General features: G+C 47.6%; 2 protein-coding genes across 2 annotated transcripts; both read right to left on the bottom strand.

The window, feature by feature from the left end:
• Nucleotides 1-28,138: 28,138 nt before the first annotated feature.
• Nucleotides 28,139-35,428, bottom strand: AREG (amphiregulin). Its single transcript, XM_026042530.1, has 6 exons — nt 35,386-35,428; nt 35,015-35,194; nt 32,280-32,463; nt 31,670-31,828; nt 29,803-29,905; nt 28,139-28,955 (listed from the first exon to the last, which is right to left on the bottom strand). The coding sequence occupies exons 1-5, from the start codon at nt 35,426-35,428 to the stop codon at nt 29,818-29,820; spliced, it is 654 nt and encodes a 217-aa protein (XP_025898315.1). The 3' UTR covers nt 28,139-28,955; nt 29,803-29,817.
• A 16,770-nt stretch (nt 35,429-52,198) lies between these two features.
• EREG (epiregulin) lies at nt 52,199-62,949 on the bottom strand. Its single transcript, XM_026042550.1, has 5 exons — nt 62,901-62,949; nt 54,843-54,926; nt 54,269-54,392; nt 53,550-53,696; nt 52,199-52,559 (listed from the first exon to the last, which is right to left on the bottom strand). Exons 2-5 carry the CDS (start codon nt 54,865-54,867, stop codon nt 52,499-52,501), a joined length of 357 nt encoding a protein of 118 aa, XP_025898335.1. The 5' UTR covers nt 54,868-54,926; nt 62,901-62,949; the 3' UTR covers nt 52,199-52,498.
• Between the last annotated feature and the right edge of the window lie 8,042 nt (nt 62,950-70,991).

Below are 70,991 nucleotides of genomic sequence, written 5' to 3'. Positions count from 1 at the left end.
TCATGTATTTTAAGTTCTTGGAAAGTGCTTTTAGTGCTTTTTCCCACCTCGCTCCCCATCACTGTCCCATGGATTTGCAGAGAGAGGGCTGGCTTTAGCAAGTGACACAAAAGTGAGGAAAGGGCATTCGGAGGTAAGTTCCACCAGGGCCAAACTCCAAATCCTCCAGAGAGAAGGAAGCAGTTTGGCAGCAAGGATGACAACTTTGCCAGACTCTTGACTGTTTTGTGTGAGGCAGTGCTGGATGATTACACTGTTCTTTTGCACAGCAGGGAGGGGAGAGGAAGGGTGGGGAGAAAGGAAAGAGATTCCAGATACAAGTCAGACCCAAGTAAAGGTGAAATAGCATCTGCAGTGCATAAATGCACCTGCCCGTTTGGTCTGAATAGCTTCACGCAGTGGACAAGCCTTACCAGTGAGACAAACAGCCTCCATGCAGTTTTACTCACATGTAGAAAGGTGAGTCTGCATACAGAGCACTTGCAAGAAGTTTCTGCTGTGATTTTAATGGCAGTGGAAGGCAAATTCAGCCCTCCCTTCAGCTTTAAGCACTGTTTTCCCACTGTGGCGAGGAGAATCTGCTTTCTCAAGAGCAGACACGGAGCCTCTTGAAAGACCCAGCCCGCAGAGCTGCAGTACTGCACAGCCTGTGCTGGGGCGCTGCTTCCTAGCACAACTTCCAGGGATCCCTGCAAGAGGCACCTGCTCCTCYGGGGAGGCTGGAGAAGGAGGCCGGCCGAGGGGCGCCTCGCACCCGCCTGGCACTCAGGGGGAGCTGGTTTAGCCAGAACAACACAGGGGGATTAAAGAGCACTTTTACTTTGCAGTAAATGAACAATGAAACAAATAAACAAATGCTAAAATACAGCAGTTCTTCACCAAATAGGAGCACTCGCCTCTGCAGACACACACCAGCTGCTTTATTTTCACACAGCGGGCCGGAGAGAATTTCCCATTGAAACAGGCAGACTAAATAATGCCAGAATATGAATTGACATGACTTGTTGTTTTCATTTCTAAATCCTGAGATTATGGTGGATCTCTAGCAAGTTTCATGAATAATCTGGCTACTGTGTGCCCTACACCAGTGGCTTGGTGTCTGGTTTCACCAGTCATCATTAACTCTGCACCCTGAACGCAAAACCTGCATGCTGAGTTGATGGGTAGCTTTGTTTGGGGTTGTTACTTACGTCAATATATTTTGTTTATGCTCTGCCAGGCCTCCCAAATGGTTACAGAGCTGAGTACATTAGCAGGAGAGTAACACAGGGAATGTGGAGACTGCTCAACAGGTTAAAGGTTCCTGGCACTGAGTGTGGGCAGCTCTGAAGCAGATTCTTTGATTTGGGAGACCTGCGACCAAGCTTGGAATTGAACTTGGCTTGTGTAACTGCGGGGCTGTGCTTTGTGTGGAGACATTCCAGCTGTGTGGCACAGGAGGAGCTGCCTCCTTGGCCTCTGGGACTTCTGATGATCTTAGGGCACATGAAAGGTCTTAAACATGAAGGGACTTTTTGATTTAAAGCCTTAAGACCAACTCGCTGAGGCTGTGTAAGGACAGGGTGCTCTATAAGGGATCGCAGGGAGGTGACTCCCTGAGACAAGCGTTAGCTAAGAGAGGTGTCCCAGGCAATGGCCTCCAGCCAGGCCGCACACCTCTCTGCTACTTTAGCAGAGCCACGTGGATTTTTACCCTGTTTGGTCTCGATGACCAGGCCGGGAGGTCCCAGCGTTCCCGGTGGCCGGGCCTCCAGCGCCTTCCACCAGCCCCTGCGTAGGAGCTGCAGAACAGGCGCTCCAATTGCCTCCCAGTGACAAAGAGCTGATCATTCCCTGTAATGCAGCCAGGATGTCCTTCTGGGGACCATGATGCTGACGTGCGCTTTGGAAGCATGGAAGCTGCAGCATGTCAGAGTTGCACTACGGCTACAGCTGGACCAGCAGTGACAAATTCAGTGATGACTCGGAGCTTGGGAATATCTCCTTGCATCTAGTCAAGGTCTGGTCTTCAGCAGCAAAGGTTTCTGGGCGCCAATTATGCTGCCACAGATGGACATCTAGCAAAAAAAAATTGTCTTTTGCTGAAATCTTGGCTGGAAGAATATTTTTCATGAATCATGTTCAAGTGATTTTAAATAATGACATCCCTGAAACATGTGCACTGGAAAAGCACTTCCAGAAGCCATAGCAAGAAACCAGCCTTAGAGCTATGCCTGCAGGACAGAGGGCACGGGCAGCTTAGTCTTGTCCCATTTTTTCCAGCTTGCAAAGCCGACTCAGAAAGCTGGGCCTGCGTCACCAGCAGCAGCAACCAAGAAATCCTTCTCGCTCCCTCGTGCACAAGCAGCAGCTTGAGGCCTGGAGGGCTTGAGCAGCATGGGGGAGGTAGCAAGACTGATGTCACTGCAGAGAGTTAGCCAGCTTTTCTGCCTTCCTCTTGACCCCACAGCCTGACACGTGTACCAGACACTCTAACTCTTTCACCCTGGCCAACTGCTATGAAGGAAAAGAGAGATGTCACTAGCAGAAGTCCAGCAAATTTTACTGGTCTAGAGGAATATGGGAGGCTGAAGTCCAAAGTTCTGTTTCCCCCTAGCATAGATACACATTTTTCTTCAATCATTTCCCAGGTGAAAACATGCTGTATCACCAATCCCTCTTGCTGTTAAGGTGCCTCTCCCTCCCTGCCAGACCAAAGCAAAACCGGGGCTCTTCGTGCCTCAGTACCCAACAAGTGCTGAGAGGTATGCTGAAGGTGAGAGGTGCTGAAGCCCTCGCTCCCCTCATGGTGTCGGATCAAACCGAAGGAGGTGGCCAAGGGGAACCAGGACCCATGTCAGCATCTCCATCCCATTTTAGCCTTATGTAGCTCTGACTACGGCTGATGTCTGCTCAGGGCCTGAAGCCTCTTACTCTCCTGAAAGACTCTCTGGTCACCAAACTACTTCCCACTGCCACTGGTGCTGCTGCTATGGTCTGAGAGCACAAATTAGATTTAGGCACCGTTGATTTGGAAGCCCTTTGTAGGCACCAAGCTGAGCTAACAGACCTTTGCATGAGTACTTAGTGTTTTTTTGGCTGTGACCCTCTCCTTGCCCTCAGGGCCACGTCACAGCACCGCTACACAGGTGCTCAGTGTGTGACTGCTGGCAGGGTGGCTCAGCAGCCTGACACAACAACCCCTTCCACTGAACTCACTGTGGAGCTGCACCGGTACCAGGCCGTAGGATTCACCTCCGAGAGGGTTAGGTCACCAATCCCTCCAAATAGGGCCATTACTAAGCAAGTAGGATGTTTAATTTCTTTGGTACTTTTGGAAATAGCATGTCTGCACAACCCTAATTTGGCTGTCCTGTGCGAGGGCATTATGAAACAGCCTCATTAGCCACCCAGGTAATATTTTACTTTGCTTCCTTTGCTGTGCAGGACAGGGCCTGCTCCAAGGATGAATCAGAGAAGGCTACAGCATCCCTGCTTCGGCAGCTGTTGAACTGGGACTATGATGTRTAAGGGAAGCGGGGAACTGTAGGAAGAGAAAGATTAGGGCAGCCAATAGCTGCCCTGAAGACCTGGCAATATCCTGTTCCTGCTGAGAAAAGTAAAGAACTAAGAGTTGTGAGACAGTTYGCAGCTGGATGCGCACAGCCCTTTTGCTGAGTGCTCATCCCACAGCCTTGGAATGCAGGAAATGCCAGTCACTGAAAGGAAAGGATAATCTTTACCTTCAGCATCTACTGAGACCCACTCCTGTGAAACCTGCACGTGCCATGAAGACGGAGGGCACAGGGAAGCTCACGGTGAATGGAATTGCTTTTGTTTGCAAGGTCCAGCTTGAGCAGTGGAGTGCAGCAAGGCCTAGGCATACGCACTCAGGCAGAAGGAGAGAACAGCCTGTGATGCCCAGGAAACGTAAGCCCCCAGACTCCTTGTGCCCCCTATACACCAGCCCCCAGCACTTATATTCTGCACGGTCCAGGCTTAGGAGGTTTAGCAGGCAGCTGGGAAGCCAACTTCTCTTTTTTAAGGCAGGTCTCCCAAGCTAAGCAGATACAAGGAAGCATCCCTGATGCACAGGACAGCCCCAACTATCTGTAATTCAGGTTGCTTCAGTAGCCGAGGGAGTGTTGTGTTTAGCAGGAGCTATGGTTACAGTATCCTATAACTGCACGCATTTCCGTTTCAGAGCTTTTGTGGGGTAATATAGATTTCCCTGATGCCACAGGCCTGTTAAAGTGCAATACAGTTATTTAGAGCATTAGTGACATACTGCTCTTTGGCATGCTGGCTGTATGTGGGCTAGTGTGCAAAGTGAAGTGTCACCAGAAGTTTATTGGAGGCAGGATTGCTGCTTCTCKCCTGCTTCGCAAGGGAGCCGGGTGGCAGCTTTTGGGCTGAGGCGCTGGATTCTCTTCAGCTGCCTAAGCACAGGGACACCTACAGCAAGACTGAAATGAAAGGTCTGCAGAGAGCAAGATGCTACATACCTATACCCAGTGAAATATGGAACAGAATTATTTGTGAGCTTTTCAGCTAAGCTTCTAAGTGTTCTAAGGTTTTTTTTTTTTGTTGTTTGTTTGTTTTTTAAATCTTTCAGTTTGCAGGCTTAAACTGGAATTATCTGAGGCCTCAAAAATACATCTGGCTGTGCTAGTGTGTGCCTTCTTTCTGCCTTTTCTCCAGCACTCCCCAGCAGGCCCATGTGTGCTGGGGAGCTGCGCTGAGGTAAACTGCAGGAGCACAGAGTAAAGGATGCAGTAAGCAGAACGTAACGACGCATTTCATTAATGATGCATGCAGGCAATGAAATTGAGGCAAGCGGTTAGCACTTCACAGTATCTTTAAGAGGTGCATGGGAGCGGGTGCAGGCTTTGCCCCCCTGATGTCAGTGGGGAACACCCGGTGTCTTCTGAGGTGGCTCCTGTGTGTGACCAGACGGCCCCTGCTCCGCTCCTGGGAGCGTGTGACGCTGCGAGACTCCCAGCAGCCCTTTGTGTGCAGAGGTGACTGATTTACACGGAACCGGATAGCAAGAACTTCCTAAGATGACCCTGTTTTGTGAGGAGATTCTAATCTCTTGACAAGTTTGTCTCGCCAGGTAATGACAGTAATTAGCCAGGAGGAAAGAAGGTGGATCTAGGCATTCGACTTCTTGAGTAAGAAGGATGTTTTATGGCAGTGGAATTAGGAGGAGGACGGAGATTGCTAATATCCTCCACGTTGTGATGGACCAAGCTGCTCCCAAGAAGGATGCACTTCATGGGACATTCCCCTATCGGCTCTGCCCCCAAATCGGAGATGCACTGCCAGACAGAAGGCCTTGCTCAGGACCACCCTGTACWAAAACAACATCAGCATTTCACAGCAGCAACATCATCCTTTTCATTCTATGCAACCCAGTTTGTCTGAAATGGGAGGTACAGGGGAAATAGAGGACCATGCAATAAGTAATTTCCTGAATTTCTGATATTCAAACCAAATTGAATGGGGATAAATGAGTAAATGGAAGGCTACAGCTGATCCCTTAATAAAGGCCATATCCTAGAGCTCTACTGTAGGATGTGATAAGCTGAAAAGCATCTTGCAATTACCAAGCAGCTTGGTAGAGGCATACCTGCTGCAGGACTAGCAGATTCTCTCCTGCTCTTATCTCTGCTTTTTCCAGTTAAATATTTGCAAAATGCTTACATGCTGGGTAGATAAAAACCCACAGGTGCGGAGAAAAAAGAATATTAATTCAAAAGTGCATAGATATTTTTCCAGAAAAAAAAAATRTCGTTCTCCATAATGTGAAGGTGAGACATGTTCCTAGCACACAGGTAGGTCTGGTGCTATAACAAGATGCAGTTTTGTCTTTCTGGGGTGCTGCCAGATCCCCTGAAATGATAGTGTGCAGAGGAATGTGAGATTTCCCCCTTTCATCATAATGGTTGCTTTGAAGACTAATTACAGCCATTTAAACCCCAGCCCATTAGCCATGCTGCTGCTGATGGCTGCACCGAAACGCACAGCTAGACCGGGAAGTTCTCTSCTCCTGCTCATGCATTAAACCGGAGCTTGGAAAGGGCAGGGAGCAGCAACAGGAGTCCTGGGCCTGGCAGCCTCCGGCCTTCAGGGCCAGGAGGAGAATGGGAAGGGCACGGGACAAGCTCCAGTGGGACCYACCTTGTGGCGATGCCTTCAGGTACCCAAGGGCTGGTGCTGTGTAGGTAGCCCAAGCAGAGAGCTGGGCCCTTTCCCCTCAGAAATGCTGCACACGGGACTGTGAGAAAGCAACAGCACCTCCTTACTTGTCTTGGACTACCCTACTCCCTGCTAATGCGCCCATGTATTTTGTATGAAGATGACTACAACAGCAAATCCAACTTATAGGCAGCAAATATCTACCCACAGGTTGCCTATGGCTCCTCTTGAAGGACAAACAGCAAGAACCACTGCTGACTGTTAGCTCCTGCCAGATTCTCTCTGTAGACTGATCTCCACCACTTCTAGGAGCTGTGGTGAACACAAGGCCTGGTCCTGCTTGGTGCCACTCTCCTGCTGCAACACACATCTCCCCCAAAATGTTTCATATTTTTGTGCCTGCATAGGCTGTATCTCCTAGTGCAAGTCACGCCCTTTGTGTAACTCAAACTTGCAGGTGGGCCGCAGAGCGCAAGCCAGATACCCACCTGGTGTAACTGTGCTACTTCATGTCTTAGGGGCATAATCATGGACTGAAGATGGAGCATTAAAGATGTTCTCATGTGTCTGGTCACACTGTAAGCGATGTGAAATCAGTGCTGGTTTCCTCTGCTTGTTTGCCTATAAACTGCAGCACTTCTGCTGCTTTGTGACCAACAGAGACACCCCTGCAGCGGGGGCGGTTTCCTCCGAGGGCTGCAGCAGAGCGCTCGGCAGGAATAACAACAGCTGTCCCAATATAAATTGTTCCCACTTATGAATCAAAGTCCTTACTAAGATCGTGTCGTGTCCAGACACGTTTGATATTTATTCTTGCAGACATAATAGGAAGGCAAGGATCCGTCCTCCTTTTCCAAGTGCATCTCCTCTTTTCTGCAGCGGGAGAGGAACGCAAACTGAAACGCGCCCTGGCTGGAAGCCTGCAAACTGGAAGGTCTCTTTGATTTGCATATTCCTCGCTTTTGATGAAACGTAGGAAATACAAATCACAGCCTTTTATTTCAAATTTGGCACAAAAAAAAAAAAAAAAAAAAAAAGGCCTTCAAGGTAATGTCAAATAACAGACTTCCTGTTGCTTGCATTCAGACTGGTGACATTCAGCGAGAAGCATGAGGCAAAGACTGAAACATGTTGTCCTGCTATGCTTCTCCACTCATACACAGTCTTTGGGAAACTGACAGGAACAGCAGTAGCTGCAAGTTAGTAACTGAAAGCTATAACATTTCCACATGATTTTTACCCATGAAAGTCATTCTCAGCACTATACCCTTCAAGTTTGGGGGAAAAATCCTTTTTTTTTTTTTTAATGAAACAAATCAACATGTTTCCCAATTATTGTTTTTCCTTATTTTCCTTTATTCACTCATGTATTTGACCTTGTTTTTCACCTTTTCATCTGCTAGCATTTTCATCTAGACACACTTAYGATTTTACTGGAATTTCAGACCTTGCTCCACATAGGAGAAGTTTACATTATAAATCCTAAAGATCAAAATCAATTTGGAACTCTTTGGTGGACTTAAAATGCATCTTCTGGCAAACTCAATGGCCCCTATGTCAGGTGTATGCTTAGAAATTTTACTTCTTTCTAAACTTGAAATAAGGCAGATAGGTGGCTGTGCTCAAGGAGCATTTAAGTATAAATGGGAATCTGTTCTTATGGCAGTTAACAACTTGTTAACCTGTTGTCCCTTTGCCAGCTGTGCTCTTTCCAGAAGTGATTGCTCCTGCTTCCTGAAGTTGAATTTATGGTTTATTTTTTGCAGGATAAAGACCTGATGTTTGTGCTGTGGCAATGAGTTGTTGGGCTTAAAATGCAAGCTACATCAAATTACTTCAAGTATGTGACACTAGCATGCAAAAGCAAGTGGTTTCTCTTCATTTTCATTTCATGCTTTTTACTATGTTGCAAATTAACCTGAGAATCTGTGCCTTTGCAGAAAGCAAAAACACTACGGATAAGACAGCCTGTGTACATGGTAATGGTCATAAATACTGAATCATTCGTGGTCTTAAGATGAGAAACTGGCCTGCAACAAGATCTGGACCTACCTGGAAGAAACGCAAACTTCAAGGAGCTGCAGCTCCTTACCCCATAAAAGTAGTGTCTTCTACACCAACTGCCAGATTCTGGCTATTTTACTCACATTCAAGGGCATCTCACTTCAGCATGTTTTCTTCATGCAGTGCTGACAGACGTGGTCTTTATTAAAGCCCTGGTCATACGCGTTCTTCTTAGCAGGGAAAGCAGGTTGCAGATGTCACCATCCCATGATTTGGCCAATCCTTCCCTCCTTTCTCAGCTGTGACAACCATTTTAGGAATCATGTCTGCAGCACAGTTTTGGGAATATCTGCATCTTTGAAACTGAAAAAGAAGAAGAGATGATTTGATCTCGGAGGAACATTTCTTCCTATATTTAATGATGATTTAATCTTGTATAGGAAGAAGCCTATACAAGTTCTGCCTATCTACTAAAAAAAATTAGGATCAGCAGTTTCTAAAGGTAAAATCGTGTTTATGTTTGGCTGAAGAATGGGCTAGTACTTCTTCCTGATCTTCCCCCCTCCCATTTCTCTAAGAATAACATTTGAAACAAAATGCTGCTTCTTTGAATCAGATCAGGAATTTTATTGTGATTTGACTTTTCAAAACTTAATAAACATGTAAGTGAAAACCTRTTTGGGAAGATAAATGCAAACCTCCCTGCCAGGTAGGCTGAAATAGAAWTATTCCAAAGATTTAAGTCAAACATTGTCAAAACCACTGTGTACTTGTGGGAAGCCCCAGGCCTCATGAAAGAGCAATTTCTGAGGTTAATCCCAAAGAAGCTGTTCTTTGAGCCGTGGAATTAATGAACCCTAGTTCACCAGGTACCTCTGTCCTTTGTCCCTTCATGTTTTCACCACAGAAACCTCTATCCCTGTGTCAAATTTGGATGAAATTAGTCAATGCATTCAAAAGCTATTAAGAGCAGACTGACAAAGGAGGCAGATAGTGCACATGGGCAGCCTCATTTCCTTCACAATCCAAGCTGAAAATGACCCATGCTGCTTTTGCTCAGCCCAGTAATTACTGCTGCTAAGAGTAAATAGCAACACAATATAAACAACCTACCTTCGTTTGTATGCAAATGCTACACTGGTATCCCATGCACAAACGCAATTCAGGTTGTTGGGGCCATAGTAATGCCATAATTGATTTTAATAGTTATCTTTCTTACTGATAAGGTGTCTATCAATGTCTGCTTTGTTAAACCTAGTAAAGGAGTTTATGGGTAAGGAGGAAGCAGTGGCACAAGTTTCAGAATTAAGGGTGCAGAGAAGAGTTCCCATGTCTGCTCATTTGCAAATAGTATCGTGCTCTTTTGCTCGCATGCAACAACTGGGTCTTCCCTTGTCTCATACCTAGGCACCATATGAACAGCTGAGTGAGAAGGGGTTCTAAGGAAGCTTCACCTAGAAACTGCTCCCTTAGTGAAACTTCAAAAATTGCAAAAAAAGCCACCCAAAAGAGGCTTTCTTGAAGAATTTGACCAACTCATGTGCAGGAAACAGGCAGATCAAGAGCAAGGCAATGCAAGTGGGTTATCAGACTCATAAAAGCCTGAATGGATCTGAACAAGCATGCTTGTAAGAGATGCTTCTACCTGTGAAATGGGAAAGCACCTTTTTCCATTTCTTTCCTACTGGTGTTTCTTCAGAGGGCTTGTTCCTAACAGTCTGCTTGTTTACACACTTTCATTTTAACAGAGACCCATTAACCCTCCTTTATGAATCATAACACACTGCTATGGAAATGCACTGTTACTTCAAGCAGGGAAGGCTGCGAGCAGATGGCCACCAGCCCATTAAGCCCCATAAACACTACACATGCACATTTCTTTTGCCAGGGCTGATGAGTGCTGAACCAGGTGTCCCTAGCTGACATTGCTGAAAGATCCACCTGTCAGCCAGTGCATTTAAAAGTGCCCTCCTAGCTCTTACCTCCGCAACGAGGAACTGTGACCTCTTCACACTAAGACCCTGGGCTTTGATCTGCTTGGCTCTAGCCACTAATGCCTGTAATGCAAATCACTCCCTGCTGCTCACGTACGCACACACTTCTGCCCAAGTGCAAGTCCTGGCAAATCCTGAGGCTGCGCATGGACTGTGGGCCCTGGCCTTCCCTATTCCAAGCCCCTGCCACACATCCTAATCAGGCAGAAATTGAGAAGCCAGAGCCCTCTGAGTGAAACTGGGCTTCCGAGGGCTTGCTTTAGGTTTCTGTGTGCTCTGCCTGCCAAGCGAGCGCAAACRAAATTCGATTCTGAGTACCTAGTAATGCTGCTCAAACACAGATCAGCCTGTGTGCATTCAGAACCAGAGCAAGCCCGGCCATTTGCCCTCCTCCAAGTCTCCTTTGTTGGTTTAGCTGCTGTATTTCTCTTTTTTTCTCACTCACCCAACTTTCCATTCTGATGGCTTAAGCAAAGGCATGACAAGGAACTCTTCATGAGAACAGTGCACACTGCCCAAATGGGAAGAGCACCAAATGCTTGAAAAAATGAAGGTAAATACATAATACGGCTTATCAAAAGAAAGAGCACAAAGTGAGGAATGCTGATGTGGGCCATTTCCCCCTTTGCAAACACTTAGGGGTGTTTACAGTGGAGAGGGAGTCTTTCCAGTGAAAGCGATCAAAAAAGACAGATCTAAAGGTAAGAAATTCTCCTGCAGACTGGCAAATCATCAGGAGGAAGCACGGGTAACCTGCTCCCATTTCTCAGTTCAGTTTCTATGAGTAACAGCCTCTTTGCCACACGTCCTTAGCCACACAGGTGTTGGGAGCATCAGATCCTACTACTTCATTGACAAGGTACAATACCCCAGCAACTCGGCCCTTTCTACTCTCAACCCTTTTCTTCTTTCAAAAGAGTCTCCCCAAAGGGATAACAATTATTAATCTCACTCACACACAGGGAAACTGAGGCAGAAAATAAGGACATTTCCAGGTCACCTGCTGCTCTGAGTGCCAATCCCACGTGGCAGCCATGGGGCCTGGCAGCCTGATCTCTCCTCCAGAACAACTGTGTGCAGGGAACATCAGGAGCGCCAGCGGGAAGCACTCTGGGCAAGGCTCAGGAAGGTGTGTGGCTGTTTTTTTCACTCCCAGACAAAGATAAGAGCCTAAAGACATGAAGCCAAAGAGAAGCAGCAGTCTCTGGATGAAGCTTAGTGATGATAGTGAAGGCAGCTCTACCTAGGATCTTCGTGCAAGTCCCCGTGGCCTCCCTGTCTGTGGGGCTGCTCTGTCCCTTGGCCGTCGCCTCGGTGGCAGCTGGAGGGCAGTGAGCAGGAAACTGAGCCCTGTCAGTAGAGCTGGTCCCCCTCCTGAAATGAGGGGAAGAATCCCAAGCAAATAACCAAACCACGCTGGACCTGTAGTTATTACAAATGAAAACATTAACATAACAAGCTCAGACTGTGTTGTGATAAGAGATAGGAGGTAACTGACATTGTGATAAAAGATCTGTAAAATTAGGCTTTTCTCTATTTCCTCTATTATCTTTTATTAAAATAATTTAGGAGTTATGCATTTAAAATCTTCCAAAAAGAGATAAAAAGTTTCTATTGCAAATGCACAAGTTCCCATCCTTCCCAGGAAAATATAGCTTAAGGGCTAAGGAAAATGAACAGAAATTTTTCTCTTTTGAACTTCTGTGAAACAACATAGCAAAATACAGCCCTGGATTTCCCTGAAGGGGAACACGTAATTTTGGGTACCTTATGACTGATGTAGTCCAGGGAGAGGCTTGGTCCAGGGATGATAGCACAGAGGCGTGCAAGTCTCCTAAGGCAATGTGCCACTGTGGGGAAATCCAGCTTCATATTGATCTGGCTTGCACTGAAGCACTTCAGGTGGAGGTAATCAAGATGGGGCAGTCAGTCCTGCATTCYTGCATCTTTCCCACACTGCAGTTTGTCAGAAATTCCTGCAAAATAAAAAAAAAAAGCAGTTGGAGAATTTTTTTTGAAGGAGGTGTTTCCTTATCAAGGTGTTTTCCCCAAATTGCATCTTGATGTATTTCCAAGTGGACCAGAACAGCCACACCAGTTCACTTCACCTCAGGAAGTGGTGTTAAGTCTCTGGAAACCTGAGCAAGGCTGGACTGATACAAAGAGTTGACATAAATGGCTACGTTTTTCTTTTTTTCCAGGAGCTGAACAATAGTGTTTATCCCAGCTTTCCATGTTAGGGCAGCTGGGCAGGGTATCCAGCAGCAGGACTGTGCATACAAGAGAGGCCCAGCAACCGTGAGGGAATAACCTGTCTCCAAAACTTGCCTTAGAAGGAGACAAACAGCACTGTAGAGCAGCTCTCTGATTCCAAACGGGGCTTCAAGATATGGTCATAATAAAAAGGTGAAACAACATGAAACAGCTAGAAATACCAACACTCCAAGCAGCACGTACATAYGGGTCCAAGAGTTGATGGGAAAACATCTAAAGGGAAAAAAATGTGGCTTCTTGAGGCAGAAGGTTCTTGCCTTTCCCGTGCCGAGCTGTGCCTTACAGCATGTCCCAGCTGCGACTGCACGGAGCAGCCCGGGCAGCACGTTGAACCAGATTTTCCACCACACCTTTGGGCACACTGTCATTATATCATGCATGCCTCGAATATCTCACTGAAGCCGGGATAAAGGAACTAAGCGACCTGCTTCTGTCTTTGCTCACTCTGACCAGCAGCAACTCTGCCCTGCTGTTTTGGGGGATCATTCTGGAGGGCTGAGCACAGCCCGTCCCAGGTTCCCAGAAGACTGGCATCCTGCTGCTGCAGTATGTGCCACGTAAGCGAGCCCCAGCATCACTGCAGGAGAACTGAGCTGCTGAAGGGCAAGAGAATATCCAGCTGCTTCTTGTGCATAAGGAGTTATTCATTAGTTGGACTCCATCTRTGTCTCAGACGAGTGGCATTAAGACACGCTGAGATACATGCACTACCACTTAATTGCTTCCAAAAACCTCCAAACTCTTCCAAAGCAAGGGGTGCTCTTTGTGCCTGGGAAAAGTTCCAGTGAGGCTAAGAYCACCTGCTGTCCCCATGTTGGTATCAAAACCAGAGCACGTGGTCTGCCTGGCGTGTGACCTGTGCTCTGAATGGCCTTCAGCTTTACAATATTTTTGATATGCTCTGAAAAAAATTAACAGGTTCTTCCCTGTCCTGGGGAACTCAGACCTCCTTGCACATCCAGCCCAAGCCATGACTATTAACAGGTCTTACTCTCCCAAGATSAACACAACAACCTAGATGGAAGAACATGAGTCTTTCTATATGATGGGGCCTGGTATTTGTATCAGGAGACAACGTCTTACACTTTCCTCATTCCTTTCTCCTGTCTTCCTGTCTCGCAAAGAGACAMAGGAAGGAGGGAAAAAGGGAAGCCAAGTACATCCCTTTCAAAACTTTAATATTCCCAGAGTTTTTTTCTAATTTCTTTTTTATCATTTCTGTTTTGCAGGGGTGGGAAGTAGTTTGAACCAAATCAAAGGTTTGGGTGGACCAAAGCCTTGATGGCCTGATGGCCTTCAGTAGAATCAAAGCCTTGACACAACCTGCAGCTGAGCTCCCACAGAGCCCCTTGATCTCTTTTTTGCAAGAGATCCAGATCAGTTGCCTTTGGTTGTACTACTATAAGAAATATAGCCTGAGTGCCTAGCTCAGTTCACAGAGCAGATAGAGGTCAGACAGCACCAAGCAGCTCTGCTGGGTTGAGTCCATCAGGAACTAAGTGCTTTGGTGTCTCCAAGCAGAACTGTGCTGCTGCGTGACGCACCGCTCTTCTATTTCTCCAACTTTAACCCTGCACAAAAACCTAACTTCGGGGACCAAAAACTTCTGCCCTGCTGCTGACAGGCAGAGGTATCAGTTCATAACTCTCTTTAAAAGCACCTCTTCAGTCTCCTCCTCTTCATTGGCCTATTTACGTTCTGTTGGTAGCCTAAGCCCACTCCAGCTGCCCTTGTCAGCCGCCCTTGTCAGGCAGCTTCAGCAAGACCCCAAATCTCTTCCTGCCTTCCCTGCTTTCCAGTGCCACCAGGCTCTGGCTCAGAGTCTTGACATATTTCCTCCACACCCAGACACAGGGCCCTTCTTCCTTGTCTCCTACTGAAACCCAAAGCCAGTTTGAATCCTGCTCCTGCCCTCCCAGCAGGGCTTGCTCCTCTCCCTCACCTCATTCCTGGAGTACACGCGAAGAGAGCCCAGGGATGTGCACAGAGACGCAACCGTGGGGGAAACAAAGAGCAAACAAACAGAGCCTCATGACTCAGTGCACTGCAAACTCCCCGTGCAAACCCAGACAAACTGCTCTATCTACCGCTACTATCTTGCTTCCCAGCATAAAAATCGGACAATACTTGTTATTAAGAGCTTTGGGCACTGTGGCAATCACACTGTATATTTAGTTACTAACCTGTACCTGTTAACCACTTATGCTGGAGATGAGAAAAGCTGCCAGACCCTGGAATAGGGGCCTGGCAATAGTGAAATATCAGCAAGGAGGYGCGAGGTGAACGAAGAGGCCACAAGCACAACTGGAGAGCAGCGCGTCTGCCTGCCCCGCGCCAGGTGGGATCAGTGGGAAAACAGCCYGGCCACTGACTTCAGGGAGCGCTCTGGGCTCCCGAAAATCAACCACAGATTTCAGCAGGATTTCTAGTTCTGTCATCAGTGAAACTTGGACCAAATGATGTGGTTACGCTGCACCTGTATTTCGCTTTAGAGGATCCCAAACTATTTATAGTGACTTAGATTTTACTCTGAGGTGTGTTTGGGTGGGTAAGCAGCAAGGACAAGGCTGTACCCTTAAGTCACCTTATTGCAAACAGAGATGTCTGCAGATCATGTACAGCACTGGGTGAGCGTGTGTGGATAAAAGTATACATATATATTTGCCTTTCTTTCCCCACTGGGCAACTTGGAAAATTCTCACCCCACAATGAACATTCCCCTGCATTTTCACTGGCACAACAACACACTCAAAGAGGGGACCCCAAGTCAAATGAATCGTTATGTTCTATTCAGAATGAAACATTTTGTTTCTTTGTTTTTTTTCCCATTTCACACTAAATTAAATAAAAAATAATTTTGCTTAAAAAAAATCATTTTTGAAATAAGTACAGATTTTAAATCTAAAAATATATGGCCTTTCTGCAACATTTTTTTCCCCGGACCAATTTCATTGATCTGCTATGAACACATTCTGATCAGAGGTAAAAACCAAAAGCTCCCTAAAATATCTCCCTATCTCCTAAAAGTTTGCTACTTAAAACATCTCCCACCATGCTGTCATGGCTAAAGAYTCATAGCCAAGCACCAACAAGCCTTTTGCTGATCCCAGGGCAGAATTTACCATACACAGTTTCCTCAGGGTAGCTCGCTAAGATATGTTAATCCAAGGACTGTGAGCTCTTGAAGTACTGAACCGTAAAAGAAAAGCTCTCAAGCTCTCCCTTCTCCAACACAGGCCTCCAGAACGGTCCACAGCCACCTCTTAGATCTCTCTAAGTATTTTTACTAAAAGGCTGTAAARAACCAGAACGGCCAAGGCACCTGCATGTCAGTTAACCGAGGGAGGCAGCATCAGCCAGAGCAGCAGGTAGACCAGATGTGTGTGCACAACCAGTAGGTTTGACAGACTGCCATGGTTTCCCCAGCTTGTTCCTCCTTTTCTGATGAAAAATGGTGTCCAGGTAAGATGTGCAGCCTCTGGATACTTGCCCAGGATTTCCAGGTGTCCTACAGATGAGTCAGATGACTAGATCTCCAGAAAGCACAGCCACATCTGCAGCAGATGTACAGGCTGTCAGGCAGACAGCCTGACATATGTATGTATGTATATATGTATATACGTATATATGTATATACCTGGTCCTGTTTTGTGCTTCATGCTCTTTTTAAAAAGGAGAGTGCTGAAAGTGGACCCCGGAGCTAGAGCACAGAGATAAGGAAAAGAGGTTTCACTTTTCCTTGGGGATATAATGGACTGTGCAGAGTTTGCTGAGACCCACAGAACCACTGAGCTCACAGAAACCAAATGCTTTCAAGGACAGAAGGTGTGCGAGGGAGTTGTCATTGCCAATAACATATATTATTTCTAGGCTGCCCTTTGTACTTTTGTTCTGTGTAAGAAGTTAATCTAGTTTATATTCAAATATAACCAACGTTGGAGTTTTAAAGCCTTGTTGACCTTCTTTGGAGAGGCAATAACACAGAGAGGGCCTAACCAGTCTCTGCTCTACTAAAGCTCTAGTTGACTTGGGATCCTGTCACATTCACTTGCACATGCAAAGGATTTGGTACCATCTCCCTTCCACTCTGCTCTGGACATGCAGGGTGTCCCAGACAGACACACGGAAGCTTTCACTCCCTCTTCCCATATGACATCCTATAAATCTGTTTGGTTCTCAAACTAGCAGGGATTTTGAGCATTTTGAAATTTGTATTCCTTTGCTGAAGACAAATGTTAGGCAGATAGAGGTTCCTGGGTCCATCTCGCTGCTCCAGCACATGATGGATGGAGGATGCAGAGAGGCTCCTGGTCCCAGGCAGGTAGAGGGGCAGTGGCAGGAAGCAGATTTTGTTCGGTCTGCTTCTAACAGCTGTGGGAGAATGTCAGAACTGTCCCACTCAACTGCCTTTTGCGCAGCCCTGACTAACGGCAGTAGCTCAGCAAAGCCTGTGGTCACAACCATTGCCTCACACCCAGGATCTGAATAGGAATCRCAGCCCAGCAGCCTCACCTCTAGTTGTTGCCGGATCAATAAACACAGCTGAGCCCTTCCAGCCATCACCGGCAGGGAACATGAGCAGTCCAAGCCTTTCCAAGRCAAACCTCTTCTCCAGAGAGACAGACCTTTGCATCACTCCCCTCTGTCCCTTTCCTGCCCTATGCTGGGTTTTACTGCAGCTTACTGGTAGACTGCAGCTGTTCTAACACTTATTGGCCAATGTCCCCCAAAATTAGCCAACCTGTGGAGCACACTGGGCACCCAGAAGAGATAATTTTYGCACAGTTATCCAGCATTTGGTGATTCTCCCGCAGCACTTGCCATAGATCCTGTACATCTTGGTTCTCTACGGCAGCCGGGACACAAAAGGACTGAGGCACTAACTGCCCTAAAGTGCCAGCATCTCAGCAGGTATTTGGTGACTGAAGCCTTTGGAGTCCCCAGYGTCAGGGGCTTTGGAAAATATTATTGCAGTGCTCCCTCTTCATGTCTGACTCACCCAAAGAAGCAAAAGATGGGATTTGTCTCCTTCCCTTGAAGCCAGCCTGGATACATATAACATGAGGACACTATGTTTTTGTTTGTAGGTCTTCATCTGACTCCATCTCCTCAGCTGTACAAAGAGTTCTGTCTGCCCTTGCAGAGCCCAAGCGCAGGGTCTTGCCTCTGAAAGGAAGGACAGGGGTCCAGAGCAGTTCTACAATGTTGGGCTGACAATGTGTGTTCGGCTCATCGTCCCAGGGAGGTTGTACCTGTGTCTCTGCACTCGGTGCTTCTCACTGAAACTCTCCTTTCACTGACTCCTTGCTTTTTGAAGGTGTTTTATTTGAAGCCAACCCGTACTAAAAATAGGATTCCTTACTAAGAATGGCCCTGGCATTACTCACTGCCTGCTACCTCCTCGTCTCACGCTACGTTGCCACACCTCCGGCTGGAGGAGCACGCTGCCATAATCATCCACAACTATGCACTTCTGCAAGCAGGTTTTGAAACTCTGCCATCCTTTGGAAGCTCCCACTGTTTTTTCTCTCATGTGCTAATACAGCTCAGCAGCTTATCTCCCTTCACATCCCTGGGGCACACCTCTTCACAGGCGCTATACTGACAGCCCAGCCAAGTGGGGAGAATCCACAGGAGTCACCACTGTCCCCCTGCCACCCTGTGCAGCTTGTCCCAGCTGAAAGCAATGCAGTCCTTGGCTGCATTCAGGAAGGGACAAACAAGGTGATGCCCCTTGAAGCTGCTGCATCCTTTGCAGCTGACTGTCAGATGCTGCACTCGAATTGCCCGTCGATTACTCACGCAGGGAACTGCAAGGGAGCCCTGCAGGCTTGCCCGGGGGGAGGCAGGACCGCTGCCGAGCTCAGTGTGATACCCCACTCACTGCTCCTCAGTGCCCTGGAGACCTGCAGGTGTGGGAGCAGGGGCTGCTCCTCCGGYCAGCTCTAGTGGGCAGTTCCATGTGTCCTACGTGGAGTTTTGTTTGCTTCCAGCGTTCTTTCTGAATTGTGCTCACCGCTTTCAAGTGCAGGAACGTGTTTCCTCTTGTCATCGGTGTCACAGGTGCAGCCAGTGCCAGAGCTGACTGTCACTTATTTACTCTGATAAGGGGTTAAATATGCACAGGTAAATCTGGGCGTATGTTCATAGTGCAGGTGGCAGTGATACTTTAAAGGAGGCACCTTTCTTTGTTCCCTTAATGATTCACTCATTGGGAGTGTGGGAATTAGCCTATATAAATTTTTGCTAGTAAGGAGATACACCTAGATCCTGAAATAGTGGATGGGTGAGAACCAGTTATAGACTCTACACATTGTCCTGGCAGCGCAGAGGGAAAACAAACCCACAGCGCTAGGCTGGGAATGAACGGCTGCACGGCACTTCTCACGGCAAAGCCTCCTTAGGGCCTGTTTGCTGTGACTCAGCAAAAACCCCGCGGAGCTCCAGCCTCTGAGAGGGACCTGACTTTGAATGAGATCTTCCCTCAGGCCCTCTCCCCTGGGGGCTCAGCTCTGGCAACTAGAACTGCTCAGGGATGTAACTGATCCAGCTTAAGACAGCAGTGCATACAGAAGCTGTGCTTTGGTTGCACCAGCGCTTGAAGGCAGGTGTGAGATTGCATCAGGAAGCCCATGTGAAAAGAGGGGCTGGCTTTCCAAGCCTGGCTCAGTGCCCCCTTTGTGAGCAGCTGAGAKGTGAAGAAATAGATTTGTATTTAAGGCACTTGACTAACAGAGAACTTGGCTCTCTCCGACATAGCTAAAGCAGAAACAAAAACTTCCTGGGAGGTTTGGCAGAGCAGATTGAAATATCCAGAATCTTTCTAGAGCTCCAAATATTTTCCCATTTTGGTGGAAGAACCTTTAAGGATCACTGCACAAGAAGTATTCCAGTCTAAAGTCCTTTACAGAAGACAACTCAATCCCAGCCATTGCTGCCTCCGACACTTCATCTCTTCAAGACAGGCTCCATATGCCAGGTAACATCTCAGACATTGGAAAGCCTGCCTGCATCTTGCAGGTTTCTCCAGGCAACCATTCTCCTGCAGCATGAGTCAGGAGTGTGCCAGGCTGCCAGAGTTCAGGACAGAATGAGGAGAAGAGCTGGGGCACTATGAGCCTGAAGGGACAGCGAAGAGYTCAAGAAAAGGCACCGCTATCACACTGCCTATTGGGTCAAGACATCAGCTGTGCTAGCACTTTGATGGTCACAGCTGAATCACAAAAGTTACAGGACAGGTATTGATGTGCACAGTGATGCTGCACGGCCTGTAGGACAGAGAGCAGCGCGGGCAGAAACAAAGGGTGCCAGGAGGCCAGATCATGGGTAGGAGGCACCGTGCCCAGCAGAGCAGCTGGAGAAGAAAAAACATCATCTTCTGTGGCTTTCTCCTTCACAGTGTCCTGTGCTTGTGCTCAGGGGCTCCAATAGCACTCGTGAATGACACCCTCTGGTTGGTCCTGCACACTATGAGGTCATCCCAAGAACTGTGCGCTGGAGACAGCTTTTCCAATAGTAATTAGTACAGGTGGTGGGGCAGGAGGAAAGAAGCAATTGCCAGGTTGCCTTTTGCATAGGTAGTGGCATCAGTAGCAAAGCACCTACCCCCTACCCCAGCTTCCTCCTCCTGGGTAATTGTAGGCCTCCCTCCCTTCACACCGGGAGCTACTACACACGAATATTTCACAACCAGGCCTGAGGGTTTGTCTGCAGCCTGTCCTACTTCCCTTCGTAGCAGCTGAGATCAGTTGGGCTGGAATGTCTGCCCGTCTCACGCACCCCTGCTGCCGAGATGGAAGATGGAAGATGGAAGATGGAAACGTACCCATAAGCGCTGGAGATGGTTCTCCCTCATGGTCTCTGGTTCTCAACTTATGTCACGTTGGCAGACAGGCCTCCCAACTCATAACACTGACTCTGAAAAACAGAGAAGGAAATAAAGTCATTCTTCTTTTTGCAGGAGTTTGAATCTTGAGGTTAATATTCACTTCATACACTGAACTTTTTCCCCTCAGTCCCTAGGGTTTGCTGATAAGTGTCCTTACTCATAAAAAGTATTTGAAACCTAAGGTTCTCAGGCCAAATTTCAATTCAAGTTGTTGGTGCTTTGTTATACACTGTAAGCATCACCAGAGATAAGGTTTGAAGGGACTGCCTCGTGTTGTCCTCTACAGCACTGCAGATATTTAGTCTTCATGCACACAAACACACACATGAAATAYCACAAGCTTTAAATTGCTCCCAAGCTCCACACTTGCAACAGTGGAGCTGTTGAAACAGCAATAGCAGAAAACATTGAAACATTGTAGAAGCATGGTAGAAAATAGTAGAAACATTGAAACAGCAGTAGTAGAAGGGGAAAAAAAAAACCCCAAAACAAACAAGATCTACAGTTATTTCTTCCTTGCTACATCATCTGTGATTCTAAGGTTCACTGCAAAGTCAAGGCTGTTAATAACCCTGCACAAAGCAGAGGATGCACAAAGCCATCCTTTCTGAATGAGCACTTTCCACAAAGGTGTCCATATCTTCAGCCACTAATCAGCATGGCGCAGTTGATTTCATCTCCCACTCAACATGGGCCTGGCTTGTCTTTGTTTTGGTAGGTGCTTGTCCGTGACAGTCTAGAAGCTGTGCTGGTGAAAGACACCGTGGCTTGGACGTGTTTTGCTGCCATCTCCTTTTCTTCTATTCCGTCTCTGGGCTTGGAGGACCCCCACGGATAGGGGCTAATCTCTCCCCTGGYTTTACCAGCTAACAACCGCTCTACTTGCCGGATCCCTGGATCACCCAGTGAGATGTGTTTTGGTGAGGTAAGTGGATATCCTTGCAGGAGCTCCCGTGGGAGGAGCTTTGGGAAAACCAGTCAGGACTGGTCCCGCCAGCCCAGGGAACATTCCTGCTCCCATGCTGATGCAACTGAATCCAATCTGCTGGCAAACGGGGTGGCTCCTGTCCAAAGAGCTCCCTCCAGACTGGCTTGCACACCGAGCCAAGGCTGGGGATGGCGGTGATGAAATTTGAGCAGGGGGACAAAAGGCCTTCAACCTTCATTAAAACTGAGAACACTTGATGAAGATAATTAATTGGTTCCTCCCAAAAACACACAAGCTGCCTTGTTCTGCTGCAAGTTTGCGGAGCATCTTCCCAGCAAGTCCACGGGTGCTGAATCACAGTGCTGGGCTGCAGCACAATCACTTGGCATGGGAGTGGGAATCATTTAGACTGTTGTGCAACACCAGTGTGAGACTGTGAGGCACAGAGTTATTCCAGAGGCAACACTCCTCCCACTCCCACTCAGGATTTAGTGTGCAAGAGCTGTAAGTGACGTGCCTTGCAACAACAGGGGACTTAGGTGCATGCAGGAGATGAAACAGCTGCACTGTGAACGTGGCTTTCGGGTGCCAGGCAGAACCAGAAGCAGAGTTTTAACAGGGCGAGATGCAGATGTGTTTAAACTGCTGTAGACACTAGGAAGGTCTCACTTAACCACATATGTCTTCTGAACAAAAACAGCTACCAAGCTCAAGCAGGATCAGACAATGAGAGTTACAAAAGGCTTTAATCATGGCTTAAAGCTGACTTTTTCAGGCCCCAGCAGAGAAATGGGACTTCTTGAGCTCCCACAACATCAATGCCAGTGCTCATACTGATGCTACTGGGACCAAGATTAGACAGTGCTGATGGCTAATAAGATCTCTGCCAACACGGCTCAGGCGCCATACCCAACATTTCTAGTAGTGCTTGCTCATTACTCTAGCAGTGATTTCTTATGGACATTGTGCCAGCCYGATTCCAGTCAGCATGGATGGAATGGATACACAACAGAGGGGAAGCACAGATGTTAACAACATAAGAWATCAAGTATCAAGAAATCACAACAAATTCCACCCAAAATTCCCCTAGCTACCTGTTTGCAAGTGCAGCCACCAAACTTGTATGTGCAATAGCAGTTTCTGTGTGCCTAATTAGAAGTTTGAAACTTAGCAGCATTTTTGGCTGTGGATCTCAAGCCTGCTTTGAAGCCTTATCTTTTAAAGGCACAGTTATGCAGCTGGTGGTAACACCTCTTTTCTATATACAGTCCCATAAACGTAAAGACAGTAAATGTGCCAGCCAAAAATAACCATGTAGCCACCCAAAGAGGCTCCTTTTCTTATTGCCATTGCTATTCCAAATTTCTCAAAGATGTGGAAATCATTTTATCCATCTCACAGTGTGCAACACTATCTCAGGGTGCCTTGCTGTCACTCCTCACTGCAGGCAGGTAAGAGGTGCCTGCTGCAGACCCTACAATGGGCACTGAAATGCTGGTACCATCACACRTGCTTACACAGCACAGTGCCAGCAGTGTTATGCCATTCCTTAATATGTGTATGGGTCTGACAAAGACACTCATTTAATTTAGTTTTTTAAGTGCCCTTTCATAGGTGCCAAAAGATCTCATAGGGTTTGTCCAAAGTCAATCCTTAAGCATGAAAGAAAAGTTCTTATTTTTCATAACAGAGGTAGTTGTTGGGGAATTCAAATGTAAAATCCTGTACTTCCTCTGGCCCATTTTGCTTTATTTTGCTACTATATCCTTCCAATTCACACCCCTTTCCAAATTACCAGCAGCTGAAATGCCAACTGCTACAATCTCATCCAGACAGTATGCTAGTGGTTGTGCCGTGTGTCTAAACAGKTTTAAAACAAATAGCTACCGTTCGTGTTCTTGAAAAGCTTTCATCATAAATGAGAGGAACTAAGACCTGRGAGGACATTTGTTGCCCTAAGCCCTGGTTTGGTTTTGCTCTGCCCCACTCCACCCAGGAGGTGTTTGCCTTTCATCCTGACAGTAATTGTCTCAGGGCATAAGAGAGGAAAGCAACTTGAGTTGGATGGAGCCTAATCCACAGAGGTAGATAGTGTATGAAAGCAATGCAGACAGATAGCAACGGGAGCCACAGCTCCTCTGTACCTATGAAAATTATATATCAAAGTTTCATTTGCAACTCTTTCTACCTGCATTTCATGTGTGCACCTTTAATTAGTTCTGAATGTAAATCACATGYTTAGAAATGTGAGGGCAAACGATGCAAGAGGAAGGGAAGTCTTGTGGCTAAACCTTAGGAGAGCTACCAGGTTCAGTTCTTGTTTGACCAAAAACAAGTCACCTCATCAGCCCGGCTGTGAAACCAGGAGTGGAATGCAGCTCTGACAACATGTTATATGATTTGGACAGTTTCTGAGGCACTGAAAGGAGTCATACAGGTGGACATGYGAATAGAGATATTTCCAAACACACTCACTGCTTGAGACACCAAAGTGTCATTTTTGTTTCTGCTGTTCTTATGCTAGTTACCTGCAGTGCTCAAGGGATTGTCTTTCTACAGTTAAGGAACACAGCAGATGCTGAAACATTTCCTTATTTATCTTCTGTGAAACTAGCAGGTTTCCAGCACCACCCATGAACTAATTTGATCTCAAAGAGACTGCCATCTGGTACCCAAATATGAACTCATCAGCAGCTGTGTAAGGAAAACCGCACTCCAAAAAGGAAGCTATTTTTCAAAGCCTAGACCAACCTATCTGTAGGCAAGAATCCAAAGCAGTTAGCAGCAACGATAGTGTTATCTGAGCGAGCATGAGTGCTACTGGAATGAAGGCCACACACGTATGCTGAGGCACACGAGAAACGTCGCACTAGAGGGAAAGCACTCGGCCCATAGAATCCTGCCCTTGGCCCCAACAGGAGCAAAGAGATCAGGCTGCAATTTTTAAGCCAAAAAGCACTAAGATGAACAGCCTCTTTATTTTTTTTTTAGTTATACATGGCAAAATGTGTTCAAGATGAATTCTTTTGTTTAAAAGAAAATTTGCCCCTCTTCTTACTGAGAAAACATTTGAAATCTTTTTTTTTTTTTTTTTTTTTTTTTTTCTCAACATCTGCCACCTTGGTTAAAGAAGGTACAAATGCTGCCTCCTTGGCTGCATGCCTAAATCCACAGCAAGCAAACAATAGCCGTTTCCCTCTAACATTTGCAGGCGTAGCTGTCTCAGTCGAGCAATCTCACGAGTCCCGGACAAAGCCAGACCTGCAGCGAATGACGATAACTCGCTTAAGGAAGGTGTAACCAGCAGAGGAACGATAGGTATGTGCAGCTTGGTTCACAAGAGGAAGAGGAATCAGGGTTTGCTTGCTAAAGGCTGCCTGATCCTCCTGTCCACCGATCCATCTCAGGTGAAGCAGCTGCGTCGCCAAAACAGGCAGCAGCTCCTTGCTCCATGAGCACACTGGCTTACTGCTGTCAGGTTGCCAAGAACTGGGAACCACATTCCCAAGCTCCTCGGGAGCAACATGGCTGCACAGGACCGTTAGCAGCTCCAGAAAGCCTCTTCCTATAAAGGATGGAGCTCGTTTGTCCTTGTTAACAACTGTGCTTCCAGATGCTTGTGCAAGTAGTTCACTGAAGGATTTGGCATGCACAAAGGCTGCAGCAACTGTCAGCAAACGTCAACACAAACAGCTTTATGGATGCTTATGTGTATCTGAATTTAGCTATACAAGCAGCAGGAAAAAATCATACTATACTTTACATTTTCACTGCCAGTGAGAATAATTGGACATCCAATAATATCCATAAGGCTGAGATTGAGAATAATGTGTCTATAGCACTCTCAGTTTGAAGCAGGTTACTGGAGGCAGAGTAGGAAGAGGAAAGGAAAGTTTCAAAGCGGACAGGAAACTATGCTGGTTATAGACTACCATAAAACATGCAAAAATGCCACAACATTCACAGAAGAGAAAGAAGCGTAAGGAGTAGTTTTTTATTGGTGGTGGTTTTGATTCTGTGATTTGTTTCAATTCAAAAATTGCTGAAATCAAAACACATAGGAAACAGGAAAGAAATATGCAAACACACATTACCCTCACACTATTGGAATTCTGGACACGGAGCTGGGTACTGAACACACCTTGCAAAATCAGCTATGTGGGCAGAAAATTGCCGAAGAGACACCAAGCTATCTTTCCAGGTCTCAGCAGAAGTAGCTACAGGTTATAAGTAAGGAAAAACTCTACCGTTCAAGTAACATGACCAGTGGAAGACTGAAAAAAGGAGGCTAAATTTACTAATAAGATATGGAACCCCAAATTCAAGTATGCTTAGTAGAACTATGGTATTTTCAGGGCCAGAGGAGCAGATGAAGAACTAGAAGATGAATAACATGGAAAGCAGACCTGGCTGTGCAGGACCACCAATGCTCTCTGGAGCATTGCATCCTTGGACAGCAAAACACCACCAGGCACAATAGTCCCATTCATCAGCTTTTGTTTGTAAAGCAACCCAGCAGACACAGTAGGTCTTGATGTTGCTTTGGAATCAGATTCTCATTTGGAAGGTAGTAACAAGTTGTTATTACTCAGGGCTATAGTCCAAGTAGAAAACCATTATTTCTACTCTCTTAGAAATAAAGTTATTTACTGTAAGCTATTAACAACATAGTTCTTAGAATTTCCTTTAACTGTAAGGCTATGGCACAGCTCTGAAGATAGAACTGTGTCATACCCAAGCAGTGCAAATCCCCTTCTATTCTTTGAAGTMAATCTCTTAGAAATCTTTCAGCAAAAATGGGACACATTTCACAGTGCTCAGAGGTCAATCCCGGGAAACATGGGGAGCTCCCTCACAAGCACAAGACAAGGGTTAACAGACACATGCACAGTRCAGCAGTCACCACCATATCTCCACAGGTGCAGAGGAGCTCAGCTATAGCAATGCTGGAAGGGGGCTAAACCATAGCCAGTTTCCTACAAGAAAATGTTGCTGGTTGCCTTTGTGAAAAATTGGACTTTAACTCGAAAGCCTACAGAAGGACACATGTCAGAAATCTCTCCTCTATCATTTCGACACTTTTAGTTAGGGCAGTACATGTATTTGATGACTTTCCTATGTGATTACCAAYGTGAGTTTGGGTTTGAAACAGGACAATCTCAACTAAAACTCAAGCCTTCCCGCATGCAGTCTCCTGGAAATGGCACAGTGTGGCATCTAACTGCATATATTACGGCGAGATGTGTTCCAGTCCACTCACTAATCATAGGAGTATGAAAAATGCTATTGACTGGATAACACCAATTCCGTTGGGCTTTACAGTTAGAGAAAGAGGGAAATAGGAAGACAGCTTACATCTCAGTTACATCAAAACACTGTGGTATAACCTGTCTAGCACATGAAGCAAAAGAATAACTTACTCTAGAGAGAACTAGAGACTGAAGAGTTTCTGGAAGGAGAGTCTCGTTGCTTTCAAGTGAGAGCTATAATCCATTTTAAGCCTCACTAAGGTATGCCTCAGCCACCACCGAGATTGAGCCTGTTTACTCCAAAGCAAAAACATTGGCACAACTTATAGAAACAGCTTTTCTTGCCAGAGCTCTAATAGCAAATGTCTGTGGAAAAGCCACTTGGACAAGCACTATTTACTTTGGTAATGAAGCAAGTTCCCTGGAATGAAGTACTGCAATATTCCCAAGTGATGTTGCAATACATTTACCTGCACCTCAACTGCAAAAAGGTTGGTCTCAGACTCGGGATCACAGGAAAATAAAAAAATCATAATAAACCCTCGAACATGGATTTATAGATCTCATCACTTTAATGCTTACATTTGGAAAACTGATCTCACAGTCCAGGTTGCTCTTGGAGGTTCTGAGAAAGAACACCAATATAGAGTTAAATTACTAGTTACCTAGGGAAATCAAAGGTGGACTGCACAGGCCAAGGTTTCCTTTATATATAGGGAGTCATGAGCCTGAAGCAACTCTGCTTTTCCTCATTTATGTAAGATGAGGTTTGAAGCTGCCATTCAAATTCATTCTGACTACAAAGATGAAAGACTTGGCTGCTCAAGATTCCCAGCTTTCCACTCTACTGCAAAGGGCTAGTCATTTGTTCCAACTTCTGCTTAAGACTTGGCTTCCCAAGCACCAACTCAATTGGCCCCTCTAGTCCAGTAATTTGAAGATCATTCTGTAATTCAATTAAATGGACTCACTACTCAAACAGGTCTTCCATTTGCAAATTGCTGTTTACAAACAGCTCACACCTGTGTGTACACTACTGAGCTGTCATACTTGACACCATGGTAGAGTTGTTCCCAACCCTGTTCTGGACTCYGAAGAGTGTTTCAAGTTCGGCCTAGGGAAGAAACACATCTCTACTTGGAGATATTTGAAAGTATCATTAAGTGCAAGAAAAGAAATCATGCAAAGGTTATGTAAAAAGTTTAATTATAAAATAAATAATTTTAACAGAAACATTAAATATTAAATACAGTAATAAATATTTACACATTTCCAGATATGACTTGACATTTAATGGTGTTGCTCTGCTAACAGCAGAATTCAGCTCTGTTTAAACAGAAGACATTCTTCCGAAAAGAAACTGAAATTATAGTTGGTGCTCAAGAAGGCACATACAGTTCAAGAAACAATGGACACTTAGGCCAGACAGGTCTGAGGTAAGTTGGGTTCTTTGCACCAGAAGGTAGAGCACAGAGCACTGCTTGCAGAGAGTACATCSATTTAGTTCTTTGGAGAAACAGGTTCTTATTCAAGTTCAGTTGAACTGGATTCCAAGTTTTCTCTTCAGCGCCGCTCCAAGCGGCTTGGCGTATCTGGATAACACAAGTCCCTTTGTGTTCACACCTAATTCTTAGAAGCTTTAACACTAGTGTCCCGGCTTACGAGCTTGTTTGAGTATGGATTATTTTTCTTCAGATATAAGGCTTCAGATTTTATATTTAAGGTCTCAGCATCCTGCRGAGAGCAGTTTTAACTCAGATGAGCACACAGGCAAACACATAGCTTCACTCATCAATAAGTCCTACTGTTTTCAGAGAGATTACTTTCCACACATACAGTAACTAAACCCAGGTGTGGTGGGCAAAGATCTGTCACCAACACCCTTCAAGTCATAACTAGAGATGAAGTTCTTTGAAGCTGATACCAGCAGGGAGCTGAGCAAAAGCAGAATTAGGTTTGCCCACCAAGGTTTAGTGGCAAAAGACATCCAGAGCTTACTAACTCCAGGGAGAGGGAAGAGGAGGTTCTCCCCACCACCTTGCACATTCCTGAAAGTCACAGTAAGCATCTCCCATGCACTTAAAGGTGCCAAAGGAGACGTGCAACCAGAATAAAGTCCATCCATGTAACAGCAGAAACTCAAGTTCCAGCACTGAACAGAGAGGGCTCAGTAGCAGTAGTTTCTAGCACGTCTTGATAGCAAGTCCTCTACCCGATATCGGTAGCTCCTTGCATATTTTTGCGCCAAGATGTAGCAGTAATTGTCTTCCCCAGAAAGTTATTCAGTAGCAAGTGGCATGTTGGACATCTACTTGCAGCAGCCTCTGTCTGGATGAATCAGGGCTTAGTGGCAACAACTCCAGCCCACAGTGTCCAGGTGGATGTGTCAGGTAGCCACAGGTACCCTGCAGCTTGGCAGTGGCCACATAAGAATTGTTCTGTAAGGGGCAGACCAGGCACGTTAGTCATGACCCAAGACATGAGCAGTCAGCACCAGAACTAGGTCAAGCTGCATGCAAAGCACACAGGTATAGATGTGCACACAGAGGGAAACTTCACTACAAGCAAAATTCTTTAGCTTCAGACAAGTTGAGAAGGCACAGCAAGCATTACTGCATGAAGCAAAGCTTTGTAGTGGATACAAGGAAAATCAGAAGAACTGCAAGTCAGTATTTTTCCTGAGGACCTTTTCTAGCTCTTTCAGTCTGTAGTAGATTCCTGCTCACTACGAGTCCTTTTCCTGCACTAAGGATTTAGCTAGGAAGAAAGATGCCAACTTACTCCTGCACTGAAAGGCATATTTCTCCCAACAGGGATCTGCAGATCAAGGAGTTTTTGCACTAAGCTGTGTGCTGAGTATAGAATATGGTTGAGGGGCTATGCACAGCACTCCCTGAGTTTGCATTTATCTTTGCCTATAGCCTCTGAGCCTTGCAGACTTTCTGCAAGGAGAGAAAAAAAAGGAAAAAAGAGGCCAAGGAGCTCGGTACTTCTGGCTGTTGCACCATCTCCTCTGATGTGAAGCTCACTGTGGTTTCTTGAGCTCTACTAACTCTGCTCAGAGTAGTTGTTTTTCAAAAGGAACTCTACTGATCTCAGTAYAGCTTTCTTTTTATCAAGTGGTTTCTGGAAACCCAGAAAGCTACCAGGTTTTTATATGTAATCTTCACATTTCAAGGCACTAAAGTCAAGCAGAAGTTAATAGTTTTGCAAAGCAGGCATGAATTTCTCATGCAAAACACCCATCTGGGAAGACTTAAAGGAGCAGCAGGTCAGCCTTCATACCTGCTCTCTCCCCATTTACACACCAACATGACCATTTCTGTTTTCTTGTCGAAGTTTTTTCCTTTCTTCTTTTTCTTCATACTGAGGACACTTTTTCCTGACCCTGTGGAATAGGGCACGTAAGAAGTCATTCTCAACTTAGACATACAATCTCTTGTCAGCAGCCCACACATTCTCTGCAGAGTTAAAGCTCCTGTTCTTTGAATCCTCAAGCAGCATTTCAGCACAAGGAAGTTGCAAGCAAGACAGCTTCTCAAACATTTGGCAGCAAGCAGTATTTGACAGTAACATCAAGGAATCCCTGAGCTAGGCACAGGTAGTTTAACCACACACAGCTGGGGCTTCCTGGTTCAAGTCTGATGAAGTAGCAAGAGACAATGTTGCTAAAGCCGAGCCAAGGACCAGGAGACTTTCTAGGGCACAGAGCAGCCCTGCTGAGCCAGATTTATTAGCTTTAGCAACCAGTTTCCAAGACCAGACAGGCTTCTTCCTTCCTCAAGCAGGTCCCTGCTTGCTGCAGGAACCTTCAAGTGCATGTGTCCCTTTAACATGCCAAAAGCTGCTTACTGAGTTTCTCCCAGCTTCTCAACATTTATCAAGTTAGTGTTCCAGAAGGACCACCTAGCTTCCTTAGATGAAAGCACAGATGTATGAGCATCATGATTTAAGCTTATGAGATTTCAAACCTTGAATTCAATTTAACCCCACTGGATAACTGTAGGCCATAATAATAATGTTTTATTTTTCCTCAGGGCACTAAGAAACTGATTGCTTCTAATAGCAATGAGCACAGAAAAGCATTGAAAAGCATTGACCCAGTCAATGTTCTTTACAGCACCCCTCAAGTTCAGGTCTAACTATGAGGCAACAGTGAAGCGACAAACATGCATCTTGTTTCCTCAAAGGTACAGAATGCACCTAGTTCAGTTCATTTACTTGGCTAAGAAGTAAAATTAGATCAAAATCTAAAATTAGACTGGAGTTCTGAGTTTCATCTCCATCATCCTACACTCTAATACAGCAGGGTGAGAACGAGAGGATTATTCCTATAACAGATAGCACTCAAGGCACCCTTCAGGAGCAGGCTCCAGCAGCATCCACCCAAGTGCTGGTGAACACACTGACAAGGAGCAGAGCCACAGGCAGCCAAGTCAAGTAGCTCCAGATGGCTTGTACCAGGTAGAAGGCAAACAACTTTATGCAAGGCTTGACGTATCCACACAGACCTGCTTTTTTAGAGCATTTGCAGGAAGAGCCTGGATGCCAGTTACCTGCCATGCTGCACTGCCAGCAGTTTGTTATTCTCAAATTTTTGCTTCCTTCCCCTTATAAGCAAGTAGAGCAGCATTTTGTACTACCAGTACTGTCTCCCTACTTGGCTCTGCCCCCATAGAACTAAGCTCAGCAAGCTCCATGAATAAACAGAGTGCTGGAGCTTGGTGTGCTGTCCTCCAGCTGCATAGCCATACTATGCTGGAGAAGAGCAGTGCAAGAGCCAGTTAAGTTACTCCTCACAGGCTGCTTCTCCTTAAGCTTTAGGGAAAGCACTGCCTCAGCATTCACATTCCCCTTGCACTTCCTGCTGAGGTCCTGGAAGATGGCAGTTATCTTGACTGCACCAGCAACGGAAAAGCTTTGATTTTACATGATGTGGGTCACAGGCTGCCCACATTCAGTCATGAAAAAAGCTAAGTGAATATTCATTTCTTACACCTCACTTCCACCCTCAAGGCTTATTTAAGCTGGAAAAGGAACTTGACCCTTGTGGATGTCTTCTGCATAGGTAACTCAGACAAGCCATGTGCATTTGGCATTACTGGACACAAGCCCTCCTCAAGCTACACAAACACTAAACAACAATACTTACTGAACTATCACAATGATGAGTACAGTAACGAAGCTGATGCCCGAGAGCAGAACAGCTACCACCACCAACACAGTCTTTGAGTAGTCTGCCACATCATTCTTCCTTTGAGTCTTCATGAACTGTTCACCACAGCGCTCACCAAAGAAATCCTGATGACACCTGAAAGCAAACAACACAAGTTCTTATCAACTCTGATGCTCTCTGGAGTCAAGGACACCCACACACCCACACACACACTCGATTTAGAGATCTCGAGTTTCACATGAACCTCTAGATGCTAGCTTTAGAGCCTGTTCATGAAATGCAGTCACTGCTCCAGCCCAAGGTTTGTCAGCATTTCAACAAGTCAAGATTAGTTTGGGCGTGATGTTCCAGGAAGACACACCTTTTCATTCTTTTGGTTTGAGTTTATGACCAACTGATGAGTTCAGTGGCTTGTTATGCATCTCAGATTCCATCATCACTTAATTTACATGGCAGAAAGATTCTCAGTCAAAATACTGCAGGAGATGGAGCTATGCCAAGTTGACATGGATTTTTTTCCTCCAAGCCCTCATTTGATACCAGCTCATGCAAACCACATGTAACTCACAAGGTACTTTCAACTTACTTGCAGGTCACCATTTGGAGATGTTCTAGGTATATGCATTCACCATGGATGCAAAAGTTTTTGTATTCCATTTCACATGGAGTCCCTTTCTTTTTGTTTTTCCCCTTGTTTTTCTTCCTTCTTGATTTGCCAGCATTCTTCTCACCCCCCCTCTTTGTTGGCTTGGGCTTAACCACAGGTTCAACTGAAAAAAGGACAAGACGATTCAGTCTAGCAAAGCTGAACAGCTAGTTTCTGCTAATAGGGAATAATTGGATTTGGAGGATGCTATAGGCAAAAAGATATTAGGAAATATAGGATGCAAATGAGCACACTGATACACATTTTGCATCCTGCATAAGAGCAATAACTTAATAGGCTCACTATTAAACTAAATTCTGCCACCATTAAGTCCTGAGCAATGCAGACAGCAGCACACAAAGATGGGCTGAGAAGGCTGTCAGAGCAAGAGCAGACATCAAGGACTGCAGCATTCCATGTGGATCAAGTGGTTGAGTGAAGTTGCACAGACTCAAGCGAAGACCCAGAAAGCACATAATGAATTCACATTGAGCAAAGCCATCCAGTAGTTTTATATGGACTCAAATAAAAGGCAAAACCTCTAACGCTTTCAACTATTTGCATCACTGATGAAAGGCAGTTCAAGCTGCTAGATAGTCCTGGGCCCTGTGCAGGCGAGACAGCCTGCAACCCCAGTTAGCATACTTGTTCCTCCTAAATACCCTGCAGTGCTGTCTTCAGGAGACAAGGAGATCATTGGTTTCCAGTTCTCCTACTTTGAGAGAGAGAGATGCCAAGCCTCGTGAAGGAATGAAAGCTGCGTATTCCACAAGAGACAGACTGCTCTGCCACTTGCTGCCCCTCATTATCTCAATTACAGCTGGCCTTTGGAAGAGTGTGGCTTCAAATACTGGTGATTAGTAGCTGTGAATTTAAAGCACAGGCACTTTTCCTTTTGCTTCAAGGACAGGCTAAAGCCAGCTTAAAACTAAGCGTCTTCAGCACCACAGCCACCTAACAGCACTCAAAGCTAACAAGACGATCATATAGCAAGCTAGTAAAACATTAGTTCTCTTCACAAACCCTCCTTTTACTGCTAGTCATAAATAAAGTACTCTCAGTGCAAGGTCTTTTTGTTGAGGAATAGGACAGAAGTAACAGTTAATCAAAGGTATTTCAGCAGCTCAGTTACATTACTACTGTTAGCAGTATTCTTCCAAGCTGGTTACTTTTATATTACGCTGTGCAGACCAAAAAAAAAATCAAAGCAACTCCTAGATTATTGTTTTCCCCCAAAGCACTATGCATATAGGCAATCACCACAATAGGATGCAACTCATCTGACTACCTTGTAACCCTGTATTTCTAGTGGCAAGAGATCCTGTACAATAAACAAGGTGTAGCTGGCTGTCGTCTAGACAGACCATCATTTTAAGTTCCAGAGCAACAAGCCTGGCTTGAAGTTACTTAAAAGCAAAAATGCCTTCAGCAACGAAAGGTCTGATTAGAATGGTATAAGTTACATTAATATGCAAATGAGGAACACTGTTCCTGCAGTCAAATTTTCTATGCTAGATATAGGAACTTACTGCTGACTACTAAGACCCCTGCTTTGTCCATTTAGACTTGACATATAGTTGACATTCACCCTCCTTCAATAGTCAGCCTATTAGTTTGATCCCAGTGCCCCTGTTTGCAAGCTACCAAGAAAAGCCATCCTCAACTGAACCATAACAGCTTGAAGGCTTCACAGATAAACCTCATGCCAAGTAGAAGAGCTGGTCTACAAACCAACCACCTTGGTTAACAACTCTGCTTTCTAAGCAGTTATACAACACTTAAGTTACCAAGCCAGTAGTTTTACCAACCAAACYGCTCAAGACCTGGCATTCCCATCTTCCCTGACCTCTTTGAAAACTTCAGCACAAGTCTGAGCACCTCAGAATGCCCATCTCCCTCACGCTCCCTCAAACACTCRAGAGCTCTTTGGCCTTCATTGAGATATGGGGTATTTCTGCAGCAACAGACAGCAGCCAGATACCATCCTGGATRTCCATTGTATCAGACTGTGTACATCTGCTCATCTGCAAGTCATTTATAGGTACTTCAGCCTCACTGCATACAGTTTCTTTTGGTTTCTTAAATAACAGTACTTGGGGTCAGAGGTACAGAAGTCCATATATCCCACATTAACTGGGCCATTTGCATCTCCCAAGATTTTACAAGTGGCTAGTTCACAATAGGTTCTCCTAAAAGCCATKACACTGTAGTTTTACCTAAATAATGCTGTGATAGATACTTCTGTAAAAAACACCTCTGTAAACACTCAKGGGGCTTGTCTGTCTGCCCTTAAAAAGCTTTAGTTTACTTCAACTCCAACTAGACAGAGACAAGAAAACACCCAGAAAAGCCTTGGTGCAGGAGAGGCAACGGGATCAGAAGTTCACATTAAGTGGCAAGCAGTACCCATCAATCCCAACGATGCCTCCGTACCAGGCTGGTAGCAGTGCCCACCACATCCCTGCTGCCAGCAGGGCTCACCTTCCACACACTCTAGCTTTACCCGCATTACGTTTCCATCCCCACCATCACAKATTTAACACAACACCTCCAAGAAAGGAGGCTCTCCTGCTCCACCATACACAACAGGCCAGAAGGAGCAGCCTGCCAGCAGACCTAGCGCAGGAAGACACCGGCCCACAGGTAGAGAAGGGCGCACACCTCGGCCGGCTCACCTCGGATCAGGTCGTCCACGAGGTACTGATGCACGGGTGCCGCCTCCTCGTACTCCTCCTCGTCCTCCTCGTCCTCGGCGCCGGGGACGGGCTCGCCGCGGCGGGCGGGCGGCTGCCGGGGCGCGGGCGCACGGGACCGCTGCGGCTCCGTGGCGTTGGCGGCGGCGGCGAGGCGGCACGCTGCGGGGCAAGCGGGGGGGAAAACGGCGCCGTGGGCAGGGGGCACGAGCCGCCGCGCGGACCAACGGCCGCCGCGCGGACCAACGGCCGCCGCGCGGACCAACGGCCGCCGCCCCCCCCCCCACCTCGATACACACACACACACACGAGCGACGCCAACGGCCGCCAACCGCCGCGCGCCCCTCACGCACCTGCGAGCGCGGCCAGCGCGGCGAGCAGCGCCACGGCGCGCATTGGCAGGGGCGGGCGGGCGGCGGCAACGGCGAAGGGCGCGTGGCGACGGCGGTGGGGAACGGTGCGCGGCGCTCCATGGGGAGCCGCCCGCCGCCGCCGCCCGCTTTATAGGCGCCCGCCGCCGCCGGCCCCGCGCGTCAGCGGGGCGGGGCGGGGCGGCAGGTACGGGCGGGGCGGGGCGGGGCGCGCGCACCTGCCGCCCCCCCCGCTCCAGCCCCCAACGGCTCCAACGACTCTAACGGTCGCCGGCAGCCCCCGGCGAGGCAGGCAGGGGTCTGGGGAGGTCAGGAAAACGTCACCGCTATTATGGCACCTGCAAGGTTGGTTGGTTCAAGCGCCGAGTGCGGCGGCGGGGCTGCCGCCTGCACCTGCCACCTCGCCGGTGCCCGTGCCGGAGCTTAGCGATGGAGGGGAAACATTGCACGAGTTGCCATGGGCCGGGCCCTCCACAGAGAGGCCAGGTGTTTATTGCACGGGCGCGCCCGTCTGGCCGCGGCGCCCTTTGCTCTGCCTTCCCTTCCCCGGCAGGCCGCCCGCAGAGGAAGCGCGGAGGAAATGGCAGGAATATTTCTTGCCAGCTCCTGCAGCCGTCAGCCGGAGCCTCGGCCCGTGTGCGTTTGCTCGAGCAGCACATGAGTAATGACTGAGTAAGTGGCGGAGAGGAGGGTGGGCATGCGTCCAGGCGCAGGCAAATGTGCTCCTCGGGGGCACTTTGGCTCCTAACTGCCTCGGTAGCCCTTAGCAGAGCGTGTCAGGCCCCAGCCAAGTCTGCTCAGCTGTTGTGTAAGAAAGCTCGAAGCAGACGTAGGTTTAGGTGAGAAAAAATAGGGCAGCAGGTTGGAAAGTGCTCATCTTGAGGACGAAGCAAGTAGCCCCTCCAAGAAAGGAGCAGGCAGCTTGGGAGGGCATCCCGTCGGGCCCAACGAGGGAGGCTGTGGTCTGTTCACCTCTATAAGCCCTGGAAAGGTTTGGCCCCAAGGATTTGCATGTGAAGAGCCCCATGCATGTGTCTTGCTTCAAGTTCTATGCCCAAGGGGCCAAGGGGGCGAATCCCCCCCRGATTCATCTGCAAAGCAGAAACACACTAGACTGAGGAAGCAGAAGAGGGAGAGATAGCCGTGTAAAAAGATGCTGGGCCCAAGACTTTCCCTTTTCATTGGCAGGGGCTGGAATGCTATTTACAGCTCAGGAAGCTGTCAGAGCCTTTGTTTGAGGTGGCTGTGATCCAGGCTGCTCAGCCAGCGAACCTTCTCCCCTCTTCTACACACACCAAAGAAGGATGTGCAGCTACCAGGGCCACCTTCAGCCTTCAGGGTCATGCCAGGTTCCCTGCTCAGTGCCCTGGAATTGGTGAATCTTAGGAAGCAAAGTTCAAGTGCTCTATGAATGAAGTTGCCAAATGAGGCAGTTGGACATTAACCTATGACAGAATGCCCAGGGAAACTTAGGTCGGCCCCTTTACGCATATGCACAATGATACAGATGTTACTTAAGTGAGAAATGACCTTTTTTTTTCCCCCGACTGTTGCTTTTCCTCTTGTTTTCCATGCCTTTAGGCATTGCATCTACAGCAGAGAGATGACAAATCCTGCTCATCTGCTGCAGCCTGGAGACAGAGTATGCTCAGAGCAGCATGAAGACACAACAGCCAGAGAGCTCTAGGCCTATGGCTCTGTCATCATTTGGGGGCAACCTAGGGCTGGCACTTTCCTTTCCAGCTCAGACTTGAGCTTCCTTCCCATGACCTCCATTCAGGCCCAAACAGAGACTGACTGTGTGTGAATAGACCTTTTCCAAAGCTACAGAAGGCAGCAAGACCAAACTAAGTTTGTTTTGTGAAAATGCCCAAAGACATGTTCATGAGAAGTTTTCCTCGCTGCTCACCTGACAGTTTCAAGGTAAGTGATGGGACTACAGCTTCTCCACATAATTTTCTCCTTTTTGCTTCTATCAAAATGAAGCATGTACCCTGGCATTTCCAAGACTGATTGTTTTAATTTAGCCTGAAGAACATAGGTAGCACTGAAAATTTCAGCCCAAGCAGCCATGCTTGGCAAACTCCTTAGCAGTTGAGAATAGAAGCTTACAGCAGGGGAAAAGTTGAATGACCTGAGTGTAATTGGCTGTGTTACCTGCACTGTTTGGAAACCAAACATGGCATATCCAACCCCTGACTCACTACACATTCCCTCTCTCCTCACATCTCAAACCAATGGCTCCATTTCACCGACTGACACAAGCAAGGGATTTGGCTCAGCATGTTTCAAATTTGTCAAAGCATTTAACTGACTTCCTCTTGCCCCTCCCGCTTCTTTAAACAGAAATGAGCAGTCTGGCACAAGCCGATGCCGCTTTGAAGCCTTTTCTGAAAGCATTTCCCCAGAAATGGCGCTGAACTCCTGGTGACCGTGACAAAATGAAAAAGAGCCCTTTACCATCTGTGACCTATTTCTGCCAGCTGGGGCCAGCACCTTTGGGACGGTGAGATCTGAAACTCCTCAGGGTGCAAAGGGCATGACAACGGGTGAAGGTTGCAACCTGAGAACAGGAGGGCTCCAGTTGGACATGAGGGAAACACTGCCCTGAGACAGGTCYATGGAGACAGAGCCCCAAGCATCCTTGGAGGTTCTAGGCTTCAGCTGGTCAGAGCCATCCCAATCCCACCCTGGTGCTGTGAGTCACTGTGCCTGGGGCAAGGTGGGAGCCTGGMGACCTCCAAAGGTCTTGGACTTCCCACCACATTCTTACAGAAGGCCAGGCCAGTAACACATCTCCTGTGTTTTTCTGAGAGGAAAACTTATTGACGAGATACTTGCCTGTTTATCAGAGCTGTTCCTAAAGTGCGATTCAGCTAAACACTGCTTGGCTTCTCCTCAGAGATAACATTTTCCAGAGCCATATATTCCAAGATATATTCCCAGACCCAGGTATCCTGCAGAAATATTACCAGTAAAACCTCTATTGACTACACAAGGAGCAGAAGTAGGCCACCACTCTTGGAAACCTCCCAGYTCAGAGATGTTCAGGACCAAGTTGACGTGCTCGTGCACCACGTGGATCAGACGTTTTCCGAGCAGGGAGGTGTGAGCCCTGTGGGGCAGGGTGCCGGGATGCAGGATGGAGCTCCTGGGATGGAGCTCAGGCCGGGACATGCCGGCTCCCCACAGATGCAGAGAGAAGAGTGCCACCTACTGAGCCACGGCCACCCCAGCCTCTCGGCCTCGCCGCAGCCGCCCCAGCCGGGCTGGCAGCCCCTTGCCGGCTGTGGCGGCGAGTGGCCATCCGGCTTGCCCCCCTGCACAAGCCCTGAACAAGTTCAATGTAACTGGGGCTCACGGTGTCACCCAAGGGGCTGGTGACAAYTTGCTCCCTTTGGTCCTCTGCCGCTTTCGTGGATTAAAGCCCCACATGGGAGGCCACGTGGGAGCGGAGGTTTCTCTCGGCAGCTCTGTCTCCTTCTCCCAGGCACGGCTCTGGAAATCATCCCAGCCCTGAACTCAGTAGCCAGATGTCCTGATGGGGGGCAGCACATCATCTGGCTGGCGTGAGACCACGCTGGCAGGGAGCACTCCTGTGCTGTGATTCCGATGGCGTTTCCCAGCTCTGTGGCAAAGCTCATTGAATTTTGCTGAGTCCACATCAATGCTCTTCTTTCTCTACAACTTCAGCTAGCCCCAGCTTAGGGTGGCAGTCCCTCTTATTTCTTTTTGATCTTACCAATAAAAGCTCCCTTGCGACATGCCTGAAGGCAAAGCTCTCTCCCGCTGCTGGGTGGCCAGCAAAGGCTCATCCCGTCCCCGCCACGCCGAGGCGGTCACGGATGTGAATCACAGAGGCAAAGTGACCCCGGCCCCAACAGCTGTGTGGCCCTGACAGAGCACGTGGGCATCGTGTCCTCCAGAGCAGCCCAGGGCCTGCCAGCTGCAGGCTCATTATTCACTCTCTTTACTTTTGATAAAACTCAGCGAAATGCGTGAAGGGAAAGGAAGTGGCCGAAGTACCTGCCCATTTATTTTCTTCACTGACATCAAATGTTTATTTTCTAAGGATGGGCGGAGCTGACTTGTGTGCTTGAACATGAGTTATCGTTTCTCACCCATCTACTTGAGAACAGGTGGAAAAGGATAATGACTCAAACTGATCTAGTGTCTGTCTGGGCAACTCACCAGACTTTCACTTATGATCTGCAGATGCCAATATCTTCTTCTATCAGCAGCTACCTCCTAGGCAGGGAGAAGGCTTTGAAGTCAGGTGTGTGTGACTCCAATTCCTGCTGATGTAAATCAAGATTGCTGTAATAAAGAGGATGCAGATCCTCTTCAGCACATGGAGGGGAGGATGGAAGAGGAAAGCTCTAAATACTTTTTGAAATCAGCACTGATGTTGCTAGATGTCTGAGATACGCAGGTGTTGAAGTGACCACACATCTCTGCTCTGAGCGCTCTCAACAGACACAATTTTTCTAAATGGCAACAGTCTCACTGTGCTCTGTTCCTTTCCCATAGGCTGAAGCATGGATTGCATGAGTGAAACCCGTCCAGAAAGGGAATCATTTACATATCTGTACTGTTGATGCAAGGGAAATCTGCCTGGTGGCATGCATTTTCACTCCACATCTGACGCCAAAATCTTTTGGAGCATATTTACAGGGGATAGCAAAAAGATTAGAAAATATAAGCGTTCATGACTGCAAGATCTGCATTCCTCTCTCATTTTTATCAGTATAAATGAAAAAGAACTGCTCAGAAAACCTACGGGTTGYATTTTCCTTCATTGCAACTCCCAAGACCTGGGAGACATCCAGCAGCAGGATTTGGCCCCAGCAGGGCGAGCTACACCCCTGCTTAATTTGATGAGCAGGCAGTAGCACTACGGTTCTTCATGCAGTCAGATCACAGTCAGATCACAGCTACATTTGCTTTCCCTAGGCTTTCACCACTGTTGGGCAGTGGGGAACACTGCCCAATATTTGCAGAATATCCTGGGCTGAGCCCTGGCTCCTGATATTGCCTATTGTTTTGCACTAGATGCAGGTGAGCAGGACAGGCCCAGCTCAGTTCATTGCTCCAGCATTTGGTGGAAAGATCTGTTTTGCCTTGCTGTAAATAGGCTGTGCATCCCAACTCTTCCCAGCTCTCTTTTTAAACTGTTTCTTGGGACTTTGGTTCTTTGGTTCTTTGTGTTCTTTACACACGGARAATTGCTAACAGACATTCACCGGTTTCTCCCAGGCTGCAGCACGAGSAGGCCAAAAAGGCAATCCCTGTCCCCAAGCCCAGAGCACTTCCAGTTTCATCTCTCCCTCAGAAGCCCAGGAGAGGCAGCAAACCTGCGGGCTGCCTCCTCACAGCTCTGCAACAGATGTGGGGCTCATCGATAGCATCACTCTTCCCTGTGCTCTCCCAGGGGCTTTGGAGGGGACTAAGGTGCTGTAAGTCAGGCTGGGACAGCACTAGGAATTTTTGGGGGGAAGCCAGTGTTTTGCCCTGGGCTGTGACTGCTCTGTTTTCCATGCAACAGGCACCAAGCAGCTCTCATTTGAGCACCGTGCAGGTTTCACCCACTGCTTTTGTGCAGTGCCTCAATCTGCAAAGGCTCAGGGGCAGGTTCTGACCCTGGCAGACACTGCGAGGTCCCCAGCAGTGAGCTGCACAGAGCAAGGCTGCATTTACACCCCAACGGGGAGCTGACCSTCAGCTCTCTCTCTCATACCACCTCCTGCCACATCACGGAGCCCTGTGAAGTATCCAAAATACTGCTTGCCTAGTAGATGGACAAAATCTCCATATCCTACCTCCTCTCTGTCGAGTTTGTAGCACTGCAGCTCATTGGGGCCCCAGCAGGGCTGAACAGCCAGCTCGTCATCTCCCAAAGTTGTATGCAGCTCCTGTATCATTTTCCAAGTGCTCCGGGAACGCTCCCTTTAAAAAGAAGAGAACAGCTGTTTAAATGTGGAGCTGTTTGACTGCTCTTCGTTAAGTTTTGGTGGTCCCCCAGCATAGGTAGCAAATGCATTCAACTTGAAAGATGTGGAGGATTATGTGCTCAGTGACGTTACTGGAATAAATGTCTACCCTTAGGGGGGAAAATGGCATTTTTGTCTTTAGCCTCCTAGAGACTGAGCTGAGGAAGAACAAGGGCAGAAATGTTCATGTTAAGAAAAGACTCTGCCTGTCCCCCTTACCCTCCTAAACAAACAGACAAACAAACAAAAAAACCCAAAGCACGACAAAAGTGTCAAGATATTTTAGGAACTAAAACACAATTACCTCTACTTACCTGCTGTGGTAGTCTGGAAGGTTCTATTTGGTTCCTTCCATAGAACCTCTGGACAATCACTTTTTTGCTTCCTGTAATAACCAAAGTTTCTGAGGCACAAAAACTTAGAAGATCCTTAAATATCACAGGCTGACTTCAATCTCCCATTTGAAGGGGTATTGTGCACTATCATTAGGATAAACATAACCACTGTTTGCCAGAGGAGCCATCTCTCATAGTCAGAAGGCAACACAAGGCTCCTTAAGACGAGCTTGTGCAGATGGGGAGGCAGCAATTTGGGGTTACACATATGGCTGCACAAAGAGGGTATTTGCCACAAAAGTCCATCAGACCTGAAGCCAATGAAAGTTGTCAYGGGAAGGCTGAATAACTGAGTTTGTTAAGTAGCCTAAAAAATAGTCCCTTTCCTCATCTTAGTGGCTTGGGCATGAAGTCATTGTGGGGATGGATGTGCATCAACTAATTTGAAAGGACACCATATGTCAGTAAATTACATGGTAGTGTGCTTTTGGAGGGATTACAGCCTTACACGAGCACTAGGAACATGTGACAGAAATAGCGTGATGCTCTTCTCCCATTCCACATTGTTTCAAATAGTGTTTGGAATAACAGAGAAATAAAACACGTGAGAACTGTTTGGTSACTTTCGTCTGACAGTTCAGCTCAAGTTCTAGCTTTTTACTTTATGTTTCTTGCACAGTGTTTTCTCCAGCCTGGTTTCCAATTGAGTAACTGGTGAAGCAAATCAACACACTTAGAGGGACAGAGCACAGAGGTCTCTGTGTCTCAGGAGCATAGCAGGAATCCATCTCAGTAGAGAAGTGCTATGAACTTGCTGGACCAGCTCCCTGCRGGAATCTGGGCAAATCCCTTCAAACAAGTGGCCTTTCCTGTGCAAACTGTGGCAGTTTCTCGGCTCACATGACTTGATGTTGCTCTGTTACCTTCCTTTTCTCACAGCAAGGTCACCGGGATGTCACCTTGGAGCGTTGCTCTTGCTCAGYAGTGCAAGCCTCGTCCAGCACATGATGAAGAACACGTGGAGGGTCGGCACCGTGGACAGCCGGAGTGCATTTGGTTGCAGCATCTTTACTAAGACACACGTCAGCGCAGGGCAGGATAGATGTGCTGGTGTTCTGCTGCTCCATGCCCGTTTCCCATCTCCACTGGGGACATGGGTTTGTTAGTGACTCAACAATCCCATCTCCACTGGGCACGTAGGTTTTTTACTGACTCAAAGGACTTGAAGTAAACAGCTAATGGCCACGCTCCCCTTTGGGAAAGCCTCAGGAGCAGTTATAACTTCAAACTTAAGCTCAAGTCCTATCATCTGACATGAGGAGCGAGTACAAATTTTAGAAACAAACGCATGCTCCTACTCTTGAGCCAACTGTAGTCATTGATGCTCCCCTCCTCATCTTCCTCCTGACAGCACATGGATCCAGCGCCTTCTGTCTCTGGTCTCCTCCAGCTGTGTGGGGAGAAGTAAAGGGGTGGCCTGGGGCCAGCAGCGCATAAAGAACTGCTCAGCTCTCCTCTCCTCTGAGCCACGTCTGCGCTTGTGTGGGGCTGACCGCCAGCCCCTGACAAGCCTTTCACCCATGCTTTGGAGAGGCCAGTTGCAGTAGCTCCAAGTTGTGCTCAGGTTCGCTCTGCTGAGCTCCCTGGGGCTGCAGCAGAGCGCAGGGTCATCAGTGTAAGTGAGACTCGTCATCCTTCCCCTGTTGTGAATGGATTTCCTTCTGATTCACCCCATTGGCAGGAAGAGGAGGACACCTGGTGCTCTCTTACCATGGCTGAGTGTTCGCCTAGTGCCGTCCCATCCGCGCATCGGGAGGTGAATTTTCTTCACCTGTTTGAAGTCACTCCGTATGCGAAGAAACAATGAATCACAAGGAGAAGCCTAAAGCAATTAGAAATTCCTTTCCTCTCACGTCTGCCAAAGCGAGATCTTTCCCTAGAACAAAGCCCAGGCAAGCCTTCCTACGCACAACAAGGATTACGTAGATCACCCTGGATTTTGTTTTTTTCACAGGCCATGAGTAAGCAAAGAGGCTCAGGAGAACACACTATTTCACGGGCCTGTTTGTTTTGCTTCCTTGGAAATCCCATTGTTTGCTGCTGGTGCCTGCACTTGGCTATGAGTGTCGGGTGCTCGTGATGTGACGTTGGTCGCCTCTAATTAATTGTGCTGGGCTGCTAGCAAATAAGCATGAAATGTGGCACACCAGAGAGGTGCCGCTGGAATCAGTGACCCTCGAATGGCACCGCGGGTGCTCCTTGCAGTCGGCCGAAGGGACCGACACTAGGAGCTGATTCTTTGTAAGGGGCAGGACTGTTGTCCGTCCCTGCCATTAGATGGAGCGTGTTTAAACACATTTAAACACGTGTGTATGTTTATTCTTCTGAGTGCYGGGCCGGTTGCACATGGCTCCCGGGCACTACGTTCTCAAGGTGCCATCGCTGTGGGCCGTGACACAGCCCCATGGCCGTCCTTGGCCYGGCGACCCTATGTGCGAGGCCTCTGGTGAGGCGGTGGGGCATGAAGGCAGCTCCTTCGCACTCCCCATCCCCAGTGCTGCAAACAGCGACTCCCTCTTGCACTGCAGGCCAAAATCTGCAAGAAAGGCAGGTGGGGGGGACCCTGCGTGGAGAGCAGCCAGAGGAGAGCCTGGGGACAGGCGTTCCCCGGCACTGCTCCCAGCCCACGGGAGCCACAAGGCGTCCAGGGCCCTTTCCCACTTGGCCGCAGCGCCCCATTGACACCACAGCGCTCGCGATTCCGCCACGCTGGGATCCGCTGGGGATCCGCGCATGGGGCTCAGACCATTGCCAAATCCCTCAGAGGATGCGGTGACTCCTGCATTCCCAGACCATGAGCTCGAGTAGCTCGTTCGCAAGCCGGTGAATTTGCCGGAAGGGCGGCTGTGGGGTCGGGAAAATCCGTCACGTCGCTGGGCGCTGCTTCCAGCCTCTGCTGAAGGGAGGCCCGGACTGCCAGCGGCTGTGAGGGACGGTCTCACAAAACACTCTTGGTGGCTGCAGAGCAATTAGGCAGCTCCTGTCACCCGCTGGTTGGAAGAGAAGAGTTTGCAAGTAGATATCAGGAAATGGAGCTTTGCACTACGGATTAATCACAGCGAGCACAGCATGCAAAAGAAACAGTGAGCATCTCCTGGAGATACTGCATATTTCAGATCCGGACTGACCAAACCACATGTCCACCCTATGGGAAATTCTGCCTTTCCAAATTTGAATTCTCTTCCAAAACAGGACATGAAGCTGAAATTATTCTTTCCACATAGGTGTTGGCAATTCTGCAAAATTTGCATTAAGAAAATGTTGATGCACTTATTTGCCACATTTTTTTATGCATGCAAATATGCATAAGCTCAGTCTGTTTTGTGCTGTTTTCAGAGTGGTTTCAACAGGTCACTTCCACACGTTGCTTCCTCCTGGCAGCTGCCTCCTAGGTGGGGATCTCTTCCCCCATCTCTCCTATTGCGCCAGATGCCACCTCTGATTCCAGTGTGTGCCACAGCTGGACGATACCCGTGCTGTCCACCGCCAAGAAATCGGGATCCTGAAGTGGGCCATGTAGTCTTCAAGGTGACCACTAGGTGGGTATGAAACCAATGCTAGAAATTTCACGGAGCTCTGAACCATTGAGGAACAGCAAATAATGAATGGGCTTTTTCTGTCACGTTATTGCTTCATCTAAGCCGACCGAAACAGAGAAGCTTGGGTGAGTTATTGAAACAGAAATATTCTCATTAACATTGAACTAGCTAGTGTTGAGATAAGAACAACAACAACAACAGAAGCAAATAACTTGCATTGTGCAGAACCTGTATTTTCTGTTAAAAAAGTCCTTCTGATGGAAAAGTTTCCATCATACTTCCCTGCAGAAACACGGCTTTACTTCTTTCTGAGGAGTGGCTGCCCTGTCTTGCTGTGTCAGAATGAAGGCTCAGGGCTGCCACGGCCGGGAGGAATGTGATGAGTCAGGACAAGGTCACAGGGAGAGGAGAGCGGCAACCGCAGCGTCACCGGGGATGGGGGCCCCACTCGGGACACACAGGGAAGTCAGCAGAGGTGAGCGGCTCCGGCAGCACCCGCAGGAGCCTCTCTGCAGTGGAGCCTTTCCCGCTGCCCATGCTTGGCTTTGGGAATAGCCCTGACTGGGRTAAACCCGCCCCATGTCAAAACAGAAACAAGTTGCTAGGGAGAAGGAGCAGAGCCAGGGCTCTCAGAGCCAGGACAYAGGGAAGAGCTCATGTTCATCCCTCACACCGTTCCTGTGGAAATGACGGCTTGCATGCACTGTGCCTGGCTTTTCCCCATGGTGTAAATCAGGCTTTATCTTCTAACTTTGGTTCTAATTTCAACGTCYCTGTCCTCACGGACAACTTCTGATAGCTGAAACTTGCTGCATCTTGCTCTGCCATTTCAAGGATTCTTGTTTTTGGCAGGGGTGGGTTGAGCAGCTGGACCTGGCGAATGAACTCCAAATGGTGGGAAGCTGAAGGTGCTTTGGTTTTGTGAGGTTCTGATTTCTCTCATTTCCAACTGACTACAGTATCTTGTCCTCTTTGCAGTTAAAAGTCTTACTGTCTTTTCCTGCCCTCATCTAAACTCTGCTCTTCGCTGATTTTCTGCCTCCGTGTTATCATCCTGCAGCCTGGTGCCGCTGTCCTCTCAGAAGCAATTGGATGGGTTGCTCCCTTCTTCTCGTGTGCTCACAGTCTTGCTGGACACCCCTCTCCTATCAGCCTGCTTTTCTCTTGAAAACAGTCCCCCCTTCCTCTGCTGTTTAAATGGCAACAGTTGTTGGAGAGGCAGATAAACTGGCTTCTCTTCCTCATTCATGTGGCCTGTACAACTGCCTCAGGTCTCCGTTATAACAAGGGGCAAGGAAAACGAGCCGGACAGATTGGAGTGGAAAGAGCCCCTGACATTGGGCCACTGGGGAATACTGGCAAGTGTCTTATGGCAGCCAATGGTTCCCAGGCGAGGCTACTGCTTGATCACTGTTGCATCTCTTCTCCTAAAATCCTACTGAGTTTTCCTGTCAAGAGGTTGACGTCCTTCGAAGACTAGGTCAGATTGGCATCCATCACAGTGAGGCAGAGATTTCTCAATATTTTTTGATCAACTGTTTTGATCTCCCGGTTGGATAGGAGAGCTTTTAATCATAGAGGATGGAATTATATAATGGGAGAGTTGGGCTAATTTAGGTTTGCCACCAGCTTTATTAAAATAATGACTATTTGTGAAAGATCAAACTCCTATATTTACTTAGGAAGCATCTTCCATCCTTATGTCCTTCCTTTCATCCCTCCATCCATCCTTCCTTAAAMAAAGAAGGAAGGACGACTGCCCCTGACTCACCTGAGATCTCCAAMGAATAGGTAATTTGTGAGTCTTTCCAACCCTTTTCACCTGCTCTTCTCCCTCTGCCCCACATTTGGTCTTCTCACAAATAGAGCCAAGCTGAGGCGCTAGATGTAATGTGCAATTTGAGATTTGCATAAATGTGGACTGGAATCAGTTGACAAAATGTTCTCCACCTCCATGATGTAACCCAAGATCGTAATGGAGGCTTCCTTCAGTTCTCAGCAAATGGATTGCGTTGCCRGTTGACACACTCCAAGGAAAAGTACTGAGGGGAACACGTGACTTGCAGAGGCTTGGAATTGCCAAAGCACCCCTGGGTGCTTAGCATGAAGCACGCAATAGGCAGATGGCCTCTGGATAGGAAAAAGGTCAACTTCTCAAGCAAAACGCATTCCTGTGTCATCTGCTGTGTAGGCCACCGAGGAAGAAAGCATTAGAAAAAGGCAGCTAGCAGTAAGATCTGGTTTGAACCTTTGTGGACAGCCACTTGTATTGTGGAAATGATAATAATGCCAAGTTTGGTAASAGCTGACACACAACAAACATTGGAAAAGTTTGCCCCTCAAGAACTGGCGAAGTGATGAATGGCTTAATTTACTGCAACTACTTCTATTCTGATGTCTCTGCACTTTTGTGGGCGGCTGCTGCTTTCGGCAAGATTTTTCTTCTAATGCCTTACTTAAAAAAAAAAAAATGTTATGTATGTTGTCGTCAATGGAGATACTAACATGAGGGGATTTTGCAGAAAGGCATAGCATTTCACTGAGATTACTGTAAACTTTGTCTCAAAAAAGCACTGTCCTCTCACAGAACACTAAGAGAAAATGCGTTGACATTTCTTACTCAGTCGAGCAGTTGAAGACTTGAGCGCTAGCATCTTTTACCTGCATCCCAAGAGGCTGCAATGGATTTCACTGCAGACCAAACGCACAGAGATGCKGGCAGGAACGTTACAGTAGGGTTACTGATTGGGCAGGCCTAGGAGATGCATAACAGAAATCTCCGTGCCTCGGCTCGTGGAGCTGTGCTTGCTTGGTGCTGCTGGTGAATGGGCTGCAGCAGAGCAGGGACTGAGAAAGGCAGGAGGCAGCCTGCAGTTCTAGCCACCCTCAGAGCCATGAGGAACAACCACACACTGATAGCTTGACAGCACCGAGAACGTAGATGAGTACAGTACCCGGTGGGGTCTTCCCATAGATCTAGTTCTCCTCACAGGTCTAGTTCCCCTCATAGGTCTAGTTCCCCTCACAGGTCTAGTTCCCCTCACAGGTCTAGTTTCTTGCTAGAGCTTGACAGGGGCACCAGAGAGCTTCCCTGGCAGGGCCCTGTCTCAGCTGCACGTGAGGTAAAGGCGCCGGACAGGGAAGACCCACACAGCCCAGCGTCAGAGGCCACGCACGCTGCAGGCCCTCCCACCGTCGGGAAGAGAGAGGCAGCCAAAGGCGGCTGTGGAAGCGGGCGGCGTGGGTGCGGAAGAGCAGCACGAGGGGGACAGAGCCGCGGCTTGCGAAAACGGCGGGAGGAATGAGGGAGGTTCGCTCRGTGCGGCAAGGTGTCGGGCGTGTCAGCGGGGCCGAGCGCGGGCCTGCCGGGCCGGCCGGCGAAGCGCAGCCGTTGAGGTGGCGCGCTGGTATGCGGCCCCAATCTTTCCAGTTGCTCAATCACGTTCAGAAGTGAGAAAAGTATAGGGTCTGGAAAAGCTGTTATGGGCTGGGAGGGAGATGAGCAACAGGATAGGTAGGGAAAGCCCAAGCCAAACCAAAAGAGTCAGCTGGAATTAAGAAAGATAGAAAATAAATCGCACTCAGGCCTGAAACTGAATTATTGTTCTCAGACTTGTCTGATCAAAAAAGCTAAAGGCATGATAAGCCTCAGGTTTTTGCCCTTAATGCAAATAAAAAGCTCAGTGACTGCAGTCATAGCTATGTGGAATCCACCTGCTGCAGAGGAAGGAAGTATTTTCAGCTCCTACAGCTTCTCAAGTCCACAAGGGCCAGCAGCCAAGAGATCTGTGGAGACCTACAGAGTATCCAATTTAAAGCCTTTCAGACTCTAGTGCTAATAGGACCCCAATACACGACTTGAAAATGGACAGAAAGTGAGTTTAGAGGATTGATATCCCTTTCCTTTTGCTCTTACAATACAGAGTAGAGGAGCAGAAAAGACATGACGTGGGAGCTTGAGAAAAACGTAGCTCTGTTAAGAATATCTCTGGGCTGAGTCTCTCCATGGAGCCCAGGAAAAGTTTCTGGAGGATAAACAGAGACAGGCTGGAGTGTTCAACAGAAACATGAGGGGGAAACAAAGATAGTGTCACCACAGTTCCTAACTGGCTCACTGCAAGAACAGGAAATTGCTCCAAGAATYGATTTTTTTGCCCCATCTTCCCACTGGGGAAGCCTGTGCTAACACGGAGGCTGTTGCTGGAGTTGCCATTAGCAGCCAGCAGCCACCTGGCAGAACAGGTTCCTCTCTGACAACTGGATTAGCCAGGAGGAGAGAGGAAGGGAAAAGCTAAAGAGAAGCTAATGAGGACTTTGTGACACAGCCCAGTTAGCAGTGATGACCAACCATATCCTTCTAGTTGGATGACAAAGGGAGGAACAAAGCATGAGGTAGGCCCGAGAAAGAACTGTACCGCCTGGGCACAGGCAAAAAYGCTGGCAGTCCCATACTGAGGGCTAGATGAGGACTGGCCTGTAGTAATGCCAAAAATGAGTGAAGTCATCTCAAGATTGCAGAATGTAGTACGGGTGACTTCTGAGTCTAGCTACCAACAGATCAAGCACAAAGAGTGTAAATCCTATGGGATAACATGTGTTTCAAAAACTAGACATGAGCATGATATCCATGAGGAGATCAACATGGGCTGCTCTGTGCTACGCTGCCAGGTGAGCCCTCACAGACCGGTTCTGTGTGGCCTTAAGGAAATGCAGAGGTGGTCTCTTCCAACCCTAAACAGCCATACAGAACCCAAGAGATTTTTTTCTTGGAGTTATGTGGCTTAGCCAAGTCTTTCCATTTGGGAAGCGAGGATGAGCAAAGCACTGCGCAGTTTGCGTGGGGCTAGATTGCCTTCGATTTACCTGCAGCTTTTTGGCAGGCAGATATTACGCAGATGGTTGCATTTCAGAAGCTGATATAGCYGCCACAGAGAGCGATCACAAGAGTGGTCTGTACGAGATCTATCGGGAGCAGGGGAAACAGCAGCAGAGAAAGTCTTGCAAGCAGACTGCACTGTTGCAGGCAGAGCTCACACGGAGGGGCCTGGGGCACCTGCCCCTCCTGCATGGCACTGCTGGAGAAACCCAGCATGAGTAATGTCAGTCCGTGCTCTGATCACACCTTTGTTTTGCTAAGCAGATGTTCCTCCTCCCCATTACCTCACACTTGCTCCGTTCAGGTAGCTTCAAGATAGAAGTGCAATGAAAAGTGGCAGAATCTGGGCAGAGCTTTTTCACCACAGCACTACTCTGCCTAATTGCTCCTTTGCTGTGGTTGGTACTTGTCAACAGGAAAAGAGCAGGGAAAGTAAGTCGAGGTCAGGAAGTGAGTGTCGAGCCAGGAAAGAGGCAGAGCTCTCCTTCCACATGATTCATCTGTTCCAGCGGAAGGGGCGCAGGCCACCCTGTCAGGGGCAGAGCACTGGCACAAACCTTTTCCACCTTGCGGCCACTCTCCTCAATTCCCAATCATAATCCATCCGTTTTCCAGACTGAGATCAACAGCGAGGTTCCTAGAGGCCACTTCTTGCTGAATGACTTGGCATTACGAGCTGGCCTCCTTTCCCCGGATTGCTGTATGTACACATGGAATAACTTGTGGGTTCCTTCTCATGGCATGTCACATACGAGCTTTGCTATCAAGGATGATGCAAGGATGACTTGAGCACTGCTATCTACAATCTCATCTTAAATTTGTTATAGGATGACACATAGCTGAAGAACAAAGGAAATCACTTTTGAGAGGAAAATCTCCCTTTCATTTGCTTGATCTCTAGAGCACCGAAGACAGGTCTGAATTTTAAGGAGAGTGTGAAAGAGCCAATTTATTTCTCCATGCAATGCCATGTGGAGCCCTACTGACTGAGCTGGCAGCTTTTGCAATACACTACCCAAGATGAATTCACCTCACAGACACAGAGCTTCTGCAATAGCACTTTCACTTGCCAAGTTCTGGATCCCACCACTCTTCCTACCAAGATGCTACTGCACGGGCTAAGAGATCACAGGTTTTCTACCCAGGCACATCCAGCAATTCAGGCCAATGTAGACAAGCACTAAACTCTGGCAAACACAAGGAATGGCAAGCATGGTGCTTTTCTTGAATTCTCTTGAAGTGTGAGATGTAATGGGATTAATATGGACAATCCAGACACTGTTCTATCGCTGCTTTAATCCAGTGAAGTATCTATATTAAATGCTTAAGGTTTCTGAATTGTCAAGTAGAAAAACATGGCTCCTCATTCACATGATGACAGCTAGATTGCTTTGCTTGACTTGCTTCTGATTAACAATTAATATGCTTCCAAGTTCCTCTCAACAGAGTCACAAGAGGCACAAACAGAGGGAAAATGAGGTGAAGGAATGGAGTGCTGCTACGCTTTCTGAGAGAGCTTTCTTGTTGTCAGCTGGTAGATTTTCCTGTAGCTGCTCGATTCCCCTATAGCTGCTTATACCCTGTGTTGCCACCTGTCAGTGCAGAGAATGATCAACTTGTACTTCCACTTTCCTGCTGTAATCTAAGATATGACTCCTTACTCACTTTAAGGATGAGTTGAGATCTGTAGTGCTGACTCCTAGCACATTTTAGGCCATACTGAGCTCGCAGCTGCATTGCTCCTTTAAGTCTTCCTCAAAGTAGGCCAGCTAATATCTGTGCTCACTGGAACGGAGATGTATTGGTGCATATTACTAGAGATAATATGATACTTGTTTTCTCTGTCCCAAATTAACTACTGGGACTTGAAACGTCCTGCTCAGCCATGCCAAATGCGACTTGCACATTGAATAGATCACACAGACATTTTCACTTGGTCTAGAACATTTATTTCAAGAAGTAAAATTGTTTTCTGCATATTCACAAGAATAAATACAAAATTACTCTTCAGAGTCTGAGCCAGGTAGTACTGGCAAGAAGACACAGTTACAAAAATATATCTCTATCCCACAGAGCCACTTAATGTAGGATTCTCATTGAGAAATACCATTAAATAAAAAAATAAAACACTGAAAATAAAATGCTTGACCTATACTGATTGGATCACCAAACAATTGAAATTTTTAAGAGAACATAAATATTGTAAATATTGTAAATAAAAATAACATTTAAATAGAAGTGAAGCCACGGAGTTTGTTCAGATGGACAGAACACCGTACGAAGCCACAGATTCTCCTACAGGGTACCAACTTCCTTGTATTCACTGGTGTTCACTTGTCTCTTCTTGTTTCGGTACCTGGAAGATGCAGAGAGAGGTGTGAGTTCTACAAAGTCAGTCATCCCAGAGGGTTTTCTGGGGAGTGGGCAGGGGAAAGGATGAAAAAGAAAGTCTATATAACCTTCTTGTCTTTGTTTTAACTCTAGCAGCTAGGCTCTCTCTCTGCTCTCATTTCTGGGCTCTGGGATGACTTGCATGGAGAGTGTCTCAGCTCTTCACTGAATACTCCACATCTGCATTAAAGTCTTGCTGCAGGTGGCTGATTTGTCTTTGAGAAATCCTGCTGAGTCTTTCCTTTTAACAAGGCTGAATACACTAACAAACTAGGCCATCTTCTGTTCTGAGATGACATTTCATGGAGTCTTCAGGTAGGGAAGAGGAGTTGAGGCAGTTACTGTCTAGCTATTGGATCTGTGAAGTTGAGCTTTCCCAGCTTGTGGGAAAATAAGCTGAGGTGTTTCATCTTCTTGGCTCTTTGACAGCAGCTTACAATGATTCTTGCTGCTCTAGGGTCTGTTAATGCCGAAGACTGCTGCCTCCTTGGTAAGGCTGGTAAGGAAATGCTAGCAATATGGCTTAGTCACCACAGTAATACAGCAGATAAGCAATTTACCTATTCACCCACTTGTTTTCCAGTTCCTGCTGACTGGGAAAATGGCATTAGCAAGAGAAGGAACTAGTTTTCCTATTCTATGCCTTCCTTCTCCATTACCTCAAGATGRCAGCCCTCGAGACATACCCTGTATGATGGCAAGAAGGTAACCTCCGACAGAGTCCAAGGACACCTGGGGGCAGAGGAACCTAGGCATGATGTAAGCCTCAGCTTGAGGTCTGCTCCAAGCACACTGCTTTSTGGATCACTTCACTGAGCGCAGACCAGCAGGCCTGGATAACAAACTCATCTCCATGCAATCGAGCGAGTGTGGATAACCCCATCTAACTGGAGGTCCTCAGTGGACATATGACACACAACTGACCTGCCTTCCTGAGCTCTGAAGGGGCTCTTACCTTTTGCAGATGTAGTAGCTTGCAATGGAGGCGGCGACGAGGAAAAGCAGAATTAGGATTACTGTCAACGCCACATACTCCTTACTGAGGGGCTGCCTGACAAGCTCTGAGTGCACACACCGGACACCAGAGAAGCCAACATCACACCTGAGCAGAAGAGAGCAGAGTTAGAGACATTGTCGTAGTGATACAATATAGCACTTTTACAGAACTCTTAGGGCTATCCTACCACACTGTCCTGCTATTTCCTGAGGGGCAAGCAACATGACYTGGGATATCTGAAATCCATATGGTGCTGGAAATGGAGATAAATGCTTCAAGGGAGGAATACGCTTGAATAAGCCTATTCTTGAAGAATTTTTACTTCATAAAGTGAATCAAAGGAGAGATCCTGTCACTTTGTCTGAGCTCTGGATCTCACACTGTTGTAAATACAGATGAACAATGGGAGGTACATCAGAATGAGTGTGGCTGGGTGACTATTTTCAGAAGTCCTGACTCCCGCACAAGTTCCACTACAGCCAGCACATGTGCTTAAYGTTAACCTGCTTAAATCCACCCAAGATCTGTTATAGATATACTGCTCCTGTTTAATTCCTCGTGAAAATTTAAAGTGCTTGCTGGATTGCTGTTCCAGCTAAGCCTCAGTATCAAGGAGATCAAAGCCAAGCCCGGTTCAGGAGCTCATTTTAACCAGAGACACTGTATTCTGTCTGTACCTGCAGTAGTGCTCGTCCAAGTCCACTATGTACACGCACTGTCCGTGGAAGCAGTAGTCCTTCATTTCAGGCTTGCATCTGGTTATCCCAACTTGAGCCACACGAGGACTGTTCTCTGTCTGAACTGTAAAGAGAGCTGGTTAGCATCTCAGCAGCTGCCTTCTGCCCTTGTGCTTCCCAAGCACTGCTCAACCAGCACAGCTAGCAGCCTAGATGCCAGCAAACCTCCAGTGATGTAGGCATTGTGATAGGCAAGCTTTTTGAATGGGGGGAAGATTTTCCCAGGCTAGAATTACACTGACTCTTCTCTGAGGAGTTTCACAGAAGCTCCTGCTTTTAAAGCAGTTTTCTCATCTAAGACACAGGTCTTCTGCAAAAGAAACAATACTAAAGGAAATCTGCTGTTGTGCAACAACAGCAAATACTTTGCAGRATGTTGGAAGTGTGTGGCTGAACTGTAACTTATTCTTACAGTGAAAGCTCTTTTCCAGGGCACCACAGTGAGGTTGCCAGCCCAGGAAAGATGGGAACCAAAGACTTGTTCTTTGCAAAGAGAGCAGTACAGTATCCTTACTTAGTGCTGTTGTGCAGTTGTCCATTTCACCAGGCGCACATAGTGGAATCACTGTTGTGCCCAGGACTGCTTGCAGTACATAACCTACAGGAGAATAAAAATAAAGGTCAAAATGAGATCTTGATAAGTGTAGCTCTCTATTCCAGGTAGTCTAGCCTTACAAGTTAATAACAGAAGAACAGAAGCTTTCTACCTTAATACAAAACCAAGTGGAAGCTGAAAAAAATATACAGTTATCAGATCTGCTGCCTCTATCATATCAAGCAACCCAAAAGAATAATCTCTGAAATGCAAACTCATGTTTGTAAACTCATGTATGTAAATATGCAACAGAAATGAAATAGGAACTCCATGTCTATGACCACCTCTTACCAACGCTCAGAGTGAGGCTCGATAGGAATGGCCTTTGACAGATTGCACAGGTCAAGAAGCAGCAGAATTTKCTCCAACTCTGCCCAAACTCAGAATCCATAGCCTAACAGAGCACCCCCACAAGGGACTCAGCTAGGGTCTCACAATTAGGTATGGCAATCTTCTACTCGTTGAAGGAAGAGTTTTTGTGATCAAAGCCAAAACACAGATCAAGAGCAGTGCCAGGGCAGGGGAATGATTTCCTGGAACTCAGCAGGTCAGCATGGTTGGCAGCTCAGTGCGCTGGGCCAGAGCTGAGCCGGGTTCAGTTGCTCGCAGTGGCTGTAGGGAGCAGCTTGAGATCTGGGAAAGCTTTACATAAAAGCTGCTTGTGCTCAGCCCTCCACTTGCTGTAACCAGTTTGGAAGGCTGGCCAGTCCCTGCACTGAAGCCCTCTCTCACTCAGATTTGCTCAGCTAAATGTGCACTTGCACTGAGAGCTTAGGTGAGGCACCAAGGCCTCTGTGTGTAGTCACCGGCTCTCAGAAGCACTGTCCAGTTTAGAGATCCCAAACAAGCGTTGCCCATCTCAGCTCCAGGAGACAACAGCAACCCTTCTTTCATTCCTGATCCATCCATGAAGACCACAGCTTAGCTGGTTTGACAACAGGCACCAGTAGCGTTAGGGGACTGCAACATGAAAGATGAGGCTCTTGGTGCCCAGAGCGCCAGCTGCATTACGCTGAGGAGCAAGGAGACCCTCTCCCAGACATTCAGCGTTCACAGCACGCTCATGTGTTTCAGGGTGTGAGCTCTGGCTCAGGCAGAGCTTGCAGACATCCTGCTCCATGAGGGAGCACTTCCAAGCAGGACTGCAAGCCAGTCACCAGTGTCTGCAGCTTCCTGGCTACCCCATGGGGAACAGCTCGTGTTTGTTCCAGCTGGCCAGGAGATCCACTTGGCTGACACTCCTGCCGTGGCCACAAACTAACCTGCTCCTGAACTGTTTAGTCATCAGCCCCATTCCACTGAAGTCTGTAATTTGTGTCTTTGGGCTGTTTGCCTCTATTAGCATGTCAGGTCATGCATCCTTAATGGAGGGAGTGTGCCTTCATAATTTCTTTATCACTCTAATTCAACGGTGGTTATTAGAAAGTTTCATTACATCTTGGTGTTAAATCTAGTAGTGATTTATGGACTTCCTGCAGCTCATCCATTCCTGGCTGATTAATAAGGCTTCCAGTTAGATACAAGAATCGCAAGAATATCCTTCTCAAAGGGACAAGTTTTGTCCTTCAAGCACAATTCCTTTCCCTTTCCCCCCTCTTCACCATGTTTCCTGCAAAGCCAGTAACTCAGGTTTCTATTGAGCTTTAGAAAAAAGCACTGAGCCTAGGTTTGCCAAAGGGACGACCACAGTAAGGCAGCAATGACACAGGAATTTTGGCTCTGGAAAGGAGACCAGAAGTCAGACATTTGCTTCTGCTCAGATGACTCAGCAAGACCTGCCTTTCACTGCTATGGGGCAGGACCARCGAGTTTACTTTCAGGGTGGGATTTCTCATGGCACTTTGCATTCACTGCAGACTCTGCCATAGGCAGTAGTGACACACAGCTCCACAACCAGCTGGACCATCACAAARGAAAGTTGGGATGAGGCCACCAGCTAATGGATGTTGCAGCTCAGCTACTGCTCTGCAACTGCAGGCTCTAAGCTTTGGTCAGGGACCTACTGCCCCAATGGACACTGTGCAGAGAAAATTCACTRCGTCAGCCCCACTTCCCAGAAACCAGAAGGGCTTCTCGGAAGTGCTCTGCTGACCAAGCTGCTCCCCTAGCAGCTTGGASAGCAGCTGTAGGATGCAACAGCTCTGACACTTTGAATAACACAGTGTTTATGAAGAAGGGATACTGCAGTCCTGAAGCCCATGAAAGTCAGTAGCTCAAGCCTCCCTCCTGTTCCCTACATACTACACCTCCATTCATAGACTAAGGCAGAATTTGGTCGGGGGCCCACAAGTCTRCAAGGAACAGAAATCAAGCCAAAACATACTGGATGTTTCAGAGACATCTAATCCTACTGTTCTTTATTAAGCAGGTGAAAGAARATAAATTAAGATCTCTTCTGTCCAACATACCTTGGTTTTGGCCTGCTACCTCCTTAACCCGAGTMCAATTTGGCCAATTTTCTGGTCACAAGTTCTTAGTTTAAGAACTATTAGCACAAGGCTTTTATCCTTAAGAAACTTAAGCCCAGATAGGTTATCTCCTATCTTTGCTCCCCAAACAKGCACCAGTTTCCACCTGGCGCTGTCCTTAAAGGGGAAATGCCACAATTCAGACACCTGTACAGACCAGATTAAAATACCTCACCTCATGCACAGCTCAACTAAGACTTGCCCCATTTCACCCACACACAACAAAGGACAGGTTCCTTTGCCTGGCTGCGGGCACACAGGCCAAACACAGCAAGGCCAAGATTGCAGGTGTGGATATTTGCTGACACCCAGAAGTCTTGTCTGCATTCGGGCAAAGTTCTTCCTGCTCTGCACTGCTCTATCCTGCCCTTTCCCCCATGCACATATTTCTCCTCTGACGTCAGTGGGAGGGGGATCCCCAGRGAGGATAAGGGATCCACACTGTGCAACAGCAAGGACAACCTTTCCCTGCGTGGCTATCAAACGATGTAGATCAAACACAGGCCCTAGGAGAGGCAGTTACTCCTGTGTTCCTTCACTGTTCACTAAGCAAATACTCTGTGGAGTACGAGATAACACTCAGGAGATGGTGGCTAGAGTTAATGCCTCGCAGGAAGGCAAATTCTCACCTAGAGCTGTAGTGCCAGCGTGCAGGGGCAGCACTGTGACAGGCAGTACAGCTGGCAAACACTGACAGCAACAGCTGCTTTGCTGGAATAGCAGTGCTGCTGCTTGCTGGTACTTCCACAGAGGAGAGCAGGAAAAGAAGAAGCTCAACTGGTTGCCTTGGCTTCCTGCATCCGTCATCAGAGATGACACAACAGCTAATTACCACTCTAGTCATGCAAGGCCAGCTACTGTTTCCAGTTACAAGAAGAGTGTGAAGAACGAAAGATAAGGGAGATGCACTCGGGATGTATGCAACTGAGAACTAGTCACCTGGCAAGTTTTACATTAACTTTAAAGGCCAATTTGGAGGGGTTGTTGCAGTATGAGGGGTCTCGGGTTCTATCATCATTTGAGCTGGCTTTCCCTTTCCCTGGAACCCCTAGTTACATACCCCTAGTTACAGACCTGAACATAGTTTACCTAAAGAAAAATCCCTGCTGGCAGTTTGCATTTGGCATCTCTGTGGCCCCTGCGCTACAGAGGGAGCAGCTACACAGTGTCCAGATGACTATGTGTAACTTGAACTCAGTGTGGATCCCCTACACATGATTTCAGGCATCCAGGACATGTCTGACTGTCCTCACTGCTAGCACTGCTTAACTCTAGCGCATCTCTTTCACTGTCTCTTGGATACTAGGCTCCCTAGCTAGCCATGCGACAGACCACAGCTCTTTGAAGGCCACCTCAGGCAGAACGAGCATTTCGGGCAGTACGAGAGGCGGGGAGGGTGGCTGTGTTCTGCATCAGGAGCACTTTTAGGAAAGCAGGGCTGCTTCGTAAAGCCTCCCTCAATGGATTTTCTTCAGGATTTGGCTGTGCAACTAGCTCCCTCGCCTGCATCAACCACAGCATCTCTGCAGTCCAGCTCACGGATGCAGGACGAGCATGTTTCCTGGGAAAGGGCAAGTGGCTTTTCAGGGTCATTTTAGCTGCCTCTGCCCATTCTTCCCTTGGCATGTAACACGTGGCTTCAGGCGGGATGGACCTGCTGCTGGTCCCAGGGTTATGCCAAGCCAAGTGGGTGCCTGACACTCCTGTTCTGAGGATGAGCTATGCAAGATGTGCAAGTTGCTCTTGTCATCCACGCCAAAGGAGATGCTCTGAGGCCTTTCTAGTCCCTGCCAGCTATACTGTGATCTCTGTATGTTTGGCCTATGCTCTAACTGGAGACACGAGGAGTGAGGGCGCTGAAAGAGGCTCCAATCAGCTACCTTTCGGGTAGCAGGACAGCAATGTTCCTACTTGCTTCTAGGAGCAATATCCAGGTTTGCCCATCTTACATTTTGTACTCATATCTTGAGAACTGCAGACTTCGTCATCTCAGCACTACTTCCACCCCTATGGATGGGGACATCTGCCCCAGATATCCTAGTCACATACTGCCTCTGTTCCTATGCCCAAATCCCTCTGCCCTCCATTGCACGCAGCGGGGCTAGCTCCGCAGTAGAAAGGGAGAGGTGTCTGCACCACCAAAGCAGCAGAAACTCACCGCCAGTGCTCAGACATCTCAGCCACTGAGAAGTTCCCTATCTCCAGGCTTAGTAACCTTGATGTTCAGCCCACTTGCCTTTAGCCAAAGTAAACTTGACAGGGGAAGTTTGGCAGCTGACAGCTCCCAGCGCGTATGGAGCTCCAGGGAGGGAGGAAGCCCTGTTTTCCCCACTAGAGCAGTTTTAAAATAACTGCTTTAAAGTAACAGGTTGGAGACCAGGACCAGTTCTTGCCTAGAGCTTCCTCACTAAGCCATGGAAGGAGCAGGAGCTGGGCCTGGCTCCATCACTCACATTCTCCTTGAGGCCTGCATTGGACCACAGCTTCTCGGTGACAGTTCTCTCCCCTCTAAGCCTTTCTGCCTTGTTCTGCCAAGACTACTGATCTGGGAGGAAAAGGAAGCCCTAGCACCGGTATCCATGAGGCCATCTAGTTATGACTAATCTGTCTCTTACATTTTATGCCTGCCCCGGAAATACATAAATCCATCTCAAATCCACAAAGCCCTACCAGTTCTTTTCACGGACAGCTTTGTGCAAGCATGTCTGACTCACAGGCTACGAGATGTTTAACCCGCTGTCCCTGCCACTAAGCTGCTGTGCAGTGTCTGGCCAGTGAGCTACTGCAGAAATACCTGGCCAAGATGACAGGCAGGGACTCCTGTTGAAGGGGACTTAGCAGACAGGGAACATCTGCCCCAAAAGAGAGGGCTTGGTACCAGGTTCCTGTGGGCTGAGATGCTGAGCCCAGCCCAGCAGATGGGAGAACACAGCTCGCTGTTACGCTAGCCTGGGTGAGTGCTCCAGGACCAGCCCTGGCTCCGATGCTCCGTGCCACGCAGCTGAAGTCACCTGACAGAGTCAGCTATCAGCACTCACTGTGTGTCACTACCAGCACCCAGCAGAGCTGCAAGGCAAGGATCAGTCATTGCTTCACAGCGTCCTTAGGCTCCTGGCTTAACAACACACTTATATTTAACACAACACACACTTCAGACTTTCAGGCAGCTTCTGTTGATGCAATGAAGTCACGCACTCCCAGCGAGGAAGTGGAGAAGTGTCAAGCAAAGAGAGGCTGTGAACCTGTTTTGTTTCCAGAAGGAAATCTCTCCTACTGTGGGGATTTACCTGCTGAGCTCACCCAGAGCATGGTCTGGGTGAAAGCTGCAGGACCGGACTACGGACAGCTCAGGACAATGTGACAGAGAACAGACCCTGGTGCCTGCACCAAGCTGTGCTGCTGGAGAGAAAGGGGATGTTCACTTTCATTCATGGAGGGGTCAAGCCTGAGCACAGAACAAGCAATGACATGTCCTACTTGTGCACACCAAGCTGAGAGCGAAACCCACGTGCTCCACTCCTCCTGTCACACAGCCGCCCAGGTACACCCATTGCTGCCCAGGCCCTCGTGCCAGGGAAGGAATGCGTCACCTTCACCTGAAGACAAACTTAGCCCTACCTTTGGCAGGCCACTTTCCAGCAAGAAGCAAGTGCCCCAGCCCACGAGCCCCACGAGCAGGGCTCTGCCCCACCAGCTGCCGCATCCCACCCTGTCCCGGCCGGGCAGCGGTGCCAGCAGGAGAGGGCAGGTGGCAGCACAGACCTGGCGGTGGTGGCACTGCCGGGGAGCCGCCTGTGCCCAGGGGGCTGTGGCAGCACTTACCAAGGAAGAGCAGGAGGCTGCGAGCCCGCAGGCAGCTGGCGTCCATGGTGCCTGCGGCGTGGAGCGGCGGGAGCAGCGGGAGCAGCGGGAGCAGCAGGCAGTGGCAGTGGCGGCGGCGCTGCCCTGTCGCTGTGGGTGTCGGCCGCGCCGCCGCCGGCCTTTATGGGCCGCGCGGGAGGCGGGGCGGCGCTCGGGTGATGAAACCCCAGGTCGGGGCAGGTGCCCGGCGCCGGCCTCGCCGCTCCCTGCCCGCCCGCCCGCCGCTCCCGGGCACCAGCCCTGCCGCCCCCAGCTGGGCCGGGTCTGGCCAGGCGCCTCCGGTGGGCTGGGGCACCGCAGGGCTTGGACTCGGCGCCCTGACCCCGACATCCCTCTGTGGGGTGGCACTGCCCAGGCCAGGCCCCACCGGGTGCCCAGTGCAATGGTGGGGAAGGTGGGAGGACAAGTTCCTCCCCAAGCCCTWGGGCTGTTGGCTGCCCCCCTGGGAACACGTGCTCTGCCCTCGCTTTGGCAAACATCACCGCAAATGTCATTCGTGGCCATAAAACTACCTGCCCGTTGAAAGGAATCCAAGCGTGGCCCACGCGCCGGGGACTTCCCGGGGCCACGGATTCCCGTGGTGGATTGCAGAGCGTCGGCAGYGCCAGCTCCGTCTGCCCTCCATCCCTGGGCAGCAGCAGGTGCCATGGCGTGAGCCTGGGGCGCGAGCGGGGTCCGCCCCGTGGCGGCGGCTCTGCGTAGGTCCCGCCGTGGGGCTGTCGTGCCTGGCGGCGCTGTCTGCACATAAACCAAGGGTGGGAAAAGGGTGCAGGGCCAACGGCCGGCAAGACAATGCCCTCGCTAATCTCCCATCTAGTGGCAATTCTGCGGCGATCCCTGGCACAGGCACATTGGTGCCRGGGAACCTCCGTGCTAGGGGCTGAAATGGTCCATTAAGCTCCAGCACAGGCCACAGGAATGCGCCTCGCTCGGAGACCTTGACCTGCACTGACAGCCTCAAGGTCAGAGGGTGGTAAAGCCTCCTTGCCCCCTCTGTCCTGGGCTTCATGGCAGCCCAGGCTGCTATTCRTACCACCAGTTCCTTTAGTTACCTACTCACTCGTCTACTTATTCCCACTGCATGTTTTTATTTCTTTCATGAATCTTGCTGAAATGTATGTGCTCTGCTACTGCACTGGGCAAGGCCTTGTCCTGCCCCGGCTTCTATCCYTTAATCTGGTGTTCGAGGGATACCACCACCCCTAAATCCCAACTTTAGGAATTTTCCTGAGACAGATAATTCTTCTATCTGAACAAGCTATTCAAAATAGTGGCTATTTTTGTGTCTCCTTTAAAGCAAAATAAATAAAACAAAACGAAACAATGAAAAAAAAACCCAAACAAACAAAAAATCCCTTCTTGGTCTGCTTTGCCCTTCTCCATCGTCAGGAAAGGAGATAACCGATGTACTGCAGAAGTGATAAGCCTATCTTGCTGTCTAAGGAATGCATTAGCTAAGTGCCGTTTAATAGCTCATGACTCAAGTATCCCTAGTTTCTCCATTTTATATGGGGCTATCGATACAAAAAGATTAATTATGGAAGATAGCGCAGAATATGACAGTTTGCCATATTTTCATGTTCAGACTGCTGGTCCAAGGTAAAAATCATATTAAGTCTGGGAGTTTTGGAATAGATGTGATACTTACAAATCAGACTCCGCCTTATTTCAGAGAAATTTTCTTAGGCAAAGAGGTCCTACAAAAGGACAGAGAAATGGAAAAATCAGTGTTCCTGTGGAATTGTATCTGAACACAGCCGTCAGTTATCAAACTGGTAAGAGAGCTGGCAAGAAGTGTGATAAAGATCACACTTCTGTGCTAGTACTAGTAGCATCCCTTTTTAAGAACTTTATCATCAGCTTTTTCAGGGATCGCAATGGGCAAAAAAAGTATCTGCAATGTCTGGAAAAGCATTTCTGAAAGCTGGGATTTTTCAGGATGCCACAAAAGCAGCATCACTCTAAAACTTCCACACACTGACATCATCACCGATTTCACCCTTAAATTCCTGCATGATTTATCCTCTGAAAGAAAGCAGTTAATTACAGTCTTGTACCGATATCCAGACACCATGTAACTCTTGACACAGTTGGATCAATTCATTGGAATTTCCTCTGTCAGATGTGAAATGTATGGAAAGCAATTATCTTTTAAGCATCTTTGCTTCATCTTTGCGTGATTTCCTTGCTCTCACGCATAGCATCTCTCAGCAGGCTTCCCCGCTTAGAGATGTCACCATCCTTTCCCTCTCCTCCACATGGAGGTTGCCTCTTTGAACAGGGCTGATACACATTTTAAGGGCCAATTTTCCAAGTGGCTATTTATGAGTAGTACCTTCCTGCACCGACGGATTCATAGTAAGTCAGATTCATTGCATCCCACAGGTCTGAGTATGGAATGACATGTCTGCACAATGCTGAAAAGTAGCACTGATTGGGCAATAGAGCAGCCTGGGTGGATTTCTGCTACTGGCCTGAATTTTAGCTGGGGTAAACTGGCACGCCCAAGTGAAGTTAATGATGGATTTATAGCAATTATCATCAGCTTGTAGCCCCTAAAGTACTCTGACATTTCATGTTCTTCTTTATAGTGTGTGATAAAGATATTTGCAAATAGCTTAAGAATCTGCATGAAAGACTCGCTGTAACTTGTGATCGTTTAATGAGCATTTTTAAAGAATACCTCTATTTAAAATGTAAATGGCCTCAAGTCAGGATCATTTTATGCTTAAAAGCCTATTAATGTCAGAAGGGCATTCTTTCCAGAGAGCAGAGATTCTAAGCAGTGAAAATTTCAAATTATTGACTGGATTTGTTTTTTATCAACATCATGGATAAAAATGATCATTGACAGCATAGAGGATTTCATATGAATAAAATACCATTTCCAATTTAGGCAGGAAAATGCGGGAAGAATGTACAGTTTTTGGTGCTTGAGCACACTTTACCTCAGAGTGATTTCCCATGAAAGAATGCAGCTGCATTCATAGTAATGAATTATCACTTTATGTATGCATTAAAAAAAGCCCAAATCTATCAAAATCAGGTGCCTACTACTTCAGCTGACTTCTGTAGGGCTTGTATCTAGTTTTGAGTACTTTGAGGATGAAGCTTCTTTTTTTTTTTTTTTTTTTTTGTCTGTTAAGAAACAGCATCTATTTCCAAAATCAACCCTCTTGTTAGAAAGTAAATTGAAACCTGGAACAAAATCCTACCTAGGATTTCACAGACTTCTCACACACATATACAGAACTAACAAAAAGTAACATATTCATGCATTCCTGGAAAACCTGCCACATTTTTCAAACAGCACAAATACCTACTTCAGCAAATGTTTAAGTCAAATCTTCATTCGCTGTAGGATATCTGAGATCCTCAAAAGTTTTCCTGAAAGATGGGTAGGCTGAGCAGACTGCAAAACATTAGACAACATTTTCATTTGAGTTATGGAATGTCAGTATTAAGTCCTAAATGGCAAAGAGCACCGGACCTGCACATGACCACAAATGTCCTAAGAAGGGAGTATGTCTAGCTGGTATGCTTCGATGTGTTAGTCTAGAGAGAACGGAAGAAGTGCCAAACTTCTACCACATAGAGGTCAGATTCATTTTTGCCACATACCCAAGAAATGAATTAGGCCCAATGTTCTGCAACAACCAGGCTTTACTGTAAACTATGAGAGTTAAAAATGCTTCCCCAAGGCTCAAACTGGCTGACCTCCTCCTGTAAATGAAGGATAAAGAGAAAACAACACCGGTCTTTTGCTGTTAAAAACAAACAAAAACAAACTGATTTCTCAGCCAATTTACTGGTTTGACATTAAGTGGCATTTCAAACAGAAAAGGGCCTAATTTCCAAGATGGGAGTGAAAAGGAAGACAGATCTGACAGTTCGTGCTGCATTGCTGCCTACAGGGCAGTTTTAAAGCTTCATTCTGCTGGCTGGTATGAAATTTCCATTACTCTCCCCTGGGCAACTCCTGAATGGCCCAACACATGTTGCTGGCACAAAAACCTTTGTAATGCTCGGCTGGTGTTTTCCCTTTCCTAATTACACCTCGGTGCTCCATGAGGAATGATTTCCCAGCCTCCAAGGGGTTTTGTACGTTTTTGCATTTGTTCAGCTTTTCCGAGACTTCTGCCTTTACCTACTGCTTAATGAACCTGGGCAAACATTTTTTTTGGAATACCTGTAAAAGGTGTTCTCAGACTATGTCCCTCCTGTATCACTGCTCGTATGTCTAGCAATTGCCTCTCCTTCCTCCAAATGATTTATTTGCTGAGAGAGACCAGAGTGAATGAAAATTGGCTTTACCCACAGCAGGTGGCAAGCAAAGCTGGCAAAAGAACACCAGACCTTGGATTGTCAGTCTCTTGTTTGGTCCTGTTTGTCAATAAGTCTTCAGACCTCATAAATTAATTTCCTGTACAGCATTTTGCACTGATCTGAGATTGCACGGGCTGAAATGGCCTTCCATAAACGTGGCCCTATGCTGTCTCTGGACTGCATTTCTCCAGGCACCCGCATTTTAACCACAGGAAGACATAACCACATGTAAATATGATGACGACTGCCCTCCATGAAGGTTCATCACGCTTACAGCTGCGAGCATCACGCTCTACACTGCCTGACAGGTGGCCAATACAACCACTAGAGCTGGAGCATCCGCACAGCTCTGATCTCAGAGTAGATCCCCCACAGGTAAGATGCATGGAGTTGACTGATTTGAGCAGGAATTAAGCTAGGGTCCATTCAGGTGTTTTCACATGTTTCCTCCCTTCCTTTGGTCTCAAAAATCTAATTTAGTGCCTACATACAGTAATGCCTCCTATAAACACACAGTTATCTTTCTGAATTACCTTTTCAATACCTGAATGCATTTTAACAGCAAGCAAACTAATTGGTACATAAAGGTGTAATCCTGTTTGCTGACCATGTGCTGCTTCTGCTAAGCAGCTCTGCGCCGAGAGCAACATCCACCTCAAGACAGTAAAATGATGGCAGGAACCACCACAGCAGGGACTGACATGACTCAGGGGACACTGACCTGCTTCTGTTGGGCTTTCAGCACTGTGGTCAGTTGTGGTTGTGGGTTATGCACCACTGTTCTCTTTGTGAGCTTTCCACCACTGTTTTCCTTCTCTCTCCTCTACCTTGGATCTGAACAGCTGGCACTAGAATGGAGAAGACAAGGAGAAAATACTTGGTACATGAGTCTTCTTTGCCATCATCAGAGAGAAAGGAAATAACCTGCCCTGGACTGAACTACAGGCAGCATTGTAAGGCCCATACTAAACAGCTTCCATGTGCTCGGCACAGCTCTCTGCCTCCTTAACTTCTCCAGCTAGGAATGCAGGCAGTCAGCTGAGCTGTTATTCAGCCTTCAGCTGAGGTGCCCTCAAAGCCTTTGGCTTTTCTTGACAGGAACATTGTGCATTCCTTAACTGCTGCAGGGGTAAAAGGATGAAAGCAGGTAAGGGGGAGAAGGAAAGCCTGAGGTATGGACCTCTAAGCCCCAGAGGAGTTGTTGTGCTTTGTCTGTGGTCTTCTTTTTGTCCTATGCTTCCGGTCCTGTCCTGCCACTGGGACTTCAGCCTGCCACAGACTCCCTGTTTTGCCCTGTGACTCAGACTGTCCACTTCACATTGGCCACACGTTGCCATCAGGACAGGGCATTAAGAGCTGGGGCACCCTCGACACGAGGAATGTGTCATTGGGGATGATGGAGTAAACAACAATTCACCTGGAACCAGCTTAGCTAACCCACGTTCCAGAAACGGAATCTAGGAAAAAGTTACCGGCCGCATTGTATTTGTTTGGCCTGGTAACTAGCGCTAGGCGCAGGTGCAGATGCAGGTAGTGGAATTCCCCCATCCACTAGCATCATGGGACACTCCTATTGCTCTTATAATTACTGTTAATCCTTACTATTACTGTAGGAACCAAACAGAAAAAAAAAAAAAAAAAAAAAAAAAGGCAGTCAGGATGAGCGCTTTATTGGGCTAGCTGTTGTCATGCGGAGGTGATGAGACAGCCTGCCCCAGGGAGCCTATAAACATGGGTGCTCAACTCATCACTACAGTCATATTTCAAACTAGGACACTGGGGTCCTCATGGAAGCTCCCCCACAACCTGAGCAAAACCAGAGCGCGGCACTCGCCTGCGCTGAGCTATGAGGCTCCTGTTTTGTTGCATTAGGTAGGAGCCACTCCGTTCACGTGATGACTCTCCACTGAAATTCAACCAGAAAGACAGAGTGGCTAATCAGGAATACTTTGGTATTGCAACACTTAATGTTTCCTTTCTGTATTTTTGCTTCATGGACCCAACCTTCTTCTGTAATATTCCCTATTCTTTGGTCTCCAGTGAACTTAGTATTACCAGCTCCTGGGAGCCAATTATGAGTCACACGGTATGCGGAAAGCTCCAGGGTTTGGGTTGGTTTGGGAATGAAGAAGAGCATCTGAAGTTATCTTTCATCTTTCCCTCCGATCCATGGACTGAACATCACCTGTAATAYCCAGCCTCCCTAAAGAGCTGGCCTCGAAGTCATAGGCTGAAGAAAGGGATGAGCTGGCTTGGTCAGGGGCTAGGGACCAATATGGAGTTGTAGAGAATGACTGCAAGAAAGCTGTGGAGCTACAAAGGGCAGAAGTATCTCCATCAAATGTGGAAACCATCTGTCTGAGACAGATTTTTCCTCTCACCCTTGGCAGATGTGGCTGCTGCCAGGAAAGGAGGCAGTCTCCAATTTTCTGGCCAGAGTTGGCTGTCCCACAGCCAGCCTTGGAAGTACGGTCTAATTCCTCCCCAGGTAAAGGAACTGTTCAGACCTTGCACATTTGCTCTGTTCTCTGAGTGAGAAGTTGTGGGTTTGCCCAAGGAGTGGGGAGAGCAAAGGCCTAGGCCTACCTGTGGGATAGGCCTAGGCCTCTTCACCCATGGGTAGGGAGGGTGTTGGTAGTTTGTTGTGTGCGTGGGAGATGGGAGGAGAGGAATCCACAGCAATCAGCTGAAAGCCCTCAGGGTGAGATGCCTACGGCGGTCAGCTGACTGTGACACTTCCATGGAAAACTCCTTTGGGTGGCATCTACAGATCTGCTCCCTCTGCCAGGCAGTTTCCTGCAGCTTGATACTATTTAAGAGATGCAGGAGACTTCCTTTATGATTCTCAGAGTGCACGGGTGTAAACGAAGTCAGACAGGACAAAGGCCAGGGCTGGGTTTAATTAGACTAGCGCTGGTTATTAAATTAAGAACAKCACAAACCTATGGTTGACAGTTCCTAACACTCCTGCAGCCAGGGAATGCAGGGAATGTCCTTTACGCATGAAAAGGTGGCTGTGGATAAGGCTGTGGTAATTTCAGTSTGAACTGAAGCTAAGGATGAATTGCTATATGTGTTATGTATTAAGAAAGAGGGAGGAAGAGCCTAAATTGCCAAACACAGATTAGACTTTGGAATCTAACTCCTAAGTATCTGCCCCTCTAAGGACTTTTGCAGATAATAGAATTCCTGAAGACCAATTTTTTACAGAATGCTAGATTCTGTAAAATTAGATGCCCAAGATGAGACGTTTGGCCACTGACTTGATGTGTGTGGCAGAGGTCACTCCTTTATATGTAACACACTCGTGTTCCAGTGCCACATCGGGATTAGTCTACCCTGCCCAAGTAAGCGTACAAGGAACTTGCCACCAGAACCAAACCTAAGAGTTAGCACAGCACTTAGCTTGCACTTAGGTGCAATGTGTTGGAAATGACAACTTCTGCAGAAGACAGTCACGCTCTTCTGCCTCTGTCCCAGTTTCCTGATCATTCSCCCCTTTTTTTTTTTGCATAAGGTTTCCGTTCGTGAAGCAGAAGAGATATTTCCAGGAAAGGCTGCTGTATACAAAACCAATGGCCCAACTTTCCAAAGCAGCTATTTTAAAGGGCACATAGGTTAGCTGAACTGGAAAGCAGGCCTTTATGGAAGTCTGTTTATTCTCTCTTCTAGAGCACTCTTGCGCAATGCACCGCACACTGCGGCCCGCAGCCCATTACGCTGGGCCAGTTGGGATGACCATCCACATTAGCCGTGTCACATATCATCAGAGCTGCCAGCGGCATTGCAAATGTTGGAATTGTCCTTTACGTAGATCTAAGTAACACTGGAGCCTTTGGGTAACTGATTGTTTATGTGGCTTTTGTAAACAGGATATTAACAACTTCTAAATATCCTGTTGCAGACCCRTCAGCTGTTTGCAAGCTACAAGAGACCAGTTTGTTACATGCCCATCCATAATAAGTCTACTACAACTTCACTGGCAGCATTGCACAACTGTTCCTGACCACAATCGCCTCTAATTGCACGTACCAAGGCTTCTACTTTGTAGTTKGTACAGATCACTTCTGGAGTCAGGACATGTTTAGAGTATTTCTTTCCTGGGGAACTATAATTCAAAAAAGGAATACATTATTATCATCACTTTACATACACTTGCACTGTGCAATGATCAGCCTTCTCCTAGACAGCAAGGGAACTGAATTGCTCTGGGTTCCCTTTTAATTAGATTTTAAAAATTTAAATAGAAACTTGCCCTCCAGATTAATGAAGAGGGTCATATGTGCATGTACACATGCAGACACACCTACAAAGAAGTATCCATCCCCCAAAATTTCTTGGGTCTTCTTTCAGTTTTGCAGAATAGGCATTTGGACGGTCAATGACTAGATAACTGCCAAAAAACTTATACACTTTATGAAGTAACTTCTAAAATACCTTTCAAGGAAAGTGTTAACACAACCCATCACTCAACCTCAACAGAGCTAAAAAGAGAGGCAAGAAGTTCCTTTGGAACTAAATACTGTATTAAACACTCTGTGGGATGGAGAAGGTTGCCTGTGTGCAAAGGGAAACTCCAGTTTGGAAGGTAAAGGAATACTGTTCCAAGAATACTTGGTGGGGAGCACTAGAAGCCCCAAGTTGTGTCACTCCTCATGCAAGCGTGAGCAACCCAGTGCTGGCAGGGCACGGATGCAAAGTAGTCTGACAGCAGCTTCCTAGCTCCAAAACTAGTGCCTTAAGGAACTGTGACTCCAGGCTCCAGCTGTGCTAGTATAGGCACTTAGGAGATAGAGCTGGATCAATGAGAACCTTAAATACCACTTGGCCAGGTGATATTTAACGCCAGTCCTTGTAAGAACATGAGCATTGTGGTCCCCAGAGGTGACGTGTAAAAGCGGAGATTTTGTCTTAGCTCCTTGGTGCTCTCTGACGTTATAGCTGTTTTTATAGCTATTTCTTGGCAAACCCTTGGGGTCTGTGCATTGCACAGCTTCTAACACTGTCCCTCAGGACTCTAGTGCTTCTGTGAGCATAAGCAGATCTCCTTTATTCCCACATCCTTCCATATGTACCTGCGCTCGCATGATTGCTCCTTTGGTCAGAAAGCCTCTGTGTCCCCCCCRCATTGGATTTGCCCACGCAGAGACATTCATTCAGCCTCCACCCTGTGGTAGAGGCTGGCTGAGCTAGTCCAGGTTACTGTCCTTGCTTAAAGTAGCTGTGAAGGTGATAAGGGCACAGCTCACAGCCTTAGTCTCTATAGGAGACAATGATAGCCCCTTAGCTGTATTTTTGTCCCTGCTTACTGGCCTTGCCACCTCTTCTTTGGGCCCATTCCTTTGGTGCCATGCACAGCTCCGCAGCAATCCTTATCAGCTTCTAAGTGGGCCCACTGTGGAAACAGATCTTT

Source organism: Nothoprocta perdicaria, unplaced genomic scaffold (genome assembly GCF_003342845.1).
Source record: "Nothoprocta perdicaria isolate Ctin4 unplaced genomic scaffold, notPer1 scaffold_307, whole genome shotgun sequence".
Lineage (NCBI taxonomy): Eukaryota > Metazoa > Chordata > Aves > Tinamiformes > Tinamidae > Nothoprocta > Nothoprocta perdicaria.
This window is presented reverse-complemented; position numbering and strand designations above follow the sequence as displayed.

Coding starts and splice junctions, on each gene's coding strand:
- AREG (XM_026042530.1), bottom strand. CDS start 35,428: ATGCGCGCCGTGGCGCTGCTCGCCGCGCTGGCCGCGCTCGCAG. Junction 32,464..35,014: donor CGTGGACGACCTGATCCGAG/GTGAGCCGGCCG, acceptor TCCTTTTTTCAG/TTGAACCTGTGGTTAAGCCC. Junction 29,906..31,669: donor CTCATCATTGTGATAGTTCA/GTAAGTATTGTT, acceptor CCTATTCCACAG/GGTCAGGAAAAAGTGTCCTC.
- EREG (XM_026042550.1), bottom strand. CDS start 54,867: ATGGACAACTGCACAACAGCACTAA. Junction 53,697..54,268: donor TTGGACGAGCACTACTGCAG/GTACAGACAGAA, acceptor TCTTCTGCTCAG/GTGTGATGTTGGCTTCTCTG. Junction 52,560..53,549: donor AGCTACTACATCTGCAAAAG/GTAAGAGCCCCT, acceptor TGCATCTTCCAG/GTACCGAAACAAGAAGAGAC.